This window comes from Lissotriton vulgaris, chromosome 10 (genome assembly GCF_964263255.1).
Source record: "Lissotriton vulgaris chromosome 10, aLisVul1.2, whole genome shotgun sequence".
Taxonomy (NCBI): domain Eukaryota; kingdom Metazoa; phylum Chordata; class Amphibia; order Caudata; family Salamandridae; genus Lissotriton; species Lissotriton vulgaris.
Genome location: NC_141698.1, coordinates 412529885 through 412601973, shown reverse-complemented (window position 1 = coordinate 412601973; position 72089 = coordinate 412529885). Strand labels below are relative to the sequence as shown.

Genomic DNA, 72089 nt, shown 5'->3' with positions numbered 1-72089 from the left:
GCGTTCATGTGGCCTAAAGCTTGCGTTCATGCGCGCGTGAACGCACGCAGACGCCACCTGCCTTAAACAGCCTGCCCATTTGATGCTCCTCCCACGTCTTCACCAGCAAAAGCCTTTTCCAGCTACAGTAATGAGCCGCTGTGCTGGGCTCCAACTTGCCTCCCTTCCCTCCTCCCCCACCACGCAGCGCGTCTCTTAGCTTGGTTTTTTTTTTTAACTTTGACTGCGAAAGGTGCAAGAATGCCTTTTGGGGGCCTTGGACTTTCTTTGATCAGACTCGGTCGACAGGCAATGAAGGAGGAAGTCTTGCTACCAGCCTGCATTCGTCAGAACACGACACTAGAATGCATGAACGTGGGGGCTCTACAGCTCAAGATGTGGTCTCAGTGTTACTCTGAAATAACATAATGGCAAATACTGCTGTACCCGCAACAAGTCAGAGGGAGGATCCCATGTAGTTGTTTAATTTCCCCAAAATACGATCTCCCTGTCTGGTTTTGCAAGCAAATCGTTCCCTGGACGACTTCCAGTTATCTGCTGGAGAAAGTGGCCGCGCGCCTCGCTTCTATGCCCCTCCCCCTCCCCCACACACATTACCAGCAGCACAAACACATGCGCACACAGCACAGCAAAAACACCAGTAGCAATTTACTCATTCACTGATCACCACACCCAAGTATGCAAAAACACCCACTGGTTAATTAACACACAAAGCACAATACTAGCAGAAGAGTACTTCACCATAGACACAAACTCCACTACACACGCATCTTACACACGCACATACAGCAAATACACACCACTTACACCATAAGCACAAACACGCTTGTGATAAAATAAAATAGCACTACACTTACCAGCACAATGCACACGAGAGAAAACATGCACTAGTCACCCCACCAGGGCAGTGTATCAACATCAGCAGCCCCATACTCACAAGCATACACCATTACTACTCGCGCTGCAAACACAGCTTGCACACACAGGACACACATTCTGTCATAACGCACACATCATGAGTACATAAAAGAAAACATGCCCACAGCATACACCGTGAGCACAAACCAAAGACCCGGCACACAAAAAACGACCCCACCCCACGCACATATATGACCAAGTAAATGCATATAAAAGAAAACATGCCCACAGCATACACTGCGGGCACAGACCAAAGACCCGGCACACAAAAAAGGACACCACCCCACGCACATATATCACCAATTAAATGCACACAGCAGTCGCCTGTATCACCAATGCGCACACATGCACAGCAGAGACAACGCATCAACAAAGCGCACATATTACATACGCATGCAGCACTCCAGCAACAACGCACACCATACATAAGGAAATGCACACAAAGCACAGCGCCATCACACAGGCGAACCCAGACGCATATCCTAACAGCACCTCATGCACTGCGTCACACATCACCGGCACCACACACACTGTTTATTATCCCAGCCTGACATGACATTTATTGGGACAGCTGCAGAACTGGTATTTTTTCATTTATGTTGTTTTTTTTTGGAGAGACAGGGAGCACAAACACATCTCCTGCCTCAATCCCAGACAAAGGGGGAGGACAGAGTGTTCCAGATGTGCCCTTCTGCATATTCCCAGTTCCAACCACGATTTTGTACCACGCGTTATTTTCACAAATTGTGCTTTTAAGGGGTTGCAATATTTCACAGTGGGGTCTAGCACTAAGTAACCATGGTTTCTGAAAAATGTGGCTCTGGGCTCATAACAATCTCACTACACACAGGGTAACATGCACAGACTCAACAACCCACTCAAGAATGTGGTCGTCCTTAAAGACGGTGGAGAGAGACCTCCCCAACTCATTTGGTCTGCAAATTAGTTCTAATGTGTACATCGGATTTCGGATGAATGTGTGCATGATTTCGAATTAATGTGTACATCAGATTTGGCATTATCGTGATTTCATATGAATGTGTTCAGTAGGAACAATGAAGGCTGCACAAGAGGCTCGTCCCCTGCACGGTGTGGTTCTCCACCTTGTGGAATGACCCCCAGCACACTGCTATCCACACTAGTTGCTCCTGGACACATGTCCCCAGTCTGCAGACTTGTTACAACAACAGATAAGGCCGTGGAATGTCTCCAGGGTGGACTCTGCATAGTTTTACTATAGACCCCCCTCCCTCACCCAACCCCCCACTCCCTTGCCTTAGGCTATTTCTAGGCAGTCAGACGAGGTGTTTGTAACCTAGGCCTCGTCTCCTATGGTGCGTTTAAAATGCATATGTGTTGTTTGGGTTCACGTTGGGTAACACTGCAGTCATTGACTCTTCACCAGCCCTAGCCTCCACTGGCTTTTTTAGTGCACCGTTATATTATGGTTATGGTGGGCTAAAATACAGGCCCCTTCACCAAAACTAAACACACGTTTCTTGTAATCTGTCTGTTTCAAAGTGCCAACAAACTGTAACATGTTGTAAACCACATGGGATTTTAAATATTTCCTTAACATTTCTAAAGGTTCTCTGAGAAAATACTTGACTTTAAAAACGCTTCCGTTGTTTATTATTGGCTTATTTTACTTTTTGCAAAAATATTCACCTTACTAAAGCACACAAAAGTCCCAGCACTCCTAGCTGCGCCACTAGACCCATACAGGGACTTAATTTAAACTGGAGTTTACCAGACCGCTGTGCAGCAAAATGCATTTACACATGCCATATAATGTAATGTAATGTAATGTATGTGTCTTGTAAAGCGTACTGCTGCCCTGAGGCGTCCTGGCGCTGTAGACCGCTGGGGAACCCGTCCTGGCTATCCCTGTGAGATGGTCCCTACTGGGTATCTCCAAGGTGAAACCAGGCATCCCCGGCGAATGTGGGGGGCCGTTGTAGAGATGAGGCAAGCTAATGCCCAGAGTTGCCGAGTGTGATCACTGGTTAGAGTAGGCACCGAGGCGAGAATTATCGAGTCCGCTGACCCTGGTCCACGACCCTGCCGCGTCGGGAATTGAACCCTGGTCCCGGGCCGTTCTCTGCTTCCGGGTCTGCTGCCTCTAACCAGTGAGCCTCACCACTCCATATACCATGCGATAGGGCCGTTTACACAACCACACACACACACACACACACACAACCACACACACAACCACACACACAACCACATACACACAACCACATACACACAACCACATACACACAGCCACACACACACACACACACACAACCACAACCACACACACACAACCACACCGTCAGTGGACACTTTCACCAGGCACAGGCACCATCAGCCGTCAGTGCACGCTTCCACCAGGCACACACCACCAGACGTCAGTGCACGCTTTCACCAGGCACACACACAGCACCAGCCGCCAGTGCACCGTTTCACCAGGCACACACACACCACCAGCTGTCAGTGCACGCTTTCACCAGGCACACACATCACCAGCTGTCAGTGCACTCTTCCACCAGGCACACACATTCATTCAAGTACTTTATTCGGTTAGAAATATAACCATAAAAGCTTAAAACATAATATTACATTTACATAAAAGTACAAAAATTTCATATATTTCAAATACAAAAACCCAATTCCCTTGTCGCAAACTCTGCAAAACATTCAGGCTAATGGATTGACACAGTATAAAAACGAAAAGAATATATATAATTCATGACAGGTTGGGATCTACATATTAATAATATCAGTGTCTATACAATTTAATCCATCCGGGTTAAACCCGAGAGTAAGTGAAAATGATTAGAAGTGGGGATGATGTAACCGCTCGATACGAGGGCACTTCTGCTCGTCGAACAATTGATTTCAGGTCTTTGACTTGGTAATGGAGCGTATGACGTTCTAGGGTAGAAATCACTTAGGCCCCAGATAGATATAGGGCCAATCCCTATTTGTGGCTGCCGTGATTGGAGATGTGGGACAACGTGTTTATTTCTACATTTTACCAGTACCAAATCACCAGCTATATATTTTGACAGAGGTCCTAGCCAACCCACCCTTCTAACACTTTGAATACTTCCATCTATGTTCGGAGGGAGGGGTCTATTTTTAGTTAGCCAAAAGACAACTTTATTCCTAAGGTCCTGTTGTCTTTCGTTTTTCCCCTTTGTGAGTTCCGGTACTCCCGAGAGGACACACACAAAGGGGGTGGCCTCCAGTGGCAAGTGTAAATGATTGGTTTTAGGTGCGTTATTGCCATAATTCGCAACTGACCCCTTATGTGATATAGAATCTTTATTCGGCCCTGCTCTAAGGTAAGCACTCCGTGCTGCTGCGGCTGCTATCGGGTATTTGAAGATGTTATAAGAGGGGTTACTGGTTGTTTATGGGGGATTTTACTTGGTGCGGTATTTTTAGCCACTTCTATGGGGGCTGAAAACTGTGGTTGAAATGGACCTGCCAAACTTTTTATGTATGACGAGTTGGCCTTAATCGCTTCCTCAACACATGCCATATACCATGCGATAGGGCGGTTTACACAACCACACACACACACAACCACACACACACAACCACACACACAACCATATACACACAACCACATACACACAACCACATACACACAGCCACACACACACACACACACACACAACCACAACCACACACACACAACCACACCGTCAGTGGACACTTTCACCAGGCACAGGCACCATCAGCCGTCAGTGCACGCTTCCACCAGGCACACACCACCAGACGTCAGTGCACGCTTTCACCAGGCACACGCACAGCACCAGCTTTCAGTGCACCGTTTCACCAGGCACACACACACACCACCAGCTGTCAGTGCACGCTTTCACCAGGCACACACACCACCAGCTGTCAGTGCACTCTTCCACCAGGCACACACACCACCAGCCATCAGTGCACACATCAATTGTTAACGCATCCACAATTAACTAGTGTAGCAATCGCAGTATGGCGCACTATACTTTTAAACATATTCATCTAAAGTGCAGAATGCCACCATTGCTACAAAAATAAATGCACATTTTTTTGGCCTACAATTTATAGACTTATATTGCAATTGGTGTTGCAATATTTAGCAATGCCAATAGCTCAAACTTAATTAATGCGAGACCTATTGCATTGCAAATGCTTGTTGTATTTACAACTATTGGAAAATGTTTACTGTGTGAGCATTATGACTAGTTACTTGAAAAATATAATGAGAAAGAGAAGTATCATTGGTAAATTTACTTTGGAATTGTATAGCTTTTAAATTGAATCAATTGTATTGGCTCTTTGTTAAAATAAGTGATGGGAACTATACCAATGTGATGCACCTTAGGATGAATTTGTATGATGCATTTTTAATTTTATAACATTTTTAAATGTGACTTTTATGATTTAAAAAAAATTTAAAATCGAATAAAGTTTATTCTGATTCTGATAACCAACTATCATCCCAACCGCTGGTTTCTGCTGGTTCCTGGTTTTGGCAGCTTTGTGCCCTGCTGCCACTTCATTCTAGGAAGACAATGGTTCATGTGCTGATAATTCCAGATTCAACCATGCTAATGTCCTTTACCTAAGACTGTCAGTAGACCTGATTATGGCTCCAGGTAGTGCTGCCACTCCTTTATGTTTTGAGACTTCCCTGGCATACTTTGATTTCTCCCCATTTAAGATCCCTTCAATGGCTGCCCTTTAAGAGGACCCCCGCTTCAAATCTTTAGCCTTATTTCACTGGATGCTCTCCCTTTCTAGCCCCATTATCTCTCAGAAAGATTTTTACTTTATTATTCGTCGAGAGAACTGCACTCTCCAAGGCTGCCCTGGTGGTAGTGCCTCAGATCAGGGGGATTAGTAGAGATGTCGTTCTTCCTTTTTAGGTCTCGGCTAGAAGCGAGCGAAGCTCGCTCTCGCCAGAGACCTTATTGTTAGCGCCTCAGCTTCCCAGGAGGACAGCACTGGCCGCGCGCGGCGATTTGTTAAGGCCACGCGCACGAGAACGCGCTCGCGGCCAGGTGCTGTCTTCCTCGAAAGCTGCCTCCCTTCCCCGTGCAGGGCGGGCCGCCGCGCTGCCTGCGGCGACCCGGAAGCATTGACGGCCAAACCGGAAGTAGGTGCTGTCCTGCAGAGCACCGCTTTTCAACTCTCTGCTCCTCATTGCCGGAGACGGCTTTTCTTCCGTAGCAGCGTGTTTAACTAAAAGAAAATCTTCCCCTTTGCCCTACCAGCCTAAATCATAAGTGCTCCTCTCTGTGCCTCTGGCAACGTTTTTTTGATTGAAGGAACAATTCTTCATGCGACTAAGGACCCCCACCTCTGTGTACATGAAGAACACTGACTTTCCTTCAGCACCCCAACAGTACCACTTCCTGTACAGCACGGAATGTACCTCATTAACACAACTGTTAGCCCTGACTGTCCCGGTGTCCCAGTGAAGCACTGACACTGCAGTAAAGCTCCAGCACTGTCAGTCAAACTCCAAGATACCCTGTCTGTGCCCAAGAATCCCCATGAGCATGCTACACTCTACACCAGCCTAGCGCCTTCGATAGACAGACTCCACGGCACGCACAATCCACCCACTCCAACTGCAGGACCTACACTCCACGTCCACCAGTGTGCTCGATTGCTCGGAGAGCCCAGCCTAGCCCAAAACTTTGTCCGGCAGTATAGCAAACTTCGGCGTTGCAGAAGCAAAAATGGAACAGACTAAAGCAATCAAGCACCCTGAAAGCCACACACAGTGAAAATGATATGTGTAGAAAGGAGACAACGATAGCAAAGGTAACTTGCTACAACAGTTTTGCTGCTTATTCTGAAGCCCAGAGACAATAACAGATTTGTTTCTTTGCCTAGTAATATAGACTATTTTTGTCATTTTCTATTATGTAATAAACAGTTCACAATTCGAGGAAAATATGCGTAAATTAACTATACGTTTTGAACAGATACAATTCCTCAACATTGTTGGATATAATAATTAAAACAATAAACGTATGATGTATTTATTGAACTTATTCACAATTAGAAACAGGATTTTCTTTAAGAGAACACCACACATAACAATTCCAAGATGGCCGCGACTCGACCGTCTATTGAGTAGAGACAGCGCCAGGCTTTTCGCTGTCTAATTTGGGGGTACTATTTAATTCAAAACACAATGCACGTTCCATAAATTATTATAGACTATTACAATCAAATAGAAAACCTTTAATGAACCACTGCAGATATAGTGACTTCTATTAGAACTGAATTTGTGAGTGAGTAGTGAGTGCAGAGTAGTGAGTGCAGAGTAGTGAGTGCAGAGTAGTGAGTGCAGAGTAGTGAGTAGTAAGTGCAGAGTAGTGAGTAGTGAGTGCAGAGTAGTGAGTGCAGAGTAGTGAGTAGTGAGTGCAGAGTAGTGAGTAGCGAGTGCAGAGTAGTGAGTAGTGAGTGCAGAGTAGTGAGTAGTGAGTAGTGAGTACAGAGTAGTGAGTGCAGAGTAGTGAGTGCAGAGTAGTGAGTAGTAAGTGCAGAGTAGTGAGTAGTGAGTGCAGAGTAGTGAGTGCAGAGTAGTGAGTGCAGAGTAGTGAGTAGTGAGTGCAGAGTAGTGAGTAGTGAGTGCAGAGTAGTGAGTAGTGAGTGCAGAGTAGTGAGTAGTGAGTGCAGAGTAGTGAGTAGTGAGTAGTGAGTGCAGAGTAGTGAGTGCAGAGTAGAGAGTAGTGAGTGCAGAGTAGTGAGTGCAGAGTAGTGAGTAGTGAGTGCAGAGTAGTGAGTAGTGAGTAGAGTAGTGAGTAGTGAGTGCAGAGTAGTGAGTAGTGAGTAGTGAGTGCAGAGTAGTGAGTAGTGAGTGCAGAGTAGTGAGTAGTGAGTGCAGAGTAGTGAGTAGTGAGTGCAGAGTAGTGAGTGCAGAGTAGTGAGTAGTGAGTAGTGAGTGCAGAGTAGTGAGTGCAGAGTAGTGAGTAGTGAGTGCAGAGTAGTGAGTGCAGAGTAGTGAGTAGTGAGTGCAGAGTAGTGAGTAGTGAGTGCAGAGTAGTGAGTAGTGAGTGCAGAGTAGTGAGTAGTGAGTGCAGAGTAGTGAGTGCAGAGTAGTGAGTAGTGAGTGCAGAGTAGTGCGTAGTGAGTGCAGAGTAGTGAGTGCAGAGTAGTGAGTAGTGAGTGCAGAGTAGTGAGTAGTGAGTGCAGAGTAGTGAGTGCAGAGTAGTGAGTAGTGAGTGCAGAGTAGTGAGTAGTGAGTGCAGAGTAGTGAGTGCAGAGTAGTGAGTAGTGAGTGCAGAGTAGTGAGTGCAGAGTAGTGAGTGCAGAGTAGTGAGTGCAGAGTAGTGAGTAGTAAGTGCAGAGTAGTGAGTGCAGAGTAGTGAGTGCAGAGTAGTGAGTAGTGAGTGCAGAGTAGTGAGTAGTGAGTGCAGAGTAGTGAGTGCAGAGTAGTGAGTGCAGAGTAGTGAGTGCAGAGTAGTGAGTGCAGAGTAGTGAGTGCAGAGTAGTGAGTGGTGAGTGCAGAGTAGTGAGTAGTGAGTGCAGAGTAGTTAGTAGTGAGTGCAGAGTAGTTAGTAGTGAGTGCAGAGTAGTGAGTAGTGAGTGCAGAGTAGTGAGTAGTGAGTAGTGAGTGCAGAGTAGTGAGTAGTGAGTGCAGAGTAGTGAGTAGTGAGTGCAGAGTAGTGAGTAGTGAGTGCAGAGTAGTGAATGCAGAGTAGTGAGTGCAGAGTGCAGAGTAGTGAGTGCAGAGTGCAGAGTAGTGAGTGCAGAGTAGTGAGTGCAGAGTAGTGAGTGCAGAGTAGTGAGTGCAGAGTGGTGAGTGCGTAGAGTGGTGAGTGCGTAGAGTGGTGAGTGCGTAGAGTGGTGAGTGCGTAGAGTGGTGAGTGCGTAGAGTGGTGAGTGCGTAGAGTGGTGAGTGCGTAGAGTAGTGAGTGCGTAGAGTGGTGAGTGCGTAGAGTAGTGAGTGCGTAGAGTAGTGAGTGCGTAGAGTAGTGAGTGCGTAGAGTAGTGAGTGCAGAGTAGTGAGTAGTGAGTGCGGAATGCAGAGTAGTGAATGCAGAGTAGTGAGTGCAGAGTGAGTGTGCAGAGCAGTGAGTGCAGGTACAGAGTGGTGTGTGCTGTTGATTGCAGAGTGGTGAGTGCGTAGAGTAGTGAGTGCGTAGAGTGGTGAGTGCGTAGAGTAGTGAGTGCGTAGAGTAGTGAGTGCGTAGAGTAGTGAGTGCAGAGTAGTGAGTAGTAAGTGCAGAGTAGTGAGTAGTGAGTGCAGAGTAGTGAGTGCAGAGTAGTGAGTAGTGAGTGCAGAGTAGTGAGTAGTGAGTGCAGAGTAGTGAGTAGTGAGTGCAGAGTAGTGAGTAGCGAGTGCAGAGTAGTGAGTAGTGAGTGCAGAGTAGTGAGTAGTGAGTAGTGAGTACAGAGTAGTGAGTGCAGAGTAGTGAGTGCAGAGTAGTGAGTAGTAAGTGCAGAGTAGTGAGTAGTGAGTGCAGAGTAGTGAGTGCAGAGTAGTGAGTGCAGAGTAGTGAGTGCAGAGTAGTGAGTAGTGAGTGCAGAGTAGTGAGTAGTGAGTGCAGAGTAGTGAGTAGTGAGTGCAGAGTAGTGAGTAGTGAGTAGTGAGTGCAGAGTAGTGAGTGCAGAGTAGAGAGTAGTGAGTGCAGAGTAGTGAGTAGTGAGTGCAGAGTAGTGAGTAGTGAGTAGAGTAGTGAGTAGTGAGTGCAGAGTAGTGAGTAGTGAGTGCAGAGTAGTGAGTAGTGAGTAGTGAGTGCAGAGTAGTGAGTAGTGAGTGCAGAGTAGTGAGTAGTGAGTGCAGAGTAGTGAGTGCAGAGTAGTGAGTAGTGAGTGCAGAGTAGTGAGTAGTGAGTGCAGAGTAGTGAGTAGTGAGTGCAGAGTAGTGAGTAGTGAGTGCAGAGTAGTGAGTGCAGAGTAGTGAGTAGTGAGTAGTGAGTGCAGAGTAGTGAGTGCAGAGTAGTGAGTAGTGAGTGCAGAGTAGTGAGTGCAAAGTAGTGAGTAGTGAGTGCAGAGTAGTGAGTAGTGAGTGCAGAGTAGTGAGTAGTGAGTGCAGAGTAGTGAGTAGTGAGTGCAGAGTAGTGAGTGCAGAGTAGTGAGTAGTGAGTGCAGAGTAGTGCGTAGTGAGTGCAGAGTAGTGAGTGCAGAGTAGTGAGTAGTGAGTGCAGAGTAGTGAGTAGTGAGTGCAGAGTAGTGAGTGCAGAGTAGTGAGTAGTGAGTGCAGAGTAGTGAGTAGTGAGTGCAGAGTAGTGAGTGCAGAGTAGTGAGTGCAGAGTAGTGAGTAGTAAGTGCAGAGTAGTGAGTGCAGAGTAGTGAGTGCAGAGTAGTGAGTAGTGAGTGCAGAGTAGTGAGTAGTGAGTGCAGAGTAGTGAGTGCAGAGTAGTGAGTGCAGAGTAGTGAGTGCAGAGTAGTGAGTGCAGAGTAGTGAGTGGTGAGTGCAGAGTAGTGAGTAGTGAGTGCAGAGTAGTTAGTAGTGAGTGCAGAGTAGTTAGTAGTGAGTGCAGAGTAGTGAGTAGTGAGTGCAGAGTAGTGAGTAGTGAGTAGTGAGTGCAGAGTAGTGAGTAGTGAGTGCAGAGTAGTGAGTAGTGAGTGCAGAGTAGTGAGTAGTGAGTGCAGAGTAGTGAATGCAGAGTAGTGAGTGCAGAGTGCAGAGTAGTGAGTGCAGAGTGCAGAGTAGTGAGTGCAGAGTAGTGAGTGCAGAGTAGTGAGTGCAGAGTAGTGAGTGCAGAGTGGTGAGTGCGTAGAGTGGTGAGTGCGTAGAGTGGTGAGTGCGTAGAGTGGTGAGTGCGTAGAGTGGTGAGTGCGTAGAGTAGTGAGTGCGTAGAGTAGTGAGTGCGTAGAGTAGTGAGCGCGTAGAGTAGTGAGTGCAGAGTAGTGAGTAGTGAGTGCGGAATGCAGAGTAGTGAATGCAGAGTAGTGAGTGCAGAGTGAGTGTGCAGAGCAGTGAGTGCAGGTACAGAGTGGTGTGTGCTGTTGATTGCAGAGTGGTGAGTGCGTAGAGTAGTGAGTGCGTAGAGTGGTGAGTGCGTAGAGTAGTGAGTGCGTAGAGTAGTGAGTGCGTAGAGTAGTGAGTGCGTAGAGTAGTGAGTGCAGAGTAGTGAGTAGTGAGTAGTGAGTGCGGAATGCAGAGTAGTGAATGCAGAGTAGTGAGTGCAGAGTGAGTGTGCAGAGCAGTGAGTGCAGGTACAGAGTGGTGTGTGCTGTTGAGTGCAGAGTGGTGTGTGCTGTTGAGTGCAGAGTGGTGTGTGCTGTTGAGTGCAGAGTGCTGTGCATTGGCAATGTAAATGACAATGCCATTTATTTATTATTTAAAGAAAAAAAAGAAATGTCATGAGCAATGCCAATAGCTCCACCTTTAATGATGCCGAGACCATTGCATTGTAAATGCTTGTTTATTTTCTGGCAGCTAAGCCTTCAAATCACCTTCCTCTTAAACTTTGTACCCTGGGCCCTGATTTACTTTAATAGGAAACTGAAAACTTGTCTGTTCTCATCTCAGTAACTGATGTGAAGGTTTAGTTTGTTGTGCTCCACGGTCCTCAAGCTGGAGAACTCCTAGGAGTAGCTAGGAAACATTCTCATTCATTCATTTATTCATTCAAAAACAGATTCAGAGACAGATTCAGAAAGTCCCGGTTAGCTGAAGAAATAGAGATCCAGTAGTGACAATGGCCCCCTGAAAAAGACGCTGACAAGCGAGCGCTGAGCAACACGAAGGCTTGGCGGCTCCCGCGAATCCACCGCCAGGAGTTGGTATAACTAGTGGCCAATTGCCGAAAAGATTATCTAAACGGGCCGAATAACTACGAATGGACCATTGAGCATCCGATTAAAGAACAAACAGGAAGAAAATTCCAGAAAATGAAATAAAAGGTGTAAGCACACGCATTAAGAGTGCTGCCTGTGCAAAAGACACTGAAGGCAGGTAGCAGAGTAGAAGGACACTTCTCCCTCATAGAAAATAAAGCGAATCTGTGGACCGATTTTTGCTGAATAACAGACAAGTAGAAAGAAACAGAGCCCTGACGAGAACCCGAAAAATTGACGTTACAGGGTTTGGAACGCGTCGGCACATTTAGAAGCAATTGACTTGGAAGTCCTCTAGACTAATTAATTCATGTGTGGTCTTTCAGAATGATTTTGCTTTGAGTATCTCTTACTTTTTCCCTGCATTAGTTTGTTATGGATGGAATATCTAGTGAAATGTGACGTAGCTTTGTTATTTGGTGTCAAGATAGGGCACCTCACAATAATTGATGTCTGTTGATGAAATTGTTTCTATGTGATGAAATTGTCTCTATATATTGTTGAATGTTTTTGAATATATATGTTGTCTTGTACATTTGTAAATAAATATGTATAGTGTTTTTCTTAGATATGAAAAAAACAGAAACAATGAAAAATAATGAAATAAAATAGGTATGAATAAAGCGTACCTTACAAACTTAAATTGATATTGGTTTGTAGTTTTCAAATTCGAGACATAAAAGAAATGTGCAGATGGTTACTCTTTGTTTAAGTTCTTCTACTAACTTAGCATGGTGGATTTATACATTACAAAGGACATTTAGGTGTACTGTGGAGGACCCACCTCTCAGCCCTTATCCTTCCACGATTAACATGAATTGTATTTTGTAGGGTAAAATTAGCAGCAATTAGTAAACTCCACCAGAGGCAACTATGTGCTAGTATGCAACTTTTCCAGTTTGTGGTATGTGCCTGCCACTTATTACCCATAGAAGATTAATTGTTCACCTCCTTCGGCTGCCAAGTGTATGGTTTGCTGTACAGCACAATAAAAAAACATGTTTGTTTTTTTAAAGTAGATCTACTCAAAACAAATACATAACCTCGGGTGTTTCATACTGTTAAGACTTGCTCTTCACATGTTGCCTTTTCCCACAGATGGGTGACTCATAGAGCTGTAGAAAATATAGCTATTCTTATCAGAAAGTCACACTGAGGTAACACTGCTGTGGCCATGCATAACTTTATTTGAACAGACTATTGTATGCCAAGGAGGTACTCTGTTTACTCCCTGGAAGCCACACAGCTCCCCTGCAGGTGTTCAAGACTCAGCAGTCCACCACAGAAAAATTTCTAAGTGTGTGGCTGGTATTTAGCATGGCTAAAAGTTAGTGGCGTAGAGGAGATTGGCTTGGAGTGTCGCCGAGTGGAATGCTGAAGAGTGGAGTAGAGTATTATGGAGTGGATTGGCAGAGAGGGGCCTGTATTAGAGTGGCATCGTGTGGTAGTGGTGCAAAGTAGAGTTGTGTGACATAGACTGCAGTGGCATATAATGCAGAGTGGAGTTGATTGGCATAGAGTGCAGTGGAATAGAGGGGTGCAAAGTAGAGTAGCACAGAGTGGTGCAGAGTAGAATAGGCCATAGAGTGAGTGGCATAGAGTGCAGTGGCGTAGAGTAGAGAAGTGTAGAGTAGAGTGGCTTAGAGTTTAGTGGCGGAGAGTGCAGTGTTGCCGAGTAGAGCGCCAAAGTGCAGTGGTGTAGAGTGGCATAGACAGCAGTGGTGTAGAGTACTGTGATTTAGTGAGGAGTGCGGTGGAGTAGAGTGCAGTGACACAGTGCAGTTTTTTAGAGTGCATTATCGTAGAGTGCAGTCGTTAAAAGTAGAGTGGCGTAGAGTGCAATGGCGTGGAGTAGAGTAGATTGTTTCAGAGTAGAGTAAAGTGGTGGAGTGGGGTGGTGCAGGGTAGAGTACATGCAGTTGCATAAAGTGACATAGAGTGCAGTGGTGCAGAGTAGATTAGAGTGGCATACAGTGGATTGTCGTAGAGTGCGGGCCACATAGTTGGGTGCCACAGAGTAAAGTGCATTGGCGTAGAGCAGAGGTCTTCAAACTTTTGTAGGCTGAGCCCCCCCCCCGCTGAATTTTTTTAGATTTTGGGCCCCCCACCACCTGACGGAAATGTCTGGAATCAACCCCCACGCGCATATTCCGGGCATATCCAGCAAATAATGTTCAATACAATAAGAGTGTTTAGTAAACTGCAGGTTTGTGAGTGGGTGTGGTGAAATGACAGAGGCGTATTGCACAGCTCAAAACACCACTGTCCAAGATAAAATGTGGGCAAATTGTTTTACTAGAAAGCTTTGTTTTACACAGGACATAGATTGATAATAACACCACCAACATAAATGTGACAGGTGTGCCTGTTTTTCAGAGCCGGTCAATCTGTGGATGGATTTTTGCTACTGCCATCCTCAGGTTGCGCTCCACATCCAGTCTTGAACCGTACTTAGCCTTTAATACCGCAAGTGCTGAGAACCCAATCTCACATAAATAGGACGAGCTGAAAGGCAAGAGAGTTTTTATAGCAGTTTCTCCCAAAGCTGAATATTCTGCAGACTTTTTCAGCCAAGACAGGGACGGTAAGGGAGACAGTGTTGTAGGATTATTCAAGCACTCCCTAGCTCAGAGCTGATACACGAGAAACAAATCTTCTCTAGAAATCATTAACAAATGTCTTAGGCAGCATTGTAATGGGATAATTGCCCACCAACCAGTTATGGATCCGAAGACAGTTGAAAAGTCTGCAGAGAGGGCGCTGAACGAACACCTAATTGTGAATTCCTTAGTGGTACGATAAGTTTCTTACCTGAAGCAATGGGGGTTTAGGACACGTCAGGCTTATGTTTAAAAACAATAAAACTAATAATAAATTCATGATGTTGTCTATTTTACTTCAGAGCAATGTTGTCTGACAGACTTTGTGATGGCATTAACATGTTAGGGATTTTGGGTGCCCTGGGGGAAAAACTATTTTGGGGGCCCCTGTTCAGTACAGATTTGAGTTTAAATGATTTACTTTCAGCTCTGCCATACCCTATTTAGCCAGGCTACTAACGGTACACAGCCGCTGTAGTCGAAATTCTAAAAGCGTTTACATCTATTATTCAGAGATAGTGATGTGTTTTCACTGTTGTAACAAATCAGTAGCCCACTAATTTTACAGTGAATAATATCTGTTATATCCTCCAATTTCTCATATGTGAGGACCCGCTTGGATCTAACTTTTTTATAGTTAACTTTTTTATGGTTGTTGCATGAAACAAACACATTTCTCTACAAATAGTAATAGACTCCCTCACATCAATAACATTAAAAAGAAATTAAACAAAACGTATTTGCAAGAATCTGTTTAGGAATTATTCCAGGCCAAAAACAGAACTGTTTCTACCAAGGGGCCCCTGGAAGGCTGGATTGAAGTGCATTTAGATGTCTCCTTTTGTAAAACCTTGACGGAGCAGGACATTCCCATACTTGTGTACAGGGGTGAGTGAGGTGACCATATGAATTTGGGTGTGCATGTTAGTGCAGAGTGGGACTAATGAATGTATGGTTAGTGGGCTTATTTGAGTGAGATTGCAGATTGAGCAGCGAGGGGGACAGGTGAGTGAAGTGTCACGAGTGCAGGTTGAGTAGAGTGCTCGTGTGACTGCAGGTGAGGTACAGGGTGAACAGCGCAAGTGATTTGTAAGTTCAGAGTGATCACTGTGAGTGGAGGGTAAGTGGGTGAATGGTGTGAGTGCATGGTGATCAGTGTGAGCGCATTGTGATCTTTGTGAGTGCAGATTGATCACTGTGAGTGGAGGGTAAGTGGGTGAATGGTGTGAGTGTATCAGGATCAGTGTGAGTGCAGGGTGAGGTTCAAAGTGATGGGCGAGAATGAGGAGTGAGTTGTCTGAATGCAAGGTGCAATCCCAGACACTTGAAATAACTCAGCATGTTATTGACGGCAGTGTAGGGTTTCAAATGAGTTAAACTATTGCTATTATGGCAGTAACCAGGGATCAGGGTGGTGGAAGAAAATAATGTGTTCATCCTCAACAAACTTTCAATCTTAGGATTAGGGTTGCCAGCTTATTATTTTGATGTCACAGATGGTATAAAAATAAGCAGTCACCTAAAGCTGAATTTTCAGCACTTGTCTGTGCATACTTTGAACAGCAAATATAAATAGAAAGAACCTTTAATTATTTTCTAGAGCTGCCTGAATGATCCATGACTGATAATAAAAGGGAACAAAGACAGAAAAGTCACATTAAAAATGAATACGTACAGGGCCGTTTTTAGGGCAGGTCAACAGGTGCGGCCGCACTGGGCGCTGACCTATTGAGGGGGCGCCGACCTCATGGACAGGTGCTGTATTTAGCAATAACTTATGAATGGCACATATGCCTGGTGGTAGTGAGAGAATCCGAGGAGGCAGTCTTGGGGTGTGGGGGTACCAAAAACGATTCTCACACCAGGCGCCACCAGCGCTAAAGCCGGCCATGAATACATACTATTTAGTGTCAAGACAGGCAATTTGCAGGCTGTTTGAACAACGGGAAACAACCTTTACAACGCAACTTTTACAACGCACTCCCATTACAACTAAACTTTTACAACGCAACATCCATTACAACGCATGCCATTACAACGCAACCATTACAACCCATGACACTACAACGCATACCACTACAAAGCATGTCATTACAACGCAGTCATTACAACGCATACCATTTCAACGCATACCATTACAAATCATAGTACCCTATCCAACACTTACCCTACTGTTGCGCCCCCCTGGAGTTAGAATAGTAATTTTTACCCCTACACTATCCAACACTTACCCTACTGTTGCACCCCCTGGAGTTAGAATAGTAATTTTTACCCCTACACTAACCAATACTTACCATACATGCGATGTAATGGTATGCGATGTAATGGTATGCGTTGTAAAGGTACTATGCGTTGTAATAGAATGCGTTGTAATGGTAGTTTTAAAAAATTCGTTGTAATGACATGCGTTGTAATGGAATGCATTTTAATGGATGTTGCATTGTAAAAAATGTGTTTTTATGGTATGCGTTGTAAAAGTATGAGTTGTTACGTCATACATCCTTGAACAACACATGGCTGGTTGGCATTTTGCGAGCCTGCCTGTGTAATTTTAAAAGAAACTTTCAGGGACGTTTTAAGGATTTTGGGGGCCCTGGGCCAAATGTATTTTGGGGGCCCCAGTTCGGACCAGCCTAGATTTTATGATCCAGTCTCAGCTCTTTCATGCCTTCTTTGGTCAAATACTAAATGTGTGTACATCTGATATTCAGGGATATTGATGTGTGTTTTCAGTATGTAACACAAAAGCAGTTCATTAATATTACTGCAAAAAATCTCATTCACACCCTCCCATATATGTGAGGTCCTGTATTGATCTAAAAGAAACTTTTTATATGGATGTTGCATGACGCATAAATACATTTTGTCTGCAAAATGTCAGTAATCGACTCTTACACATTAAAAACTAATGATAGAAAAACGCTATTTACAACATTGTGTGTAAAAAAATGGCAAGGTCATGAGGGCAAGACTCTGTAGAACAGAGCTGGCTCTTTCAGTCACCCCCCCCCCAAACCCACCCATCCCCCTTTGAAAGGCTGGGGCCCTGGGCCAGAGCCCACCTTGCCCAGAGCCCACCTCGCCCATGCCTTGAAATGTCCCTGGAAACTTTGTCTCCTCTCTGGGAAGAGCTAACTCTCCCAGGAGGGGGTTAATTCATAAGAGCTGAAATGCTTCAGCTGCAGTAGGAGGCAAGGGGTCTCCTCTGCTAAAACCAAAAGCGTTTTCTTTCGGTTTTAGCAGAGGAGTCATCCTGCCTCCCACTGCAGCTGAAGCATTTAAGCTCTATGAATTAAACCCCTCCTGGGTGGGTTAACATAACAAAAGCATGGGCACTTCGTGCCCCATCGATTTCCCCTCCCTCCAGCCATACCGGAGTTCTCCAAGGGAACGAAGGTCAGATTACAGTGGAGTGTGCGCCCCCCCTGAGATGGTGTTGTGCCCCCCAGGGGGGTGCGCCCCACAGATTGAAGACCTCTGGCGTAGAGTGTATTAGCATAGACTGCAGTGGCATACAGTGCCGTTTTTCAGAGTGGCTTAGAGTACAGTGGCGTAGAGTGAAGTTGTGCAGAGCAGATTGGTGTGGCCTAGACTAGAGTGATTAGAGTAGAGTGGAGAAGAGTGCATTGATAAAGAGTAGAGTGGTACAGAGTAGAGAGGCGTAGAAGTGCAGTCGCGCAGAGTGGAAGGGTGCTCAGTGGAGTGGCTCAGAGTGGAGTAGGCAAGAGGTGGTAGCACACTGCCATTACAAACAACACATTTTCAATTTAAATTACCACTTTTTTCTGTTTAACCAGGCAACACCAATTCATACCTGTGAAGTCCTGGGCACACACTCCCTTCAGTCCGCCAGTTTTTAAGTTGTTCTCATTTTAAGGGCTTATTCTATGTTTCCCTTGCATGAAAGGGGCATATTCTTGAAGCTGGTTGCATTTATATTTACTGGCCACACCAGCCATTCCAAAGGATCCTTAGAATGAATTTGACAGATTTTGCAAGGTGCAAACTGTCATCACTGTGTGTGATATTAGACCTGGACAATATTGTAGGCCAGTGTTATGTGATCTGAGACTATGGTATATTGATTATTGGTAGCACAGTATGTGAATTTCTGCCATTGCTATATACTGGACAAGAACTGTGTAATTTATGCGCACTTTGTGATACCTGGACTAATTTTTGTGATACTGTCACACCGTTGACTGATCTTTCTTGCCTACCACCTTCTATATAGGTGGACTGGGCCAACACTGTACATTGAGATAAGTGCTACTAATGCACCAACATTATATACAGAACATTGACTATACACCTTATTAAATATTTACCAGCTTCTCAGAGAAGTAAATTGTATAACACCTGATGTAGAGGCATGTGTATCTTCAACACAAGACAAAAAGGCTTTACACAGTTTGCCAGATGTAGTGATTGTATTAATGATTGTTATGAAGTTGCAGTGCAACTGGCACAATGTGGAGTTAGTTAATTTAATTAACTGAAAATGCCCCTAGTTCTCTTCTCTGGTTGCTGCATTTGAAAACTCCCGAAGAGACCCATACTGGATGTAGCTGCACCATGTAAATAAGGTGTGATAGGGATGGTGTCTAGGGGCCAGCCATTCTTTAGAATGTGAAATGGGAAGACTTTGAACTTCATATGTTAACAAACAGTGGTATGAACATCTGCTAGGAATAGGCCCTAATTCACAATTAATGCAGCAAAGCCATCATCCGCATGGGGTTAATAATCAGTGTGCCCCTGGAAATGGACTGGAATAAATGCACTAATGACTTCAATATTAGTTGCATGTACTAAAACACATGAGAAATGTACTATTAATAAAATAGGTTACCTTGTTATACAATGTGAAGGCCAATCACAATAATATGTTAATATTTCCTGCTTTTGTAATATCTGCAGCTTTTTAATGTCATACTCTTATATGCTTGTATGTGGCCTAATACTTATATATTCTTGAGTGCGCACACACAGAACCAAGCAGCAATGCACACACAAAGCATTCCAAGAATGTCCTTTAACCCTTTGGGCGAGGCTGGAATTCCCCCGCCGTGCGGGCGAATTCCACGCCTTCCGCAAATCGGATGGCCCCCGGCCGTCCAACTCACACGCCCTCAGTGACGTTGGGTGACGGGGCCGACCGACGCATGCAAGGGGTTAAAGTACCTCCTGAGTGTCTGGATTCTCTACCTCTTTCACTCGCTATCCTTACACACACAAACATGAACACACAATCAGGCAAGCACCCAGACACAAGCAGACACTCAGACAAATTCCTCAGGCGGGATCAAGAGGTGGCTTTCTTAATTGCTGCTGTCAGCGGGATGCCTGGATTCCATTGTGTGCACAAATGTACACAATAGTGTGAATGTGAGTGACAGCAGAGGGCCTGAATGGAGCCTGCTCTGTCAAACACAGCGTGATGGTGAACACTGGACATTATGCAAATGAGCCCTGATGAATAGTTTAGAGGTGGCGCCGCTTGGGCAACAGAGGCGCTTTAGCTGTCAGACAACCTTGTTCGTACTCGTGAGTACTAGCAACAATGAGCCTATCTTTGAAGACCGGTACTCTGCTTGGCAGCAAAGAAGTGCTGGTACTCAGAGCGATAAAAATAAGAAGTGCCGAAACTCAGTACCTGTGAGTACTGGCCAATGGTCAAAGTGGGCGGGATCGGAAGGGCACAGCGTGCCCCTACTTCTTTTATTAAAAAGATTCAGTTCGCCTACTTTTTCTTTTCAAAACTGTGTCCCAGGACGGCAGAAATAGTGAAGGCATTCAGATAAGGCTCAGCTTGCTTTCGTGGTCGTTCGGGGAAGGCAGAGAAGGAAAAGGACTCCGTCTCTTCCTCACTGCCCAGAGAAGACACAGACAATGTCCTCTTCTTTTCTGTGCTGGCAACTGCCACCCCCCCCCCCCCCCTATTATTCCCTCTCCTTCTGTCTTGCTCCTTGCTTACTGAAAGCCGTGATTTGAAGAAACAGTTCACACGCTATCTTTCCTTCTTTCCTTTAGTTGCTTCTCTGTGAAATGGATCCAAAAAAGAAAAACACTCTTGCGGGAAATGCCCTTTTTCCACCATTTTTCTATTCTAAAGTGCAGCCTCGGGATGGAGAGAAAGAAAAGGTTTTAAATATGAAATATAAATACATAACTAAATAAAGCAAGACAGAGTGGTTGCAAAGTGGCCAGATTGGTTTTATTCAAATCCACACACATTAGCCTCACTTTACAGACTTTGCAGTGAAGCGCTACTTTTGTTTTCTCGTCTTTCTTTGAACAGCATCGTTGTCCCCAGGTGCGGAAGTGCACCATTACTGGATGTATTGCAATACCTGGTTGGTGGGTGGATTGGAAAATATAATGTGTACCATGGCTCTGTGCTTGTGAATGTGCTCTTTTTAAACCATATTGCTTACGTTTTGTAAGGATACAAGCAATGGACATTGAAACGGTTTCCTTCAGGGCCCTGTAGTCATGTCCTTAACTTATCAGGTAAAACCACTCGCTGGTTTCTGAATAGTAAGTGAGAGATCGTTAAGGTAACCATGTCTGCTTACATTTCACATGCTTTACTTAATCTTGCAATCCCTATGAGTGTTTTCTTTTACTTTTTTTTTTAGGCAGCATATTACTCTTATCAAGTGCATAATCTGAATTGAGCCACATCCAAGTGTTTATAGCGGGCACAATAAGGTTGCAGCCGAAGGCAGTGCGAGTTTCTCTCAGTGGGGCAGTATGGTGTTCAGTGGGGTAGAGGATGTGGCACTATGGCCAGAGCAGTTGAATTTGGAACTGGGGAACCGGGTTCAGCCTTCATGACCAGTCCACCAGACCACTCTACTGAGGGAGCATATTCCCATGCTAGACCTTAGAAGGCCCCACTAGACCTTAGAAGCCGTGATGTCTTAGCACAAGCAGGTGTACCCTAGTGGTGTCAATTCTGGGTTAACCTTAAAGGCCCGTCCACCACAATCCATACTGAAGTTCATCTCCAATCTTGCAGGCAGGCCTACGAAGCAGCACACCCTAGAGAAACAGTGATCCAGTCACTGTGAGCCTGTCAGTGAGGTCACATGAACCTTGAGCAGGTTAGGGTGGTGCAAACGTTGTGACCGCACTGGGTACCTATTTCGGGTGGGTGCGTAGTATTTGCAAGTATATTATGGTTTTTAAAAAACTTGCTGCCTCCTTACTGGCCTCCAGCAATTTTCAGCAACAATAACAATGTCATGATAACTTTGGTAATTAATGTTCTTCCTTAGAGAGAGATCAGAGTTGTGTCTAGTGGAAGGGTTGACTCCTGGAAAGGTAGCACAGAGGGTTAATGTGCCTGCTGCAGAGAACATGTACCATGCAGATCACAAAGTGCACATAATGTTAACTAGGTTAGTAGGTTACTGCTTTAGTCAGAGAGATCCTTTTGTTACTTGCAGTTTATAAGTTAAAATCCTAACATAGAACAGTGAGCTATTAAACTATACTACCTACTAGTATGGTTGTCATGTGGCTTCTACACCTTGTAGTCCTTTGTCTTATGTACCATTTCCTAGACAGTGATTTACACATGTATAAATGATTGTCTCTGTGTAGTGAGCGTGAAATAAAGTGCTCTGACACCGTACACTGGTATGAGTGGTGCTGTAAATCAAATTAAATGCATCTGAGAAAGTGTGTGGTTATGGAGATTTGAGGGGGACTGTTAAAGGACGGTAGCAGGGCTTGAGTCGGGGTACCACGCCGTTGGACGGCGTCCCCCCACTTATTTTACCAAGGGGACGCCGTCCCCCCTGTCAAACAGCTGGACTTCACTCTTTGGCCTCTCTGGGACGAGGAGCTCGGCACCTTTCGTGACGTCACTTCCTGTTGTGACGTCACTTCCGGTGACAGCGTCCCCCCACTTCTTTTTTTACGACTTGTGCCCTGGGTGGTAGTGAGGGAGTCCGAAGCATAGGTGATCATTGGGGGCACCAACAAACATTATTGCACAGGGTGCCACCAGCACTAAAGCCGGCCCTGCCATCGAGGAAAGTCTGCCTCACCCATTGGTACCTCCATTGGCTTGTTTCAGCAGTAGTAGCTGCAACTCACCAAGGATCGGCAATGCAGGATTTGCACGAACACCAAACTAAGTTTGCAAACTTCACAGTCTCTCTGCTTCATGCACAAGCACTTTTAACATGTGCTCCTGCTCTGGTGTCACTGGAATTATGCAGTAATGGGGGACAAATTTTTGCTGCAGTATTAACTAAATTACGCAACCAAAAAATGGCTGCAGCGTAATGAAATATATTTTCTTATACTTTATTATTTAGACATTTTTACACATATTAAGTCTCTGCAGATTCTACCTCATTAGCATCAGTATATCATACAAATGCAGCAGTGAGAAAGGTGATCAGTCAACCTTTGCAAGGGGTCATTCACTTTGCAGCAACTCAAGTCACGTTTTTCAGTAACTTTTTATCCGTTTGAACTACAAAAATGATTAGTTAAAACTTTAAGATTATGCATTGGATGATGTATTATTATGTGGCAAATATGGCAGAGCCATAATTATATAGAAAACATTTGCAAACTAGGATATTTTGCAATTCATGTTTGAACTGCTCTTGTGGAAGAAGGGAGAAGTGCTAATGAGAGAAACTACATGGATTGGAGACAAATGGCTTGTGACTCCACTTTTAAGCGTATTTGGGACATTGTGTGATTGGAATTATATCCCACTTTGTGAATGTATTTAAATGCCAATTTCTCCCAGTAAACCTTAAATAATCAAGTGTATCCATCGGTTGAATTAAATAACACAATAAGCTGTAACTGGTCCGTGAAATGCTAAACAAATACTAAAAATTGGGATGTTTGGCACACAGACCACACCTCTGACCCCACCCTTGGGTTATACCCGCCCTCTGCCCACAGTTCCCATACTTCGACCACTGGTACAATTTTTTTGTGTGCAGATCCGCGAACTCGAAGGTTTTGGAGCGCTTTACATCAGCACAGTATTTACATTACACATTCAGGCACGGGAAGATATAGTGATTTGCCCAGAACCACAGGATGTGGACGCGACCTTGAGGCTCGAACCGTGGTTTCCAGCACCAGCGTCGTCGGGAGTTTACGCCGACGGACGTCCACCACCGATCCTTGTCTAATGTAATTGGTGCTTGTGTAAAGCTGCTTTCGCACAAAATAAAAAAAAACTGCATCAAAATGCAAAGATAGAACATGACTGATTGAACCACTACACTAACTTCAGAGACCAGACATTTTGAACACAAAGGGGACTCCATTCTGCCACATTTTCTTCACCGGCAGCCACGAGGGTGTCAATTTTTTTCTTTCCGCTCAGGGCAATATTCGAGCTGAGGCCGCACCCGCCTGTATACGGAGAAGATCAATGAGTGACTAGAAATCCAATGATACATGAAGCGACCCGGCTGAATTCACTGCTTGTGCTGCCTCTGCCTCTGCTGATTCGGAAGTGTAAACCGTTTCCGCTTCCTTCGTTTGTGTAGTATCCGCTCCCATTCTGCTCAGAAAATCGATGTCAACTACCGTGTTTCTTTCTCTGTGCTTGGTTGTTCTCCCGGTTATCACTCCCAGACACAATTTGCTAGATTGTCTTTTTCCTTCCCGTGAACATCTGATTCAGGAAGGGATAAGGACACGACTCTGATTTCTGCTTTAGATCTTGCACAGCGGATCTGAATAATTCCCTGGAAATGGAAAGGGAGGTTGTCCAAATGGGGCTCGCAGCAAGTAAGTGATCTATAATGGCGTACTGTGTACAGTAAAAGCAAGAACTCTAATATAGGTGGTCTTTAACAATCTAGATTGCACCTCTCGTCGGTTGTGTTTAGGTTTACTGAGGGTAAAAAGCGCCCCCGTGGTAGGTTGTGTGTATTTTGTTTTTATGAGGTTGTGTTTGTATTGTCTTAAGTCCACTCCCGAGAATTGTGTGTCCTGCATGTAAATATCTCTCTGTTATTTGTGGATGTGCTGTGTGCAGTCCTTGTAATACTTTTCGTGTGAGAAGTGTATAGTTTAAGAGTCGGCTTGGAGTGTTCTGTGTGAGGATCCAAGCTGTGGCGTTCCTGGTGTGTTTTGAGCAGTGCACTTAAGAATCTGTTGTGGTTTATTTGTCAGTGCAGATAAAATGTATCTGGCGATGTGCCGTCTGTAGTGCTGTCAAGAGATCCCTTTGTGTGCATTTATGAAACCCTATATGCCGCCATGAGCTGCTTCTGTGTATACGAGTTCTCATGGGGAATGAGGTGTGCTTTGTAAGATAGAAGATTCCCTTTTGTGAGTTTGTGCAATGCTAGCAAGCGTTTTCGTGAAGTGGACTGTGTGCTGTTCAACTTAAAGCTTGCCTGTAGAGCGATGTTCAAGGAGAGCCACCCAGTAAACAACATAGAACAGAACACAGGCGTAACAGTCTTTGAGTGTTGGTGTATGCAGCGTACGTCATATGATCCCTGAACGAACTTGCTAGTATTTCCTTTCTGCTGTAGTGTTATCTAATAATGTCACACGAGTGTTTACAGAAAACTGAGATTGACAGTTTATTTTTTTAACACACATCCTATGATAAAGAGCCCTTTGCAAAGACTGATCAACTGAGCTTGTATTTCTGTTGAAGGAGGGGCGTTTGTGCTAGGTTTAATTCCCAACATTCAGAGTGTGGGTAGTTTGATGCTTGGGTTAACGACGCGTTCAGAAGCATAACCAGAGATGTCACACATGCACAACACCAGTGCGACCTGTAGCAGCACCACCACTACCACCAAAAAAATATGTACTGCTCCATATATACACATTTGTTGCTCGTCAGAAAAAAAACGAAACAATTATTGGAGAAAATCAAGAGTGCCATGGTTATCCAAACTACACAGGTGGTAGTGTACAGGAAAGTTAGAGTCCATTCATATATCAGGCCAGTTCCAAAATGTATGTAATCCAGAACGTCTTTATTTTCATTGTATTGCATCTCATAGCAAAAGCCAGCGCTATATAAAACTTTTCAAATAAATAAATAAAAGACAGTCAACACGTTTCGTTCTGTACACGTGAATTTTATCAGGGCTGCAAGAAAAAAAACAATATATATATATATATATAACATAATGAGTTTGCAAACATCTAGCCTAACAAATGAAACTGTGAAGACCATATTCAAGGGCAGAGTGGGTTATCCCAAAAGAAAACTCACAAAGACATCCCCATCCATTAAAAAGATATATATAGTGCCTTAAAACCAGTTAAACATCTCAAGACATGAGATGGCAAATGCCACTGTCATTATGAGACTTCCACTGTAATTGGAGCTGTGCACGTAATATACAAAATATAATATGAAGATAACCCAATGTCCATGTGTGCCCTATCAAACAACAAAATCCTCCATCCTAAGTAATACCCACTGTAGAAACCTCAGTGTCAAATTGTATATCATACTGGACTGGAGCAAAAGTATAGAATAATTCTGAAGCTGATGAAGGACGTACAGCTTGGCTAGTTATGGCTGCTGCTAATTTGAGTTTCCAAATATTTGAAACTAGCACACATTTTTCTAAAGGTATTTTAGATTTTTTATAAAACCCACTCCCAATTACATGAAATTGTTCAGTCATCTTCAACACATCTGTGGCTACATTGTTTGTGAGCTCAGCTAGTCCCAAGAGCTCACCAGCTGCAGCCTGGTAAAATCCCACCATCTCTGACAGAAGAAACGATTACTTTCTAATTTTCTGGATGCAGACAAAACCCCCACTCCCTTCCCACTGCTTTGCAGAAACTAGGTTAGGGGCTATATGTTCGCACACATTTCCCCATAGACACAGAATGGGTAAAAACCTTTGATACATCTGGCTCCCAGTCTCTTATCACCACCTGGCAGTGGCAGCACTCGCTCCAAACGCATTCTCTGTGTTAAACTGTATTTAATTTCTCAGTCTGGATTCACAGAATGTCTTTCTCTCTCTCCTTATTGGCTGAAACTACTATCTCCTCATTAGTTATTATTATTAAGCTCATTATTGCTTGATTAACAAAAATCATTGCAATTAAACCAAAATAACCATCGAACAGTATATAAAAACTGTACCACAAATATTATTAGCCATTTACCAATACATTCATAAATGTACTATAAAACCAATCAAGTTTATCAAGCAAATTTTTTTTAAAAATCTGTCTAAAATGGGCTGGATCATTGCATATTAAAGTGCAAACGTGCATCAGACAGTAGTTCCATTGTGCAAACCGATTATGAAAGTGCATCAAAAATTACTGTAGCAGGATACCTTCTAATTATTCCCCTAGCAGCATGAACACTAAGTTCAACAGAATCCCACACAGTGCAAATGGGCCGAATAGGAATACATTTAAAAATAAATTCTTGAGGCTAAGGGATATAAATATAATACATCTCAAATAGCAAGCATTTTTCGGCATCAGCAAAAAATGTTATCAGTTGGCATAGCAATGGAATTCACCTGGCCGATAAGGAAATAAAAAGGGCCTTGCGAGTTGATCTATTCTAACCCCAATCTTCAAAAATAGTGCTTTAAAAAAGATACACCAAATTTAAAGTAATTTAGGACACATGCATACTATAGGCAATAACGATTCACATTGGCCATCCGCAAACTCAACAATTGGTGTCTGGCCACTGCTGAATCCAAGGCGGCGTGCCCTCTTTTGTTGGGTTTATTCCCATCCGTAAGTTTAAAAATGCATCTTTTATTTTTGCTCAGAAATGATCAGTCAGGTAAGGCTGAATGCTTAAAGACTGATGTTGATTAATCACAAACCATGCATGATTTTATGTGACGCTGACCTGTGTTTTAAATGTACAATGTTAAGAAATAAGGTTTCTGCAAATATTTGTCATTTGCACATCACCATCTAAAGTGTTCCGATTTGTTTTGCTCCTGTTTAAATCTTTGTTTGCATCACACTTCCAAATAAAAAAAAATCATAATTCCTGATATATTTTGAAATACTTTTACTTTTCATTTAAAAGCTGTTTATATGTTGTGTTCGATAAAAAAAAAACATTTTACAACCATATGTTTCACAATTATTGTCAGATCGCTCACTTGACAAAAAACACTAACTTTTACAAGAGAAAGAAAAGTAAACTCCATTTTCCAGGAACAGATCAGCAACAATTAGTAAAAAGATAAACTGACACTTGACCCCTGTTCTTGAACAGACAAATGTGTCAAGATGAAAACAAGATTTAAAGGTGTCTCACTTGCTCCTTCACTTTCTGAATGAACATAACACCTGTTTCTTCCAGCTTAAGTTCACTCACTAGCACGGATGGACGAGTAAGTGCTAAAAATAACTCGACCTGAGAAACTCTCACTCACCATTGAAGGTGGATTTTTCGAGTTCTGCAGGTGGTGGGCTCTTATTCTTTGCAGGACCTATCCAGTGTTTATAAGCAATAACGGGGTCACAAATAGCGAGTGGCCTAATTAATATTCATAAGAGAAGTTGTTCTATGTTCCCTGCAATTGCACGTTTTTGTGGTACGACCTATTTGTATATGGGACGCATCACAAAATTAGTGACGGGTCTTAAAAAGTTAGTGCAAAATTTACAACCTTTTTTTTGTCTTGTGGTACATGTGGCCATTTATACAGTTTATCAGATGTTGTTTTGCTCTCCATTATGAAAACCATTTGCTTCTTCAAGAAGCTAGATAAATTGTTGTCAAGATTTTGGAAGAAGATCTTCTCATATATTTGTTTACGCACTGCATGCGAGTGCATGTTTTTTCCAGCTGTCTTGCTTGTGTGCTTCTCTTCCTCCATAGCTCAGTTTTGCTCTTTCTTGCTATTGTGCTTCTCAGCTGCGCCTCTCTGTGATTCATTTGCCTATGGGTTCCACCTCCTGCATTGCTTTATCATCAGTGTAGTTCTCCCACTCTGCTCCACCACATTGGCCTTTCGCCCCTGTGCTTCTCTCCTCCACCCCATGCTCTGCTTTGCTTTCTCGAGTTACTTCTCCCCAGATGCGCCCTCCATTTTGCTTCCTCCTCCCTCCTTGTTGGTTCGCCCTACTGCCACACTCCATGTTACTCCCTTCCATCCGCTTAAAAGGATGTCTTTTGCACTACATTTTTTCTTTTTATTTACTGATCCAATTCAGATTGGTAAATAAAAAGAAAAAAAAGCACCTGTTATTCATCCATAAAACTTTATTCGACTATAGCAGGTCATCATACAAATATACACTTTATACAACAAAGCATGTTTGTCCTCGGGTACTAAAAGCTGGCCTACGTGCGCTAAAAGTTTTATCTTTCAATAAAGACAATAAAACATTTCCTTGCATACATTTACAGAAAAAAGTAAAATGCAACAAAGTTTGAATTGAGACACCATCAAAAGGGCAAACACTAGAACAATCCCCCTCAAATTAGCCCAGAAGGAAACAGATAACATTTAGCAATGAGCCCGTTCTAAACATGCAGAGTAATGATCTTTTCCACTGTATACATTAAATAAAGTTCAATATCAGGGGTAGTCAGTAAAATAATATGTTGTGTGTTGATAGACTTAGCTAGTTATTTTTCTTCTCTTTTGAGATGTTTAAACTAAAAAAAGGTACACTTTAGCCAAGATCTATCCGGTTTTGTGACACTATATGGACTCTCAAAAAGAGAAGGCCTGGTCATTTGTCCAAATTAATGGTTAATATATTCAACCCCCGTTCATAACTAAGGCAGTCCCCGATGACCTGCTGGTTGATGGTTGCAGGAGGGTTACTCCAGATAGCCAGTGCATTAGAGAGTAAAGTTTAATTGAGTCCTCAGTGAAAGATAAACCTAATTCTCATGGCAAATTAAGTAGGTTGTTGCGCAGGCGACCCGCCCTGGTAGCTATCTTTGCTCCTCTCGCTTTCCAAGTGGGGGGAGAGCGGCCAGCGGACTGCCGCATCACTCCTCCTGCACACTTGCCTCGTGGCTGCTGGCTTGCCAGTACCATCTCGTCACGAGTCCATTCCTCTCCTCGGGTAAGCTGGTTGGGAGAAAGCTATCACTATATCCATGTTGTTCCAAGTTCTTCTCCTTCACAGAGTCCTCATGAGTATTTACATGACCCAATCCAAAATGGAGGCTCCTCCTGCCTTTAGTGTTTTTTCCCAATCCATCATGGCAGCTGTACCTTTCTGTGATGAAATTCCTGTTTTCCAGTATAAAAGGCAATTTTTCCTTTGGCTTCCTGCATTGCAATACTACTTCTTCCTCTGGGTGTGTTCCTCGCTCCTGTTCTTATGAATCCTGATCAGTGCTCCTGCAGTATTCAATCAGGCAAGGATTTTTAAAGCCTGGCAGATCACCCGTGAGGGTCTGAAGGTGCTGAAGTTCCCAACTTCTTTTTTTTCCTTTTTCTTCTTTTGTTTTTTAAACGACGGGAAAGCAAGGAGAAAGCACTCAAAAAACGGGGAGGGGGAGAGCATGAAGAAAGCAGTGAAGACGAGTGGAGAACAGGGAGAAGGCACTCAAAATACAGGGGGGAAAGCAAGGAAACGAAAGGAGCAAGAGTGATGCAGCAGCACACGGAGACCTGGGCCTAGGTCTTTCTCAATGAGGTCGCGCTGCGGCCTCCATTAAGTAGGTACTGGGAGGAGGGAGGTGTGCTGGAGGCGGTGGGCAGGGCTAGGTGGAGGCAGGAAAAAGGCAGCAGGCAGGAGCAAGACATGGCTAAAAACCACTGGCAAATCCAATAGTCCCTAAGGCACGACCTATTGTCTTTGCTAATGCTGGTTTCCTACAGCTGCGCAGACCTCACTTCTAAGTAACAAACCTTTTTCTCCGCAACAACCAGTCAGCCCTGCAGAGCTCCTTAGTTTGGTTCTCAAAGGGTTTGCACGATTTTGTGTTTAAAAAAGAAGACCATTTATTAACAACCAATAAAATTGTTCCACGTAACTTCTTTTTTTCTTGATTTTGCAAATGATTGTATTAAAAGTGTATTTCTTAAAACATTATGACAACTGCTGTCTAGGGCCTCCACCTGCAGGATTAGTGTAATCTGTAACATCCCCTCATCCATGCAAAGATGTAACAGTTGATCCAATCAACTGCTGACGCATAAATCCACATATTCATTCACTTATTCAGCTATTCATCCAAGCACTTAACTACTCATCCATCAATCCATGCTCTAACCATTAAAATTTCCATGTATTTATACATTAATTTAACTGTTCTTCCATTCTCACATTCACTATCTAACCTTTCACATACACAATGTATGAAGAAGCAGTTTTGCAGATAAAATCGCAAAAGACCTGTTGGTTTGCCAATTCTTTTTTCTCTTTCGGCTATTTTATTTTCCTCTATCAGGCCTTTCCATCCATTCTCAAGGTTGGAATAGGTATCCAGATGCTAGTTGATGAATTCCTCGTGTTTTTTTGGTTCGCTCTCATCAATCTCTATTTTAAAGCACTTGAACTGTTCCCATTATTTGGTGGATGCTCTTCTTCCCATTTCTTAATTATTTTGAATTCCCTTTATCATGGAGCTTCATAGTCCCTGTTTGTGTTTTTGCTTTAAAGTATATCCACCTGGCTCTTGCATCTTTTGTTTTTTCTTTTTCTTATCCCTTCGTTTAAGTGACTTTTTCTTCTCTGGTAGGTCAAGTAGTCTTCCGTTTCATGCATGTTGTTCTCTCCACTTGTTTGCCTTACACGAGCCACTGTTTTTTGTCGAAGTTCTGGAATTGTCCATCATGGGTCACCTCAAAATCCAGGTTCCACTTGAGTACTCCAATTGTAATCAATGATCTCAAAATCCGGGTACCTGTTGAGTACTCAAATTGTCATCAATGATCTTGACCTCGTAGACTGCCTATTGGTTGTTTAACGAGAGATGAGCAGCCTGGTTGTGCTAGTTACAGATCAGCTGAAACATTTCTGTATTCGCGTGATGCTTGCATATCCGGCATTATCAGCACTATGCAAATACTAAACCAACAAGCAAACAAACCAAGGGCACCAGAGCAAAACATGTATTTCTCTCTGCGTTTTCCCAGCTGCCTTGAGCTTTATCTTTATTGCTTTGTGTGGCAATGTTTACATTTCATATCTGATTTCATTTGCTTTTAATGTGGATTGCTACAACTACACAGCGCAGTTTTTCTCCCATCATCAATAATAATTTACTGCCTTCCAAGTTTCCTCTCTAAGATGCCCATTTGAACCTAGTCCCCCATTCCTCTTCCTCATAAGTCTAATTCCGAAAATCTGAAATCTACTTTTGACTTCTTACAACGTTTAGATAGATTTTCGACTTTTTGTGGTTTACTAAATTGACTGAGGCGTGTTCCTGATTATCTGTGAACAGCACAGTATTTTAAGAAAATCTTGTTAATCAAAAATGTACCTATGCGGAATTTACGCATTTTTGCTCTTACATGTGGTTGGTGGTAATTCCCTGAGTGGAGGTATAGATGTGTGGTAGTGAACAAACCTAGAAATAAATTGAGAGGTCCGGTAGAGACTTGATGTCTTGTACGGAAAGAAATGAGGTAGAGAGGTATAGAGTGGTGAAGCAGAAAGGGCCTAACAAGATAGAGAGGTTACGTATAGAGAAAGATGAAGTAGATGGAGGAGCGATACAGCAGTCAGATGTAACCATCTGTGAGGTGCAGATAGAGGGGTTAAAGATGGGGGTACAGTGAAGGGCAAACAAATACAGAAGTAGTGGTTAGATTTAGAGAGTGGTATAGAGAGACCTGAGTTTGTGAGCTCACTCTTTGCTTACCTGTAATTGCTATTAAACCAAGGATTAGTCTTTGGCCTCCTCAACCCACCTTTTGATGTTTTACCTAACAAATCCCTAACCTGTGCAAAGAGTTCGATTTGGCTCACCCTCCACACTTCTCTCCTTAAATGCTCGTTAAGGGATGGTAGATGATCTACTTTGTTTCCTACTCTAGTAGCAACTGCCTTTAGGGTTAGGGGTTATTTTTTCCACCCATTTCCATGAGATATTCTTCTAATTGTTAGATCTGGAGAGGCCACCAGGAGCCCCACAAAACAAGGTTTTATCCTGGAATGTCAGATAGGATTATGGTTAGTGCATATTCTACGCCACTGCATTCTACGGTTCAGCATTATACACCTCTGAATTCTATGCCGCTGGACTCTGTCACTGTACTTTGCAATACACTACGCCAATGCACTCTATACCATTCCACTCTTTTCTATGCCACTGCACTCTACTCAGCACCACTGCACTCTATGCCACTCTACTCTACAAAGCTGCACTCTACAACACTCTACTCTGCAAGATTACACGCTATGCCACTAAACTCTACGCTACTCTGCCCTACTTGCATTCTATGCCACTGCACTCTATGCAATTCCACTCTGCATCACTCCACTCTGCATCACTCCACTCTACACCACTGCGCTCTATGGCACTCCACTCTATGTACAGCACTGTACACTGCACAATTCTATGCCACTCTAATCTGCACCACTCTACATTGCTGTACTCTGCACCACGCCACTCTGTGTCACTCTACCTTGTGCCACTCTACTCCGTACCAATCCGAGGTATGCCAGTCTAATTTACTCTGAAAAACTGCAGTCTATCCCACTGCACTCTATGTGAAGTAGTGTGGCTCACTGGTTAGAGGCGGCAGACCCGAGAGCAGAGGACGGCCCGGGACCAGGGTTCGATTCCCGGCGCGGCAGGTTTCTGGACCAGGGTCAGCGGACTCGATAATTCTCTCGCCTCGGTGCCCACTCTGATCAGCGATCACACTCGGCAACTCTGGGCATTAGCTTGCCTCATCTTCACTAACGGCCCAATCAGACCGCCGGGGATGCCTGGTCTCACCCTGGAGATACCCATTAAGGGACCATCTCTCAGGGAAGCCAGGAAGGGTTTCGCAGTGGTCGAAGCGCCTTGGGACCCTCCGGGTAAGTAGTGCGCTATATAAATGCCTATACATACATACATACACTCTACACCCCTTTATGGCATTACTTTACACCTCTCTACTCAATGCCCCTGCACCACCCCACTCTACGTCACTTCATTTTACCCTGCACAACTCCACTCTAAGCTAATTCACTCTGCTCTTAAACAATCTGCTCTACGCCACTGATCTCTACACCACTTTATTTCACTCTGCACCACTGCACTCAGTTCCCCACCACTGTAGTGTACGCCACTTTACTCTACACCACTGCACTCTATGACACTCTATTCTGCAAAACTGCACACTCTACTACTCTACTTTGCACCACTGCACTCTCGAGCACTCCACCTATCCCTGTGCACTCTATGGCACTTTAAACTTTGCCACTTTGCTCTGCACCAATACACACAACACCACTGTATTCTACGCCACTACTGGCTATGGCACTCCATTCTGCACCACTGCACTCTACTAAGCACCACTCTAATCCACCTCACTGCATTGTCCACCACTGAATTCTATGGCACTGCACTCTGTCACTATACTCTGCAACACGCTATGCCAATGCACTCTACACCTGTCTACCGTACTCTACGCCACTCCATTCTTCTCCACTGTACTCTACTCCACTTCACTCTATTCTGCACCACTGTACTCAACGCTACTGCACTCTATGCCACTCTACACCACTGCACTATACGCCTCTCTACACTTCTGAACTCTGCAGCACTCTACTCTGCAACACTGCACTCTATGCCTCTACTGTGCATTCTGCATACTGCATTCTCTGCCAATGTACATTATACAACTCTACTCTGCATCACTCCACTCTACTCCACTTCGCTCTAGGCCACTGCACTCTTCGGCACTATACTCTACTCTGTTCCATTCTTTGCCACTCTACTTTGGACCATTCTTTGCCTCTCTACTCTTCGCCATTCTTAGCCACTCTACTCTACATCCCTGCACTCTTTGTCACTCTACTCTGTGCCCGCCACTCTGCGCCCCTCCACTCTGCGCCCCTCCAGACACTTCCACTCTCCACCCCTCCACTCTCCGCCCCTCCACTCTCCGCCCCTCCACTCTCGTCCCCTCCACTCTCGTCCCCTCCACTCTCGTCCCCTCCACTCTCGTCCCCTCCACTCTCGTCCCCTCCACTCTCCGCCACCCCACTCTCCGCCACCCCACTCTCCGCCACCCCACTCTCCGCCACCCCACTCTCCGCCACCCCACTCCCCTCCACCCCACTCTCCACCCTTAACAACTCCACTCCGCACCACTGCACTCTAATCTACGCCACTGCCTTCTACGATGCTGCCTTGTACGCCGAGGAATTCTATACTGCTGCACTCTATGCCACTAGACTCTGCAACACTTTACGCCAGTGCAATTTACATAAGTCCACTCTACTCCATTGTATACCACTCTGCACGACTCCACTCTATGCCACTCCAGTACACGACTCGCTATGCCACTCCACTCTATAACACTGTACTCTACGACATTTCACGACATTCTCCTCTATGCCATGCTAAACATCAGCCACGCCAGTGTACAATATGGCTAAAACACAATAGCAAAGTCAATAGCTCTTGCATAGGCAAGACCTATTGGATTTGCCAAAGCTTGTTTTAGGTCTGTATTTAGTCAAACATTTTGATTTTACAAAAAAGATAGGCATCATATCATTTCATTTTTGCTGGCCCTCTTCATCTTCCGGTGTGTTGTTCTGTCATTCACATTGACATTTCTCTTCTACACTCTACAGCAGAGGTCTTCAAACTTTTGTAGGTTGAGCTTTTTTAGATGTTGGGCCCACTGAATTTCTGGAATCTGGTACACTATATAATCGGCTGCCACATGCTTATCAGTGGCCATAGTTGGCACATAATGTTTAACACAATAAGAGTGTTCAGTAAACAGCAGGTTTGTGAATGGGTGTGGTGAAATGACAGTGGCTTATTAAACAGCTCAAAATACAATTTTACAAGATAAAATGTGAGCAAATTATTTTTACAAGGATGCTTTGTTTTACACACGACCTAGATTAATAATAACACCACCAACATAAATGTGATGGGTGTGCCGGTTTTTAATCACATAGACTGTCAATCTGTGGATGGATTTTTGCTACTGCCATCCTCAGGTTGTGCTCCACATCCAGTTTTGAACGGTACTTAGTCTTTTTTTATTATTATTTTTGTATTCAAAAACCTTTATTCATATTCACATAGTTACCGGTAATTAGTCTTTAATACCGCAAGTGCTGAGAACCCAATCTCACATAATTTGGGCAAGCTGAAAGGCAAGAGAGTTTTGATAGCCGTTTCTCTCAAAGCTGAATATTCTGTTGATATTTTCAGCCAAAACAGTGACTGTAAGGGAGACAGTGTTACCAGATTGTTCGAGCACTCCCAAGCTCAGAGTTGGTACACAAGAAACAAATCTTCTCTAGAAACCATTAACAAATGTTTTAGGCAGCATTATAATGGGATACTTGCCCACCAAGCAGTTATGGATCCGAAGAGAATGGCGAAAGTCCACAGAGAGGGTGCTGAAAGAACACCTAATTGAGAATTCCTTAGAGGTACAATAAATTGCTTTCCTGAAGCAGTGGGGGTTTAGGACACGTCAGGCTTATTTAAAATAAAAATAGAACTGATAATAAATTAATGATGTTGCCTATTTTACTTCAGAGCAATGTTGACTGATAGACTTTGTGGTGGCAGGGGCATGTTAAGGAGTTTGGGTGCCCTGGGCAAATAGTATTTTGGGGGACCCTGTTCAGAACAGCTTTGAGATTAAATGATTCACTTTCAGCTCTGCCATACCCTATTTAGCCAGGCTACTAACGGTGCACAGGTGCTCTGGTCGAAATTCTAAGTGTTTACATCTAATATTCAGAGATAGTGATGTGTGTTTTCTCTGTTGTAACAAAGCAGCAGCCCACTCATTTTACAGCAAATAATATCTGGGATATCCACCAATTTCTCATATGCGAGGACCCGTTTTGATCTAAAATAAACTTTTTTATGGTTGTTGCATGAAACAAAAAAATGTCTCCACAAATAGTAATAGACTCTCTCAGATCAATCACATTAAAAAGAAATGAAACAAAACATTATTCACAGGAATCTGTTTAGGAATTATTCCAGGCCATCAGGGGAAAAATAGAGCTGCCTCTATCAAGAGACCCCCTGAAAGGCTGGATTGCGGTGCATGTAAATATGTCCTTTTTGTAAATTAGGATGAAAACCTTGATGGGGTACGACATGTCCATACTTGTGTACAGTGGCGCAACTAGACCCGAACTTCAGGGGTGGGGGCTAACACTCTCATCCAGGGCTGGCCCTAGCACTGGTCGCACATAGTGCAACAGTCTGTTTTGGGGCCCCTCCCTATTTCCTCCTTCTCCATAAAGTTCCTCAGTACCACTCACCAACAATGCATCACATCTCTCTATAGCACCTTTCTGGAAAACATTTAATTTTTTTATAGCGCTACTCATGGTTTACCCACATTCAGTTCTTTGATCTGCATGGTACACGTTCTTTGTAGCAGGCACATTAAACCTCTACACTGTGTGGCTGTCAGGAGTACCCATGTGAGTGCAGGGTGAGCCATGCAACAGTGTGAGAGTAGGGTAAGAGGAGTGACTGCAGGGTGAGTCAGGTGACCATATGTATTAGGGTGCAGATGTAAGTGCAGAGTGGGACAAATTAATGTATGGTTAGTGATGGTCTTATTTGAGTGAGTGTGCACATTGAGCAGTAAGGGGGACATGTGAGTGAAGTGTTTCATGAGTGCAGGGTGAGTAGTGTGCTCGTGTGACTGCAGGGTGAGGTACAGGGTGAACAGCAAAAGTGCATTGTGAGTGCAGAGTGGTGACTGTGAGTTCAGGGCGAGTGCATGGTGATCAGTGTGAGTGCATTGTGAGTGCAGAGTGATCACTGTGAGTGCATGGTGAGCGGGTGAATGGTGTGAGTGCAGATTGATCACTATGAGTGCAGGGTGAGTGGGTGAATTGTGTGAGTGCATGGTGATCACTGTGAGTGCAGGGTGAGAGGGTAATCAGTGTGAGTGCATTGTGATTGCTGTGAGTGCAGGGTGAATGGTGGGAGTGCATGGTGATCAGTGTGAGTGCATTGTGATCACTGTGAGTGCAGGGTGAGCATGAAAGTGAAGGGCGAGAATGAGGAGTGAGTTGTCTGAATGCAGGGTGCATTCCCAGACACTTGAAGTAAATCAACAGCTTATTGACGGGAGCGTAGGGTTTCAGATATGTTAAACTATTGCTAATATGGCATTACCCAGGGATCAGGGTGGAGGAATAAATGTGCTGATCTTGCAACAAACTTCCAGTTTTATGATTAGGGTTGCCAGCTCATATTTTGATGTCCCACGCAGTACAAAAATAAACAGTCACCTAAAGCTGTATTGTCAGCACTTGTCTTTGCATACTATGAACAGCAAATATAAATAGTAGCACTTTTAATTGTGTTCTAGGGCTGCCTGAATGGTCCATGACGCATAACAAAATGGAACAAATACAGAAAAGTCACATTACAAATGTATACATACTTATTTATTTATAAGCATATTTGGTGTAAAGACCAGCAATTTGCAGGCTGTTTAAAAAACACATGGCTGGCTGGCATTTTTCTTTTGGTAACTTGAAGCCTTGTGGGCATTGGGGCACCTGCCTATGTAAATTAAAATAAACTTTGTCTCCTTTCTGCTAAGAGCTTCCTCCCAGGACGAGGTTAAACTGGTAGAGCTGAAATGCTTCAGCTGCTTTGGGATGTCTCCTTAGCTAAAACTGAAAGAAAGGAACAGGCAGTAATTTCAGCTGCAGTGGGAGGCAAGGAGTCTCCTCTGCTATGATATCGAACACAAAGGAACAGGACTGTCTGTTAGTTTGCTTTCGTTTTTAGCAGAGGAGACCTTGCCTCCCACTGCAGCTGAAGCATCCCAGCTCTACCAAGTAACCCCCTCCTGGGAAGGTTAACTGTGAGCTCTTTACATGACAAAAGCGCAAGTTGTGCCTTATCTATTTCCCCTCCCTCCTCCCTCCAACCCTCAGTTACCGGAGCTCGCCAATAAACAAATTCCCATTTGAAATGGGTGAAGACTTGCGACGCCTCGGGACAGTAAAAGACTCTGAAAGGGAAGATCTTAGTGTGGAGTGCGCTTCACTCCTAAGAGGGTGTCGCGCCTCCCTGGGGGGGGGCGCGCCCCACAGATTGAAGAACACTGCTCTACAGCATTAAGCAAGCACCAGTGGGTCAGCCCTGTATAACCATTGGTTAGCTGCATTGTGACTGATAGCATTCTGCTCTTTCACAAGGAGCAAATCTGCACACACAGTAGTTCCCTTCTGTGCTGAGGACAACTATGGCAGTGCATGGTTTTCAAGACCAAAAAATAGGTTTGCTTTTAGCAATTTTCATGTCGAGACTGGGCAGTGTATGCGCAGCTCAGCGAGGCATGCTGTAATATAGACTGTGGCTTGTAGCGCCATCTTTTCCATTCATTCCTGTTTGTGCCCTTCATAAATGCATCCTCTTGGTTGGTCAGCATGCTTAATTGGTCCCGCCTTTTTGTGTTTCAAACCCTCCCAGGAGACCTCCCCTGTTACAACTGGTCATTTTCTGATTCAGTTGAAGCGAGTAAGGGGAAAAAAGTGGGAAATAGGAGGGTAGGAGCACTGTAACCTCTGTGGGGTGTTTAGGGTGTGCTATAGAGGGGTTGAGAATTGAAGTATTCACCCCTACGGGTGTGTAAGTGGTGGGCTTCGGAAATCAATTGAGGTATTGCGTAGAGTCTGATGTGGGTAAGGTGAGCTGGTGCGGGACTTGGGGATTAAAGCTTGAGCCCAAATTGTGTGTCTTATGCTGTGAAATCATGTGCCGTGGCCGTTGCACTACAGTTGTGGAAGTAGTGTCAGCATGTGTTTATAACTACTAGGACGAACTACTGGCCCGTACTGGTATGAAAGTCCTGGGGTACGGAATATATGTGAGGTATGTCTAGAGTCTCATGCTGCTAAGCTGAGCTGCTACCGGAGACAGGGATTAAAGCGTGAGCACAAACTGTGTGTCATATGCTGTGAAGTCATGTGCTCTGGCCGCTGTGCCATATCGGTGCAAGTAGTGTCAGCTTGTAGTTATAGCTACTTGGATGAACTTTTGTTTAAAACATTGTAGCTTGTGTATGATGCTTAGGTGGTGTTGTATAGGGAGTGCAAAGGTAAATCAATACGGTATTTGTAAAGCGCAAACTACTCACCCCTATGGATGAGTAGAGCTGGGGATCAAAGCGAGAGGTCTATACTGCAAAGTGAGATGGTCTGGGCGCTTCGCCAGAACTGTGCGGAGAATACATTTTGGCGAGGGTGCGGGAGTTGGCGTTATATGGCCCTAAAATAGTGGGCCTAAGTTGTAAGTTATAGGGTGGCTCTAAAAAGAGCCCTTGTGTTCATTAGTTGGAGCTACATATAAGTGTGGATGCACATCTTTAAGTTATTCAGGAAAACTCGGTTTCCCTGATCTGTGAAGTGTACTCCATCACTTCTGTATATATCTGCCTTATCAAAACTTATGCTGTTGTTGTAGATGGAGCCCATTTTGTGGTCTCTAAGGTATGCAGATACAGCTTTGTTGACTTTTTTCCGAGATTTTTTCAATCTGAGGACAACATTGTTAGGGCCATTTCCACTTGTCTTTGGCATATATTGGAATATACAAAGACAGTTTGAGGCAAAAGTAACATCAATTGTCCAAAGGTGTCCTTCATAAGCATTTTCAAACCTACCCAAGTCAATGTGCCTAGGTCGTTTCCACCACAGTGTACAATCATGAGGTCATGGTGTTGGAGATGCAAACAGGTTTTAACCAAAGGAAACAATTGGTGCAACTTCAATCCTCTCTGTCCAAACCATTTAATGTCCACATTTTGTAAACCTAGGTCTAAATCAATACGTCTCTGTTCTGCATACCTCTTGCACCAGAAAACATAGCTATGTCCTACGATCCACACTAGCATTTTGAAGGTATGGCTAGAAGGTATGGAAAGATGTCTGTAGCTCATGCAGTTCCTTCGTAGAATAAGAGATATATTTAAAGATGGGGAACTAGTTCCTTTTCGCATAAAAAACGGTACCTGATTGTGAGATGAAAAGCATTGTTTTTTAAAAGTAGGGTTGTAAATTCGTTTTGTGGAAAAGTATCTTTGTGATTGGTTAAGAAAAAGCAGTTTGCACGTGGAGTACATGTTATGGGATAAAATTTGCTCAACTCAACCACACCTGCTGCTTGCATTTGGAAGGCACTGTTCGAACATAAAACAATGGTGAACTTTTAACCTGCACTTTCCGTTAAATGTTCGAGAAAATGTTGCAAAAAAATAACGTTAGGTTTAAAAAAAAAAGATGAACTTTTAACCTTCACGTGTTGTAGAATGTTCTAGAAAGTGTGTTGATAGAATATGTTGCATTGCTGACTTCGATGTGTACCGGTGTGAAGACTTGGGAATTAAACCGAGCTGATTGCTGTAAAGTGATGGGCTCTGGGCGCTGTAGGATACTAGCCGCTGTAGTGTAAGTGTGTGAGCAGTGTTAGTATGCGTTTATAATGTATAGGGAGTGGGAAGCGAACTACTCACCCCTACTGGTGTGAAGACTCGGGGATTAAACCATGAGCCTAATTTGTCAGCTCATTGCTGTAAAGTGATGTGCTCTGGGCTCAGTAGCATACCTGTGTAAGAAGTGTTAGTTTACGTTTATACAATATAGGTAGTGGGAAGCGAAATACTTACCCCTACCGGTCTCAACACTCGTGGATGAAACCATGAGCTCATTGCTGTAAAGTCATGTGCTCTGTGTAGTATTCCAATGTAAGTCATAGTAGAATGTTAGTATGTAATTCTACTAGAATCTAAGTATGTAATGTTAGAATGTAGGGCTGTCATGAGGGGAACCTTGCGGTGTTTGTACACGGTGCTGGATTAGACGGTTGCTTTGCTGTCCGCACCTGTTGGTGATTGTTTCAGGTATCTTGTTTTCTTGTAATAAATCTACTTATTGGATCCACTGCTGTCCGCCTCTTCACTATATACATTTTGCGACAAGCGGGAGAAGGCAAAAAAAAGGCACCACTCACCAATATTTCAAAATTACTTGCGTTGTGCTGAAGACCTGTTTCCTTAGTGTAGCTCTTTCTACTCATGAAATGGTCATCGGCTCATTAAACTATGTCATCTGACTTCTGGTAGGATTTATATTTTTAGATTTTGAGCTTCCTCTGCTTCTTCACTACATTCTGGTTGCTGTACTACACGTGTGTAAGTAGTGTTAGTATGCATTTAAACTAACAAATGTTTCATGGTCCTAGGGAGGGCAACCTCTCAGGCGCAGCTCATACAATGTCCCGGGGTGTGCATTCGCGGGACATTTGTGTTTGCTATTAGAGGGTGGTGCATGGCTTCCACCCTGTGATAGCAAATACTTGTTAGACTACTTGAAGCGAGAGGAGGAAATCCTTGTATCGCTGTAATAGAGGGGATGCAGATGGTAACAAGCATTTACAATGCAACGGTCTCGCCTTTGCAAACGTTAGAGCAATTGGCATTGTAAATGACAAACTTTTTATTTATGTGTTGGTTTTGAAAACAGATAAATAAATGGCATTGTCATTTACAATGCCAATAGCTTAATCTCTCGCAAATGCGAGACCTATTGCATTTGCACACAAACACACACCGAGAGCCACACACACACACACCCAGAGCCACACACACACACACAGAGCCACACACAGAGCGACACAGCTCTCTGCTGGCACAGCAATGTCACACTACGCAAATTTAAAAATTGGCAGCTATTTGTGGTTGTTTTACACCTCTATACGTTCAAGACGATGTACAGCAGAGGGCGCCTGAATCAAAACCAAGAGAAATCACAATGAACAGAGATCCCGAGGTGATCTCTCCAACTTCACAGTGTAAGGGCGCACCCACCAGTTGAGGTTGCTTTCCGCGTTCCCATGAGAAAGCTGAGGATGAAGTCTGGAGCTGTACATTTTATTGCTGTAGAACGGCCTATGAAAACCCCATTCCCGTGTTGTTACTGTGGTGAGCGAATAGGGCCTGTGGGGAATGCCCGGACCGTAAAACCGATGAACCCTGCATATTTTAATTCAAGCAATTTTCTTCAAGCGTATTATTTCTTTTTGCACATCACGCTGTCAGTCATATTGTCGATTCAGAAAAGGGGGTGGTGATGAACAGAGTGTCTGAATTAAACAGACCACTCTTACCCAGTCCAAAGATCAGGGCTTGATCCATCACCGTTATTATCTCACTGCCCCATCCCAGCTCAGAACCTGGCTATATGCAAATCAGTCTGTCCCTGGCCCAGTGCATCATGGGAACAGGGCAGACTAAACTACCAAGTCAATTCTTCACCAGAAAGGAGACAAGCTACCGGGGACCGGTTTCTGGCATTTCAGCCGTCTTCGGCCTGGCTTGCTTGAATCCTGATGGAGCAGTGAGAAAGGGACTCATGTCTGAGTATACCCTGCCACACCTATAGTGGCCAAAACCGATTCAGAAAAGGGGGTGGTGATGAACAGAGTGTCTGAATTAAACAGACCACTCTTACCCAGTCCAAAGATCAGGGCTTGATCCATCACCGTTATTTATCTCACTGCCCCATCCCAGCTCAGAACCTGGCTATATGCAAATCAGTCTGTCCCTGGCCCAGTGCATCATGGGAACAGGGCAGACTAAACTACCAAGCCAATTCTTCACCAGAAAGGAGACAAGCTACCGGGGACCGGTTTCTGGCATTTCAGCCGTCTTCGGCCCGGCTTGCTTGAATCCTGATGGAGCAGTGAGCAAGGGACTCATGTCTGAGTATACCCTGCCACACCTATAGTGGCCAAAAACGATTCAGAAAAGGGGGTGGTGATGAACAGAGTGTCTGAATTAAACAGACCACTCTTACCCAGTCCAAAGATCAGGGCTTGATCCATCACCGTTATTTATCTCACTGCCCCATCCCAGCTCAGAACCTGGCTATATGCAAATCAGTCTGTCCCTGGCCCAGTGCATCATGGGAACAGGGCAGACTAAACTACCAAGCCAATTCTTCACCAGAAAGGAGACAAGCTACCGGGGACCGGTTTCTGGCATTTCAGCCGTCTTCGGCCCGGCTTGCTTGAATCCTGATGGAGCAGTGAGAAAGGGACTCATGTCTTAGTATACCCTGCCACACCTATAGTGGCCAAAAACGATTCAGAAAAGGGGGTGGTGATGAACAGAGTGTCTGAATTAAACAGACCACTCTTACCCAGTCCAAAGATCAGGGCTTGATCCATCACCGTTATTTATCTCACTGCCCCATCCCAGCTCAGAACCTGGCTATATGCAAATCAGTCTGTCCCTGGCCCAGTGCATCATGGGAACAGGGCAGACTAAACTACCAAGCCAATTCTTCACCAGAAAGGAGACAAGCTACCGGGGACCGGTTTCTGGCATTTCAGCCGTCTTCGGCCCGGCTTGCTTGAATCCTGATGGAGCAGTGAGAAAGGGACTCATGTCTGAGTATACCCTGCCACACCTATAGTGGCCAAAAACGATCTAGAAAAGGGGGTGGTGATGAACAGAGTGTCTGAATTAAACAGACGACTCTTACCCAGTCGAAAGATCAGGGCTTGATCCATCACCGTTATTTATCTCACTGCCCCATCCCAGCTCAGAACCTGGCTATATGCAAATCAGTCTGTCCCTGGCCCAGTGCATCATGGGAACAGGGCAGACTAAACTACCAAGCCAATTCTTCACCAGAAAGGAGACAAGCTACCGGGGACCGGTTTCTGGCATTTCAGCCGTCTTCGGCCCGGCTTGCTTGAATCCTGATGGAGCAGTGAGAAAGGGACTCATGTCTGAGTACACCCTGCCACACCTATAGTGGCCAAAAACGATTCAGAAAAGGGGGTGGTGATGAACAGAGTGTCTGAATTAAACAGACCACTCTTACCCAGTCCAAAGATCAGGGCTTGATCCATCACCGTTAATTATCTCACTGCCCCATCCCAGCTCAGAACCTGGCTATATGCAAATCAGTCTGTCCCTGGCCCAGTGCATCATGGGAACAGGGCAGACTAAACTACCAAGCCAATTCTTCACCAGAAAGGAGACAAGCTACCGGGGACCGGTTTCTGGCATTTCAGCCGTCTTCGGCCCGGCTTGCTTGAATCCTGATGGAGCAGTGAGAAAGGGACTCATGTCTGAGTATACCCTGCCACACCTATAGTGGCCAAAAACGATTCAGAAAAGGGGGGTGGTGATGAACAGAGTGTCTGAATTAAACAGACCACTCTTACCCAGTCCAAAGATCAGGGCTTGATCCATCACCGTTATTTATCTCACTGCCCCATCCCAGCTCAGAACCTGGCTATATGCAAATCAGTCTGTCCCTGGCCCAGTGCATCATGGGAACAGGGCAGACTAAACTACCAAGCCAATTCTTCACCAGAAAGGAGACAAGCTACCGGGGACCGGTTTCTGGCATTTCAGCCGTCTTCGGCCCGGCTTGCTTGAATCCTGATGGAGCATTGAGAAAGGGACTCATGTCTGAGTATACCCTGCCACACCTATAGTGGCCAAAAACGATTCAGAAAAGGGGGTGGTGATGAACAGAGTGTCTGAATTAAACAGACCACTCTTACCCAGTCCAAAGATCAGGGCTTGATCCATCACCGTTATTTATCTCACTGCCCCATCCCAGCTCAGAACCTGGCTATATGCAAATCAGTCTGTCCCTGGCCCAGTGCATCATGGGAACAGGGCAGACTAAACTACCAAGCCAATTCTTCACCAGAAAGGAGACAAGCTACCGGGGACCGGTTTCTGGCATTTCAGCCGTCTTCGGCCCGGCTTGCTTGAATCCTGATGGAGCAGTGAGAAAGGGACTCATGTCTGAGTATACCCTGCCACACCTATAGTGGCCAAAAACGATTCAGAAAAGGGGGTGGTGATGAACAGAGTGTCTGAATTAAACAGACCACTGTAATGCCAGAAACCGGTCCCCGGGAGCTTGTTTCCTTCCCAGTGTAAGAATTGGCTTTTGTAGTTTGGTTTGCCCTGTTCCCATCATGCACTGGGACAGGAACAGACTAATTTGCATACAGCCAGGTTCTGAAACTGGGATGGTGCAGTGAGCTAAAAAACGGTGTTGGATCTAGCCCTGATCTCTTGACTGGGTGAGAGCTTTCTGCTTAATTCAGAGACTCTGTCCCTCACCACCCCTTGTTGTAAATATTTTTGTCCACCCTAAGCGTGGAAGGGTATTCTCAGATGTGAGACCCTTGCTCATTGCACCATCAGGATTCAAGCAAACCGGGCCGAAGACGGCTGTAATGCCAGAAACCGGTCCCCGGGAGCTTGTTTCCTTCCCAGTGTAAGAATTGGCTTTTGTAGTTTGGTTTGCCCTGTTCCCATCATGCACTGGGACAGGAACAGACTAATTTGCATACAGCCAGGTTCTGAAACTGGGATGGTGCAGTGAGCTAAAAAACGGTGTTGGATCTAGCCCTGATCTCTTGACTGGGTGAGAGCTTTCTGCTTAATTCAGAGACTCTGTCCCTCACCACCCCTTTTTGTAAATATTTTTGTCCACCCTAAGCGTGGAAGGGTATTCTCAGATGTGAGACCCTTGCTCATTGCACCATCAGGATTCAAGCAAACCGGGCCGAAGACGGCTGTAATGCCAGAAACCGGTCCCCGGGAGCTTGTTTCCTTCCCAGTGTAAGAATTGGCTTTTGTAGTTTGGTTTGCCCTGTTCCCATCATGCACTGGGACAGGAACAGACTAATTTGCATACAGCCAGGTTCTGAAACTGGGATGGTGCAGTGAGCTAAAAAACGGTGTTGGATCTAGCCCTGATCTCTTGACTGGGTGAGAGCTTTCTGCTTAATTCAGAGACTCTGTCCCTCACCACCCCTTGTTGTAAATATTTTTGTCCACCCTAAGCGTGGAAGGGTATTCTCAGATGTGAGACCCTTGCTCATTGCACCATCAGGATTCAAGCAAACCGGGCCGAAGACGGCTGTAATGCCAGAAACCGGTCCCCGGGAGCTTGTTTCCTTCCCAGTGTAAGAATTGGCTTTTGTAGTTTGGTTTGCCCTGTTCCCATCGTGCACTGGGACAGGAACAGACTAATTTGCATACAGCCAGGTTCTGAAACTGGGATGGTGCAGTGAGCTAAAAAACGGTGTTGGATCTAGCCCTGATCTCTTGACTGGGTGAGAGCTTTCTGCTTAATTCAGAGACTCTGTCCCTCACCACCCCTTGTTGTAAATATGTCAGTCATATTGTCGGCACACAAAAGCGTCTCTTTTCCTGTTTTAAAAAGCAGTTTTTTCACGAATTCCAAGACATCCCTTCCTCGACAATACGGAGACACCACGTTTGGGGCGATAGGGGAAGTGGCGGAGAGGGGCAGTTTTTGGCAGGCGCATAATTGCATAGGCATGGCAAGGCATAGGTGACATTTTAATTATGCCGGAGTAATTTTGCACTACTTCTTTGAAATTAATTATGCCAGTTCATGTAATTATGAGTAATTTATCAGAAATAGCCTACCAGAGGAAAAATTAATATAGCGAGTGCAAGATGCTGCTGGATGTTACTGTTCGCGTTCTGTTGCATTTAGCGCTATTTACTCAGAGCAGAATACATCCTCAGGTCCATTCTCGACGTGAGATTCATTTTGCACCAGGAGAATAGTACTAAATACTGGGGTACACACCTCAAGCATTTCCAGGTAATCTTCCGCAATTTTGCTGTAATTTTTACATAATTATGCAACAGCAAATTATCTAAGTTACATCCAACCCAACTTTATAGTGGTGTGGAAGCACCAGGTGAGGCAGAACTGTAGAGCCTGAAGCAGTTACCATCCACAGAAAAGTGCCTAGTGGGCATAGTGTTTTCACAAACTGATTCCAACTTTTCCTGGGCATACATTCACACTATAGCCTGACCAACCACTTCAACTAGCCCTCTGTGAACAATGTTTTCAACGGACTTAAGTATAATCGGTTATAGCTGGCAAAAGGGTCGTTTAATTGTACCATTACATTTTGCATCTACGGAGTTTAAATTGCAGCACCATGTATGAAAACCACAAAATGTGCATGAGAAGCAGCATCAGCTCAAATAAAAAATATGCTTTCTGTTAGAGAAACAAAAAAACATTTAACCTTTCTTCACTTACTAGAAAAAAAATCGGCTGAGCAATCTTTGAAGCATTAAAGACACACATACAACTTGATGGTCTAATCTGCCCTCTGCAGCAGTTTCTGTGGCCAGCAAGCTGATCTATTGTACAGATAGTATTATCCATGAATGCATGCACTGTGCCGCCTACTGACAAATGGTATTTGTTTTTATTTATCATTTAATAAAAAAGAATGTATTTTTTTTAAAAAGAGATGATGTAAAATGGGTTAGTATGTTAAGGGAGCATGATGTGGTGGGCCTGTAAGAAACTTGTAAGGCCGATAACACTTATTGGGTGGATGGTTATTCAAGCTTTTTTGAACCTGCACAATCTTCCTCTGCGGGTAGAACTAAGGGTGGTTTACAGACTTTAATTTCTTTAAATGACTCTGGTATATATTGTAAGCTTGACACAAGTTCCCGCAATTGCTTAGCGGTTCAAATGACACCGGCAAATACGCCGATATTACTAACTGTGAATTTCTACAATTTCTTTGACAGAAACTCTGTAAATGATCATTTCTATAGTTTAAAATGTTTTCTAAAGTCATATAAAGTTAAGCAATATAGTCCTTATTCAGTGATAATTTTAGGGGATTTATATATATATTTGTGCCTGAAAGATTGCCATGTCGTTAATTATCTTGGCCTCGAGGTTTGCTCAAATTTGCACTTTGAGCATACAAATCAAGGCGGGTTGCTAGAGGACATTCTGGCTACTCTTGACCTTTTATACCCAAGTGCTAATAATGCCAAGGACTGTATCCCTCTCTTTTAAGGGAAGAAGTGTAAACTCCACAATTGATTATATTTTCATTATGACAAGCTTGTTAACCCATATCGCATCGTACATAGTTAAATAGCCCCCTTTTACGATCATAACACCAGCTAAGGTTGGGTAGGCTGGGGTACTGGGGAAATCTAACTGCCCGGGGTGGGTGGTACTAGAGATAATGTAAAGTTTAAATATCAGGGTCGTAGGCTCAAGTGGTGCAAGCTAGTCCCGGAACAGTTTCTCAATGAGTTATAAGAAATTTCCAGGGACGATATTAGATCTTGGCTAGATAGAGCGAACAAGGATTCTTAATAGTCTATGACCGGATCTGTCAATGGGTGGCTAGCACTCTGACAAAGCCCTCCAGGAAAGACGAGGAGGGGGGCGAGAGGTGGTTTGATCATAATTGCACAGATGCCCACCAAAAGTTGCTTAATGCATTGAAGCAAGTCCCCCAAGATAAGGCTCAACTAGTCATTCATAGGTGAAAAATATAAGCAATCATTAAAAATTCATAAAATAGAAATTTAAAACAAAGCTTGGAATGACCTGCAGTCTGTAGATGTTATCAGAAATAGTACTAGGTTTTGGGAGATTCTCAACTAGCCATTTGCTAACGGGCGAAAGTACCTGCCCATTGGAGTGCACTATACCCGAAGTTCAGTGGTTCAGCTATTTTAAACATATATATGTTGACCAGGTTGATGCGGGCACCTCATCCCCCTTGTTTTTGGATGAGGGAAAATACACCTTGGTTTTTAATGAAGATGAAGTAAGTGAGGCTATAATACAAATAACAAGCAATAAAACCCCCAGGCTTGATGGTGTCCCGGACGATCTTTCTAAGTTAAATGTGAGGCTATGGTCCAAATTAATGGCACATGTTTTTAATGTGGCCTGTTTGCATGGTCTGCCGAAGTCTTGGTCATGATCTATTATTATACCAGTTTTTAAGAAGGGGCAGCGAGAGAATCCACAAAATTATAGGCCCATATCGCTGATTGATTCAGCAGTAAAAAGTAATGGCGAGAGTGATCCTTAAAAAACGAACAGACTAGTTAGATGAGCAAAAGGTTTTTTAGAAACATACTTTTAGTCCCGCAATCAACGCCTTCTTATATCATTCATCAGGAATTGAGTGTTGGTTTTGTATCAGATCTGATTGGTATGGCCCCACTTTTGCACTGGATTACGATTTGGACCAATACAGATCTGGAGCTGAATCGTAAAATCACTCGGGATTTCTTATCTTTAGATAAAGCAAGTGGCATCCCCCGGCTAGCATAAATTAAGAGCTTGACAGTGAAATTAGGGCCACCTGCATTATTTGACTCCCCCTACAGGCTAGTGAGAGAGGTCCTTTTGTGGGTGAAAAACCATTTTTAGGTCTCGCCTGTCGATGCGCATGCGCATCGAGCAAGCGAGACTATGGGGGCTTATCCACTCTTTATCCACTGCAAGGAATCGTGGCGATTCCTTGCAGTGCCCGTGACTTTTAAGCTCAATGCGCATGCGCATTGAGCTTAAAAGCGCGTGCACGTCCGTCTTGTTTTACCCGCTCCGCCCCCTCCCCTTCCCGCCGTGTCGCATTTCTCCTCCCCCCTCCCCTCTCTTCCCTCCGTCTTGTTTGTTTATTTTACCTGCTCCGCCCCCTCCCCTTCCCGCCGTGTCGCATTTCTCCTCCCCCTCCCCTCTCTTCCCTCCGTCTTGTTTGTTTATTTTACCCGCTCCGCCCCCTCCCCTGCCCGCCGTGTCGCATTTTTTTTTAAATCCCCACTTCCCCCCTTTTTGGTTTGGTGTGGGGAATTGTGGCTTGATCTTGTAGGAGATTTCCACCAAATAAATAGGATTGCATCCTTTAAATTCCCCTACCAGGGCCAAAAAACCTCAAAGTCACCATGGAGACTCTAAGAAAAATCACTATTTTTGGAGCCGATTCTCAGGATGTTTTAAGACCATTCCGGACCATTACGGGAACTCATGGGGATGTTGGAATCTAGAATTTATTGGGAATGCCGTAATTTCAACACCTCGTCATAAAGCAAGACAACAGACAGGCGTACAATAACTTTTATAAAAGAAACACTTCTCTAGCTCTGCCCTTTATTATTTTGCCAGTTTTACGGATCCCTATTTGATGATCTGATCCACCTTTGATCATTTCTGCTTGTGAAATATTATTAAATATTTATCGGATTTAAATTTGGTTTGGATTATGAAGCTCTTTCTGTATTTTTGCCTGTCCTTTTTGTAAACAGACACACGTCACAAGCATTTTTCCCTCAGAGGATTACTAAACCAAGAAGGATTTTGAAATGAGAGTGAAGGTAGAGGTTGTGGACGCTATTTTCAGCTCAGGGTCCTTTGCGATTGCAGCGGTTGTCTGCTGTTGCCTGTGTCTGTAATCAAGCTCTCTATTGGCTCGTGCTACCGGCTGCCAGGCTACGCTTGGCCTCTGGTTGTTGCTGGTGTTGGATGCAGCGTGAGGATTACGTTTCACCATCTAACTCCTGGTCGTTATCTCTCTTCTTGTATCTCCGGTCTTCAACCCAAGCTGCTACTAATAAGTTTCACAAAATTTGGGACTGTTTCCTTCATTCTTCATTTTACATATGCTTGTTTAGTGTAGTACACATGCTTACGCAGGATTAGTACTTGGCACCATTGCTCTAATTAGTATTTATTTTGCCTTGCATTATGTTGTAGTTGTTTGCTGGTTTCTTTAATATGTGTGAAATGTAGCCCTGGTTCTGTGTGTTTTTCTGGCTTTGTTTATTTTACCCGCTCCGCCCCCTCCCCTGCCCGCCGTGTCGCATTTCTTTTTAAATCCCCACTTCCCCCCTACCCCCCAGCAATGCCAACACTGACGCCGTGCTCTGCTGCTTGTTTTTTTCTTCCTCACTTCTAGCTGCTGCAATTCCAGTCCAGCAGCCTGGGCGACGGAGGGAGGATTTGCAAGCAGAGCTGCTCCCATTTGCAATCAATTTCCGTAGAATTTGCCAATGATTTAAATGCTTACTTTTTTCCGCATTTTTGTTAGCACAGAGCTGTGGCATTATCGAACCGCCGTCGATCTCTTTCTGCTTACTGAATTTGCCAATGATTTAAATGCTTATTTTTTCCGCATTTTTGTTAGCACAGAGCTGTGGCATTATCGAACCGGCGTCGATCTCTTTCTGCTTACTCAACAAGGCGCACTGTTGACAAACACTGATGAGCCAACTGGTTTAACGAGGATAGCGATGTTGGCCACCCCTCACCCTCACTCACCCTCACCCTCACTCACCCTCAACCCCTCACCCTCACTCACCCTCAACCCCTCACCCTCAACCCCTCACCCTCACTCACCCTCACTCACCCTCAACCCCTCGCCCTCACTCACCCTCACTCACCCTCAACCCCTCACTCACCCTCACCCTCACTCACCCTCCCTCACCCTCACTCACCCTCAACCCCTCACCCTCACTCACCCTCACTCACCCTCAACCCCTCACCCTCACTCACCCTCAACCCCTCACCCTCACTCACCCTCAACCCCTCACTCACCCTCACCCTCACTCACCCTCAACCCCTCACCCTCACTCACCCTCAACCCCTCCCCCTCACCCTCACTCACCCTCACTCACTCACCCTCAACCCCTCACCCTCAACCCCTCACCCTCAACCCCTCACCCTCACTCGCCCTCACCCTCAGTCACCCTCAACCCCTCACCCTCACTCACCCTCAACCCCTCACCCTCACTCACCCTCAACCCCTCCCCCTCAACCCCTCACCCTCACTCACCCTCAACCCCTCACCCTCACTCACCCTCAACCCCTCACCCTCAACCCCTCACCCTCAACCCCTCACCCTCAACCCCTCACCCTCACTCACCCTCACTCACCCTCACTCACCCTCAACCCCTCACCCTCACTCACCCTCACCCTCAACCCCTCAAACTCACCCTCACTCACCCTCACTCACCCTCAACCCCTCACCCACCCTCACCCTCACTCACCCTGACCATCACTCACCCTCAACCCCTCACTCACACTCAACCCCTCACTCACCCTCACTCTCACTCATCCTCATTCACCCTCAACCCCTCACCCTCACTCACCCTCACTCACCCTCACTCACCCTCAACCCCTCACCCTCACTCACCCTCACCCTCACTCACCCTCAACCCCTCACCCTCAACCCCTCACCCTCAACCCCTCACTCACCCTCACTCTCACTCATCCTCACTCACCCTCAACCCCTCACCCTCACTCACCCTCACTCACCCTCACCCTCAACCCCTCACCCTCACTCACTCACCCTCAACCCCTCACCCTCAACCCCTCACTCACCCTCACTCTCACTCATCCTCACTCAACCACCCTCAACCTCACTCACCCTCAACCCCTCACCCTCACTCACCCTCAACCCCTCACCCTCACTCACTCACCCTCAACCATTCACCCTCAAACCCTCACCCTCACTCACCCACCCTCAACCCCTCACCCTCACTCACCCTCAACCCCTCACCCTCACTCACTCACCCTCACTCACCCTCAACCCCTCCCCCTCGACCCCTCCCCCTCAAACCCTCACCCTCACCCTCACTCACCCTCCCTCACCCTCAACCCCTCACCCTCAAACCCTCACTCACCCTCAACCCCTCACCCTCAACCCCTCACTCACCCTCAACCCCTCACCCTCACTCACCCTCACCCTCACTCACCCTCAACCCCTCACCCTCAACCCCTCACTCACCCTCACTCTCACTCACCCTCACTCAGCCTCAACTACTCCCCCTCACCCTCACTCACCCAAAACCCCTCACCCTCACTCACCCTCACCCTCACTCACCCTCAACACCTCACCCTCAACCTCAACCCCTCACCCTCACTCACCCTCACCCTCACTCACCCTCAACCCCTCACTCACCCTCACTCACCCTCACTCACCCTCACCCTCACTCACCCTCACCCTCACACAGTGCAATAGTTCTCAGACCATTTCAGTTAGAGCTTTTAGAAATGTTTATGGCTTTTTTTATTTGTAATACTTTAGCATTGGCTACAGGAAACAAAAATGCTAAACATTTACAAAAAAAAACCATAAACAATTCTAAAAGCACTAACTCTAATGGTGCGAGACCTATTGCATTTCCAATGCTTGTTTATGTATAATGCAAGTAGAGAGAGAGAGAGAGAGCTCCTGAAACCCACAGTACGAGCACTTACTCTATTAAAAACATCCAGCATTAGAACTGTACCTACATAAAATTACAAAGCCCTACCAGCGCTTCCTTTTAACAAGATTTGGATTTAACCTTTTGCACTTTATTTTGGGAGAACCAGAGGGGTTGTGTAAGATGGAAGATTTGGACCTTTTGTCTTGTGATCATTACTCCACCCAGAACACTTTGCACTTTATAATGTTTTGCGACAATTATCATCATATTCGCATAACGCTTTTTAATACCAATATTGGAAAATAAAGGTTTTATGCAGGCTAGGCCTGCATTAATATATTTACAGATGTTAAATAACTCATAGGTGTGTTTTAATAATGCCAGCTTTTTAGTTGCTGCGGCTAGAGAAAGGAAAAAAAGGTGTTTCTGAAGATGTTTTGAGTTAGTTCTTAAACCGTAATGATGGCTAATGATTTTATTTTGAGTTTTTTAGTATATAGGACCACGTTTTAAAAGAAATATGTAGATATACGACCCTTTGTAATGACAGCATGATTTTTATTCTGATGTTTTTGGGGCTTAAGATTATGTGCCAAATGAAATACGTGTATGTTTTTAATGGTTCTACGATTTTATGTAGTATACTTTTATGGTTTTAAAATTAAACAAATAAAGTGATTTTGACTGACTGACTGAATGCACACCATGGTTCATGGAGGTATAAGGCTTGGGGAAAGTGTGTTTCACATGCAAAAATAAAAAAAGGTGCAAAAACATATTTCTGTCATGTATACTCACAGTGGGTTCCAGAGCTGGGAAAATCGATTTGAGTGGTTTGCGTGGTGGGTAGACGTTTGCATAGAAATCTGTGACTTACATAGATTTCGGAGCATACTCGTTTTGGGTATTGTGATGGACAAGAATTATGTAAATCTATACACATCACATATATTACTCTACTGTGAAATCCACCCTAACTTTGAAATTTCACTCAAATCCATTACAGTCTGGTCAAGAGTATTTCCCTGTTCAACTGCTTTAAACCAATTTTCTTTCTCAAAAGAGCTTGAGGGAAGTAATAGAGGAAATTAATCTAATGACCTGTAACTTCAGATAGTAAGAAATAAATTCTTTGCTTGCTTTTTGCTTAAGTCCTAAATGTTTTATTTATTTGATTGTTTCCTTATTTTTTTGCAGTTTACCAATCAAAGAATGGCTTTATTATGAATGAAGATCTCTATAGATGCAGAGTCTGTGAAGAGAGTTTCACTTATAAATCACATCTTCTAATCCATCAGAGAGTTCACGCCAGAGAGAGATGTTTTTCTTGCACAGAGTGTGAGAAGAACTTTTCAAGAAAGGATAAACTTCTTTCCCATCAGAAAATACACACCTCGGAGGCACTTTTTCCATGCAAAGACTGTGAGAAGAACTTTGCTCAAAAGGATAAACTTGTCATCCATCAGAGAGTCCACACTAAGGAGAGACCCTTTCTGTGCACAGAATGTAAGAAGAATTTTTCTCGAAAGGATAAACTTCTCATTCATCAGAGAATTCACACCAGAGAGAGACCCTATCCCTGCACGGAGTGTGAGAAGGATTTTTCTCGAAAGGATAAACTTGACATCCACATGAGAATTCATACCCAAGAGCGACCCTTTCCCTGCCACGAGTGTGGAAAGACATTTTCCAGAAAAGATAATCTTCGTATCCATCAGAGAATTCATTCTAATGAGAGACTCTTCCCCTGCAAGCAGTGTGAGAAGGCCTTTTCCCGAAAGGATAAACTTCTTATCCACCAGAGAATTCACACCAGAGAAAAGCCCTTTCCATGTGGAGAGTGTGAGAAGAAATTTTCCAGAAAGGATAAACTTCACACTCACCAGAAAATCCACAACAGAGACAAACTATTTCACTGCATAGATGGAGACGGCTTGACTCGGAACGCCTGGGAAGAGACCTGCAGGCTTCTTCTGCCATCTGTGAGCAGGCCCACTCTTGTCTGAATGCTACTTAGCAATGGTTTCCACATCTTCTATAACTTCAGCCGAGAATATTTTGAAAGGGAGGTGCTGAGCACTGAGGTGTTCAGCAGTACTACTACACTTTCCTTTTGAGAAAAACGGGAATGTGCAAATTCATGCCAATTGAAAACATGTTCCTGGATTCCAAGAAATTGCAAATTATGTTGCTTCTAATGAATATGGCCAGAATAATCATTGCTTAATCATTTATTTCCAACAGTGAATTGCTACACCTACTCAAATAAGTGTCAATCAATAGATGCTTCTAATTAATTCATTTCTAAGACTAATGGTATAACTGATTGCATGTCTCAAATATTGCATAGTTTAGTTGTCTCAGGGCTTGAGTGTGAATTGTGAAGAAATCTATGAGGAGATGCTGAATGACCAGATTAGAGATAAAGCCCAGAATCTCTGCATGGAATTCTAGCAATTAGGATTTCAACCCATTGGAAATAGCGGCAGACCGGGATTTAACCAGGTACAATTCCACACAGTATTCTTGATTCCAGGGTATTTAACAGCAAATATTTACCACCCGCTTTGAGCAAGTACTAAATATCTGCAAGGACTCCTGTTTAGGGCAGTGAAGAGAAGGGTTGGATGGAGGAGGGTAGAGCAGAATCTTTCCTGGTAGATTTAAATGTTACATGCCAACCCCCATGCCTTTGCTGAGGGTTGGTTTGAGACTGGTGCAGACTGCTCTGTTTCAATGTGATTTTACTGGCCAGTAATGTCTGGTCCGGTGTTCCCACAAACAGGAAATCTGGAAGTGGGAACAGTGCCCGCTTATATCTATGCTGAGCATAATTCCGAACAAGAATTCTGCTCCACACAATTTGTAATCTTGACGTTAGTCTATAGATTCAATGATCGTATTTATCAGTTGGCCTCATATAATTTCTTGCAGCTCATGTTTCTAAGTGAATGTGCCCATCAGCTGACTGCCAAATAATTCACCACTAAAGCTTTTGACATAAATTATTATGCCCTTCCATCAATCTTTTAATTTTCATTGCTAAAACTATTGAGTCAAATGAGGCTTGCAAAAAACCAAGTCAAAAATCATTCATTGCCTACTCTGTTGTCCCTGTGTTTGGGTCCCTTATGGGTTTTTGACTTATTGAATTTGTAAAATTGGATTAATTGTGCCCATTATTCAGTTTCATTGTAGATCACTGCCGTGACTCTTTAAACAACTGATTTGTGCTGCTTGTTTGATATCTTAATAAGCATGACAAATTCTTGAAATCAAAATGATCTTTGTTCATTAATTCATCCTACAGTAAATGCATGGTAAGTCTGTTTAAGTGAATGATACATACCCATCAGTTGATCAGTCAATACTTCATTGCCGAGACCATCAAGATGAACAATTTGTGTTTATTTATTCCCTCATAATCCTTGGTTTAAATATGAGCTGTAGGGTTGAATTCTCTAATTGACCCCTCAATTCATTGGTAAGCAGAGCCTTTTGATCTCAGTAATTTGAGTCGGTCTGGTACCTCAACAGCTCGATTCTAAGCATATTGACCTTCAGTATTTCTTCCCATCTGGTCACTCCACATGAGTCCACTACTATGATTGTTGATTCAATGGATGTGCTCATCTATTGATTTTCCAGGAGTCCTTTGGCAAAACCACAACATCATAACCGTTGTTCTCCTTATCTGATCCTTCTATGTACGTATGAGGACTTTTATAGTGCAACGTCACCAAGGTACTGCCATGCAGCCGAACCACAACATACCCATTCTGCCTCTCACTGGGACCTGCACCTCCATTTCACAAATACAGTCTAAAGTTCTTATCACGGCTTAAATACTATGCCTACTAATTTGCAGGCTATCACTAGCTTAACAAACTAATCACATAAGTAACACTGTGGCCCACCACCTTGAAATCAGTAAACGTCTGAGCACAGTGACTCAACTATGCGTATTTAGGATGTGCTCTTCACTTCCAGCGTGGAGGTGAAACCCATTATAACAAAGCTAAAATCACACCTTGTTATTCATGATCTGTGTTACCTGATAAAGTCGCAATTCACACCTGCATGCCATTCAAATCATGATCAGGTCAATGGGTCCAGCTTTGTATGTATGGTGATAAAAACGAGAATAATGGATGTTAATGTTAATGTTATAAGGAACTTATAAAGTGTACGTACACCAAGAGGTTTCATGGAGTGTCAGTCCTCCAATTATTAAATCTCAGAACCTTATAATTTTGTTCAAAGTCAATAGCCTGGTAATTTGGCTAGGCAGGTACTATGCCCCTAAAGTGTGAGTAAAAACTGTTACAAGTGCCCCTCACCGTGAACTAAGACATGCCATCTTTATATGGCAGGCCACAACAGGCAGCTGTAACCTTAAACCTAATATAATTCCTAAAAGTAATCAGTCCTTCTCTTTACTATTGGCATTTTCTTATTTTGTGAGGACATTGTTTCTAAAACAATTTGAATATGTAATACAGTTTTTATTATATATGTCCTCTATAGATGTGTGGCATTAGCAGATTAATCCAGCCTTTGTACTATTGGTAGTATCATTTAAGAAATAAGTCGGTGACCCTTCTTTATGTTTCCTTTCACAACGAGTGTATTATGTCTAATTCAAGGCAATGGCTTTGCAAAATGTCAAAACTGTTACCAGTGATCAGTTGACAAGAAGTTTAAAGGGAAACAAAACCTGTATTTTTCCTAGGTGAGGCAAATAAATCAAAAGGTACCAGATCACCGAGAAGACGGTCAGGACCAAAACAATTTTTGGAGCACCTGCAGTGCAAACCATCACTGGCTGGCATAAACATATTCACTGTTCTCTTTTGTATGATCACTGGGGACACTGATCAGTTATTTGCATTTGCATATGACAGAAGTAGCGGAGCAGTGAGAATCAAATGTTCCCTTCCTGCAGGAGCCCTTGTGTTAGACGCAGCGACTACCAACAAAAGAATGCCATAAGGAACAGTTCCTCTCTGTGCCCCTCTTTTTCGAGAATTACATGAAAGTACATTTAAGCACATTTTTATTTAGTCTTCAGCAAAATAAGCATTGGCCAATTAGCACAAGGCAAATCCATCATTCGGTCGGGCATATCTCCAAAATGTGGCTTTTGGAAAAAAAATGTTATCCACCTGAGCAAGATTGACTTTTTAAGGCTATTGCCCACCTGCAGTGGGTCTTTGGAAAAGTTGGAACATGATCTTATCCAATCTGAACACTACACCAAACTAAAATCTGCTATCTCTTTGACATCTGATTAGACTATAATTTTGGATTTACTTTGCAGAAATTCAGAAAAAAGATTTTAATTACGTGTTTGTGTGGGGAGAAAGGTATTGGGTTGGGGAGCTCAAACGTTTTGTTGGGTCAGCAGAAGTAATATACATATTTTACAAATAAATATATTAAACTTTGAGACTTGAAATAATCTTTCATCAGATATTATTTAACTAAATTAGCAAAACAAGCAGCTGAGTCGTTTTTGGGTGGGGCTTAGGTTGAAGGATTTGAAGCTGTAATGAAATGAGGGTAGATAAGAGAGTCTTGGCTTGCTCATTTGAATATTCCACTGAAACAAAATAAGACTTACTGAATGTCATGTTAGCTTATGTAGTAGTACAATCTGTTGTCAGATGTGGAAGTCTGGGATCAATGCAATCTTAATTCCTCAAAAGCCTAATTCATGTAATCAAATAGAATGTTTTAATGTTCCCTGTGTCAGGTATGTCACTCATAATTGCTTTATATTGTTTTATAAGATTATGTCAAATAAATACATTAAACTATGTTCTCCATTGGGTGGAAAATGGATCTGAACATGATTTGTTCATGTGTCTTGTACATAGGCTTGTCTGCAATGTGCTGCGATGAATGGTCAAATACAAAATATATGAATTTTGTTTAATTGCTGGAGTTGTTGGTTATATTATTTCGACAATGAGAGGTCTAGAATTTTTTTTCAACTTGTTGGTGGTAGGGAATTTTTGATTCACTGTTTTGTTTCTTTGGTAGCATAGTTTGCAGATCTTAATTATAGTTAGCAATATACTTAATGTTGTTTTATTTGTGAAGGGAAGTGGCGCACAATCTATTACTTTTCTTTCCTTGCATTCCAGTGCGTTCTATTTCTCTGTCAGCGAGAGTAACATTAATGAGTAAATTCATTGCAAATTGACAAATGACGTTTTTAGGCATTTCAGAACAGATTTTGGATTTTTGCATAACATGGGTGTAGATTTGGCTTGGAGGAAACAAAATCATATTTTTCAAATACTGATGTATGTCCATGAAATCTAGATAAAGAAGTTCTTATATGGTCATGCTGTCTTAGATACAAAGGGTCTGTGAATGGAACTTTAAATACATTCATGTTAAGGTCGGAGTCAAGTGTTCTGAATAGGTAGATATTAAAATAGACCTCAAAATACACCAGTAAGTCTCTCAGGCTGGTTGTAATGAAACATATTATCTTTATAATGGTAACGTGCTAGTGGTTGATAGTGTTTTGGTTGGTTCAAGGAATGTTATTAATGCAGTCATTAAAAGATTGGAATATTATTGCCATTTTTGTCACAGGTGTCACCGTGACCTGCAGAACATGCTTGTAAATGAAAACGAAATTACTGTGTCGGAGAATTAATACAGCAAACTTTAGTTAACTGCCTTATGCAAAATGTTTCTCTCTTTCCTTTAATGTAGGAGATTGCGGGACACATCAGTAATATATATGCGGGCAGTGTTGGTGTAAACTGTCCTGTTGCACATGGTGATATGTACGACTTTAGAGAGTTCTTTTTTATGTGTTGTAATTTGTGCAGGAAGTCCTCTCTGCCTGAATAAAGCTGTGTTTGTAATATGATTGTATGGACTTAACACATTTTACAATTCCAGGTGGTTTGGAGTCGTATGACCATCGCAGAGAATAGTCTTCAACACTATGTTGGTCTAGAGAAAAAAATACGCTGTTTTGGTGATTACACATTTTATTAGACAAATGTTAACTTTATATAAATGTTACAAATATATGCATCTGTTTTTGGGAACGTAGCTGTTCATCCCTCTGACGTAATGAAAGTTAATTTGAAATATTATGCAGTTTACATCATCAAAAGAAGGAGGGGGATAGGAGGAAGTAAAAGTGATACTTTAGAGTTTCATTTTGACCGTGGAACAGGCACAGGAGCATGAAAATGTGTTTGTGTGAGTGAAAAAAATAATATTATCCGATAGTTGTTGACACGTTTGCAAGTACAACCTTCCTGCCTCCTGGCTTGGAGAAGAACATCTTTCCAAATACAAAACCAAGACATTTTTAATAAAAGAAAGAACATTTTTAACCATTGTTTACCTCTTTTTCAATTTCTACTTTCTTTTTCTTATGAACTGTTAGCCACCCAAAGTGACTCATGCTTGGCAAAAGCGCTACTTCTGTTCAATAAAGTTTTATTCACTTTTACCTGCCTTGTTTATTGTGTCTGTTTACTTCATACCATGTTTTCACTGTCTTGCAGCATACACCCCACTCCAAATGAAATTGTTTTTGAAGATCATTTGGTAAAAGATGAATTAATACCAGTGCTCCGAAAAGACTTCTCTTAGGAACCTAATGCCTGGATTAACGGTGTCGCATTTTGCTGTGTTTTCCTGACAGGGGTTCATTGCATTTAAACTAGATTATGTGCCTGTAATCTACCTACATACACCAGAAAAAATATATTTTAAAAAATCGAAACCTCTGAACGGCTCCACATGACCTAATAGAGACAACATCCTTGCAGTTTGCAAGAGGAATGCTTAAGACTATCAGTGGCTAAAGATCAGCTAACATTTCGTTTTCAAAATCCTACCTATGGTTCACAGTGCCTTGTGCTGGTCCAGTCCTCCTCTTTTTATTTCAAATTCCAGATAAATACTATCAGCCACTTCAACATATCCACTAACGCAAAACTTTTACCAGTCACCTTCACTAGAAAAAGGCCACTTGAACCTCTCATTCTTGGGATCCTAAGCTTGATACAACCTCTGCGAACAGCTTTGAAAGATTGAAATTCCCTATGCCTTCTGAAAGGGTATTATAGCTTTTCCACACCCGTTATGTTATAAAGGTGTACACAAGTTGGTAAGTAAGAGTGCAGCTAATTGCCTGCTCTTGGTCATAAAAAGTTGCATGATAGCCATGAGATCTGATCATACCTGAGCCTACAACAATCCTATAATTTGAAGCCCAGAGGGCATTTGATTGCAAATCCGTAAAAGAACCGTTAATGTTTAAGGCAGTGGAGAGAATGGGGTTAGACCTACATGTTCTGGCCCCCTTGCTAGTGTATGGGTAAAGGGAGTTCTGTCATATGTGTTCAAAGGGGTTTTTAGAAGCTGACAGCTCCTTATCCTACCTGCTATTTGCTCTGTTCATTGACCCTTTGGTATACTGGATCAGGAGAAACCTTTTTATTGGGGCTTCCAATGGTTTTGGGAATTGAATGATAACAAATCCCCAAACATGGAAAATGTGCTTTCATATGTCGCAGACTTGGACAGTACAATTAGTGGATTACTTTTCAGAATTAAGGGCTGTGGCAGATTTTCTGGCTTTAAGATTAATTTGGTTGAAGATTGTACTGTATCTGTTGAATGAATAGAGATTGGATCCCTATTAATGTTGCCACATACGAATAGCTAACGGGGAGTTTTTTTTTTGTTGTAAATCTTTTTATTGTTACAAAAAACAATAAGAGCGTATCAAGTGCAATGCAGTCTAAAACATACAAGGGATCAAACAATTGAAAGGTCGCAATATCGGCAGCCGTTGAAGCAGGACACTGAGACTCTAACACACATTTGACGAATCAGGATTATAAAACTAGCTGAATTAGCCTATATCAATGCGTGCTGCCCACAGGCCCCTCCACCCACAAAATCAGGATATCAATGATCATTGCGCCCCTCGATACTAAAATCGTAAACAGGATAAAGTACAGACACTTGTATGCAAAAATGGACAAATCAAAATAATAGAGTTCGCATTGGCACCTTAATACTGAAAACCGAGTCAGGATATCCAGTAAGTAAAGAAAGAAAATAAAATTAAAAAACGCAACGCGTGCAACACCCCACCCTGCACCCCTGCATGTAGCTTACGCCTGACCCCAACTAGCCGTCTGCCTGTCGCCCCATCTAATCTACAAATACTAAAAGAAGTAAGTGGAGGAGGGCCATTCGTACAGGCTCCCGGCCTCTCCCCCCGCTAGTTCTAAGCCTCCCCTATTACGGATGTATTATCATTCCAATATCAAGCGAAAACCGGGGGATACATTACTCGTCTACACTGCCTCCTGGTACCAACATCATAGAGTGAATCCCACACTGCCACCATTTGAATAGAAGTCTTGAAACGATAGGCCGTTCTCAGCCTTGACCCGCTCGATCGGGTACACAAATGTTCTTCAACCGAACAGCCGCCATCTTGAAAAATTCGAAAGAACAGTAGCGAGCCGGAAATAGCTGGGCTTTCTCAGTCTCATTGTCACTGGGTCCCATCTGTGTCAAAAAGAACCACGGATTTTGTTTAAAGTCCAGGTGCACTGAGTTCGGAAAGGGAGAAAGGGCCACCCTGTCTAGCCACTCCTGAGTCATCAGATATACTGCCTGGTACGATTTACCCTCAGTTGATAATAATATTGTGAGCACTGACACAACCGGGACCTCCAATACACGGGCGTTAGCTAATTTGCAATCCAGGGTCTCTCGCATCACTCATTTTATGGGGTTGCTGGCCGCCATCAGTCCGGGTGGTGTGGATGTTGTTACTTCCGCAGTATCATTGAATTGAACAAAAGCTATGTCACTATTTCCCAGTCCAAAAGCCACGGCGTCCAATTTGTGCTCCAAGGCTTGGGCTTTCCAATTCAGGGAGAGATGAAGACCCTCGATCGCCACCATTATAGCCCCAGGCGTAGGTTCAACCCTGGTCAGCACTAGTTGGTCCCCCTCGATAGGGAAATTCTGGTCCGGTCTCGGAGATCCCTTAGATAGGATATGTCGTCCCAGGTCATCCGTTCGAATTTTCCCAGACCTCTCGGAGGATCGGGTCCGATTCACACAAAGGCCGATATTGAGCACCATTTCACGCTTTCGTTCACGGTCTATCCTTGGGCCCTTCGGGATAGACCCAGTAGAATCAGAAGCAAAGACACACGTTCCAACCCCTCTGCATGCAACGATATTGCGGAGCTGTCTTCAGGATATGTCCGAAACCATCGGGTCGCAGTTTAGACGGTACCAAGCTGTTTATATTCCGGGCTCCGACAACCAATCATTCAGCTCGCATCCGCAGTGTCATTGAGGTGCCCCACTTCGGCGCTAATCCATACGGATATTTGATGTTGAAATCGGACAAGATTTACTTCCATTCCGGTGGACTGGCTCCTCCCGAACTCTTATGACCGATGTTGTTTAACTAGAAGCTGGCTGTATTCTTACTCGAGGCCCTGGATTCAATGCTGATGTGGGCCGCAAACTTCAAGGCGACGTTTCTCCGTTCTCGAAGCAGGTGGAACTTTCGGGGTCACTCTGTAAAGCATTATTTTGTTTCGTCTACCCAGGAGAGTTGCATAGGCACAGGATAACTGGCAGGATCTTGTAGCAGGATGAGAAGGTCTGCGGAGCCGGGAGCCTAAGCGGCCATCTTGGTCGCCGGCTTGGCTCCTCCTTGCTAACAGGGAGTTTTGATACTTAGCTGTGATTGTGGATAGTGCAGCTTCTATGAACTTAGTCTTGAGACCCAGTTAATACATTTTTTGGGAAGATGTGCTTTATTGGAGGCAACCTAAGATGGCCTTGCTTGGAGAGCAGCAGTTTTTAAAATGAAATTCCTCTGCATTATCTAAAACACCCTATTCTGGATGCCAGAGGATTTCGTTCAAGAAGTGGAATGTATTATATGGTCACTAATTTGGGAAGTGACACATCTCGAATATCTTTTAACCTTTTTTGAAGGCCTGTATATAATGGAGCATCTCACTCCCGCATATATGCACGGAACCCTCTCCCAGGATACATCAGCAGTCCATGGACTGCCCAGCTGCATGTGATGCATGAAGATTTGGCAACAGTGAATCTCCGATCACCAACATCATTGTTGTACAGTCCTAGCTTCTGGTCATTGCCCTTGTCTGATGGAAGAATAAAGCTACCTGTGACACGCCTATGGGGAGTAGAAGTAGGGACTAGGGGATCTGAAACAGTTTGAATGGTTCAGGCAGGGGCTGGAACCTGATAGGTCTGATCCAGCTAATCGATGCATGTGACAACTCTGGTCTGAAATCTTTTGGGGAACTATGTGGATTAGGAGATGTTTCATATGAATTATTTAAGTACATACAGCTCCGAGGTGCACTTTGAAAATAAGGTGAGGAATCTGACGAGGCAAAACGTGATGATGCATCCTAGGGAGTTTTCTGTAGGAAATAGGTTTAGACTGGTTCAGTCACAAGTTTTATACTAGGGTACAACTGCATTTGTTTGGGAAGGCCAGCATAAGAGCATGCACGAGAGGGTATGGACAGGTGGGTTCTTGCTAATACATAATTTGGCAGTGCTTCTGGATCCAGAAATTTTGGGGCAAAATGAGGGGCAATAAAATTTGGTATTACGAGGTCATATTGATGCGTTCCTGTTTGGAATATGAGGCGGTTGGAATGGAACTCTTGTGCTTCATTAATATGTTGGCTTCCCTGGCTTTACTGGTCATCTGTAGGTCAAGGTATTGCAGTGGCTGCCCCAAGACGTCAGGCAGAAAGTTCAGAGTGACTGGTCAATACGTAGAGTCTGTCTGGACAGTACATTCTGAATTAAGCATGAGCTGGTAGATGGTCATGGAACACCTCTGTGACTTTCAGTATCCTTAAAATATACAAGAGGCGGACGTTATCCTATATATAATATCCTAGAGACCCTGGTCACAAGAGCAGTTGATGGTGACAAATGTCTGTGTTTTTCGTTAAAAAAATTAATAAAATAAATTGTATATATAATTAAAGGAATGAGTAAGTGCACCTGAGTTCAGCCGTCGCAGCACAGAGAAGGAATTACTTTTCTGCCCTCAATTCGCCCAAGAGGTATAAAAATACCAGTGCTGCTTTCAAGGCCAGAGTCAGGAACAGAATTATCAGATGCTGTGACCCTTTGTCTTTAAACCAGTTACGTTTTTGGAGGTGACCATTTACCTGTATTTTTGGCTTACGAAGTGTGATGCAGTGTAAATTTGGAAATAGCAAATATCTTTGGAATCGTGCGATCAACCTAAGAGGAAAGGTCTCAGTGGCAATATCCTTGTTAGTGACCAATGTTCCTTGGATGTGCGTGTCATTGTGAATGCTCTTGTCAGCAAATGCTAAGAAAACTACCTGCTATGAGCCTTGCTCTTTGGTTGAGCTAGACAGATGTGGTTTATACCAGATGAATTAAAAAAAACTAATTGATGTTGATAAGAGCTTGTGTCCTGTCTGAAGACAGTGACAAGAGGGACAGGTCTCTATGCGGCAAGAATAGTTTTTGTTACAGTATTTGAGAATGTAGAAGATGATGAACTCTAAATAAGAGACTGAGAGACAGAGTGGATTAAGCCTCACTCCAAACTAGCCTAATTTCAGGAAGCATCATTTCCCTGAAACAGCCATGCTAAAAATATCAGGTCATATGATATGGAACACAAATAAAGGAAATGCCCTTTTTTCAGTCTTGTTGATCTGTGCAGAGCTTTTCAAACCTTGGATCACACCTTCGGAGGTGACACGCACAAATTCATGATGTGTACTACGTAGAAGGGGAATGTCTCTGAAACCATCCCCAGTCGATCAAGCACATCCTATGTCTGCTCCATATCGCTTTTGATGTCCAGCTCGAATATGTATCTTAGCACTGATACTCTTCAGTCTATTCCTTCTGCCTTATGTCAGACTTGAATATTAACTGAATGTAACCTATCCTCATTTTGCGACATCCTCTGATGAAAGACGTACAGTTTAAAATCTAGCCACTCTCCAGGGGCAGACTGAATTTCTTCATCAGTAAGTACCTTTTTGTAGTACATAACAAGTTCCTCAAATTCTTGATCCCCAAAAACTCTAATCTTTTCAACAGAGTCTGGCCACAAACTAAAATCAAAAATGTTAAACAAAGAATGCGGCTTGCCTGAGATGTGCTTCAGAAAGCGGTCACTCATAAAAGAAAGAGCATTCTCTATTAACTCAATAGTGTCTTCCTTGACACTAGTTTCATTAGAGCTGCCTTTTCTAGCAGGCTTTGCCTGTGTTAGTAACGGGACCCCTGCGAAATTTCCATCTTTAAAAACCAATTGAAATTGTGTTAGTGCTTTTCCTGGCTTTGTTTTCAGCAGTATTAGCTTCTGTTGAAGCACCTCGATTCTTCTTGCAACTTCAAAAATAAGAGTGTCTTCTTGTTGAAATGCCTTAGACACTTGCTGAAGCAGCTCTGTGAAGTCTATCATGAAGTGCAAGAAATAAAGAAACTTTTCCGATTTCATGTCATGAAGCAATCCTTTGGCTTTGTTTGAATATTCATCAGTACCAGTAGCAAGGTGCTCAAGATGAAGTACTGTAGCTTCCCAGTTTGTCTTAAGCGTTGTTACTGCCCTGTGCTGACTTGCTACCCATCTGATTTGCTGCAAGCCACCAAAATGTTGTAACTGCTCTTCCAGATTATCAGCTATCTCTTTAAGTTCCCTTCTCCGCTTAGGTGAATAATAATATAGTTTGAAACATCCTTTGAGCATCTCTTCAAATTTGGATATGTATGAACTCTTTTTTTTAACATCACACACAGCAAGCTCTAGATTGTGAGCTACACAGTGCACAACTGCAATGTGATTGCAATTGTCCCATCCTTGATGCTTGGAGACTTCGTCCAGTAGCTGCTTCACAGCACCAGATTTAGTACCGAGGTTCACAGCAGCTCCATCTGTATTCAGACTAATGCATTTCTGGCTCAGAACATCCAGAGATATGCCCATGCTTTCCAGACCAACCATAATAGCATTTTTCACTCCGGACGCAGTGGAGTTTTTCATGCTGACAATGTCACACAGATTGGTAACAAGGGTGCCTTCACAAACGAATCATATATAAATAAGTTCCTGTTCCTGAATTCCTTTGTCAGTTGACCCATCTGACAGAACACTGATGAACCTAGTATTTTCTATTTGGGATTGAATTGTCATTTTTAGGGTCTCGGAAATTGCTATTACAAAGTTACGGCATGCATTATCAGTCATATAATTTTCGAAATTCCACTCAGGATTGTTCTTTTTCTGCAGTGAGCAGAGTTTTGGAAACTTAATAAAAGCCTCACCTTGTTTTGCAATATAATAGGCTGTATTAAATAAAATGTTTTTAATGCCGGATATTTTTTTCAAGCATTTTTGTGATTGATTTGGCTATGCAGGTTTCCTGTGGCTTTTGAATTGCAGCTTCATGTAATATGCATTTTTCGTGCAATTTGCTCGTGGTGCCATTCCAACGTCTCCCTTTTGAATTTATCCGTCACACCAACATATAGGGAAGACTTGTATCTGCGAGATGAGGAAATTTCCTGCAAACTCCACAATACAAAACTTGAGATTTTTTCAAACTGGGCTCAACTAGGTCAGCAGCAGCTCCGTTACTTTCCTGTTCTTCAATCACTGCCCACTTGAAATCTTCAAGCCATTTCTGTTGTACAACTCTGTCTTTTTTTTTTTCATACTCCCTTTGCTTTTGGTGGATTTCTTCTAATGACTTTCTTTTCCCAACTGCTGAACTCTCTCCTGCATTAATTTTAGCTCCAGTTGTTTTTCCGGCCAACCACAACCTGATGTCTGCCATTGCACTCTCTGCCTGTTGTCTGCCTTGTCTTCACTATTAGCCAGCACTGACTCCCTGCTTCTGTCTGCTTTGAGCTGGAATCAAAAACAATAACTCACTGTAATTTAAAAATATTATAACTTGAAGTTTGTACAAACTACAATACTGGGTATAATTTGCTTTCAATAATTAAACAATGATGGTAAGGTTCCAATATACTTTTTTAACTGCATCAGATCTGTAACTCACTGTGTGGCACTCTCAGGTTCGCACAAAAGCACCCCAATTTGGAATGCGCTCTAATCAACGATGTCCAACACCAGTGCTGCTTCTGAAATAATTCACTATTGAGACTCACTAGTCTGCTCTTGAGTATTGCGGGTTCTAATGGGGGAGGGTTATACCTGTTCAGTAAAACTAAAGGTCTGCCTGACGCTTCCCCCTCTCAAAGTGGGCCTAAACTTACTTTTTGGGGGGGAAACAGGGTGGTAATGGTCACACAATCTGCACAATCCGCACCTTAGGTGATGGTGACACTGTCTTACGAGCAAAATCAAGCAATGAAGGTGAGGAAACATACCAGCATAGTAAAACATGATGTTCAAGTAATGCAACTTGCAGCAGTATAAACTCTGGGAAGACATTTAATTTCCATTACTTTCAGATAATAAAACTGACAGAAGTTCGGACGTTTATAAAAGTGCAAGTAACCCTACGGTGCAACACAGCCAAATCAAACTCTCCACATCATTGCGCTTCATCCGGACAAGGCAAGCAAACCTTTTACAGTGAGAGGGCACAGCACAGACAGTCCGCCACCTGTAAACAAATATTTGCACATGGTCTCTGGCTTGACAACGTAGCTCTGTCACCAGGCAATTAGAGTAGTGAGCATTAGAGTTTGGCTCTAGTCTGCCCACATGTTGGGAGCGAATTACATGTTTTCAGAACATGATGTGCATCCACCAAAAAGTGCTTTTTTTGCTCTACACAGTGATAGGACGCTTGACAGTGCAACTACTGTTCTACTTAGTACAGCATTGTCATTCTAATTTGTTGCTTCTGTCGTTTTGCATATCCTCTTCCCCATCTTCTGTGTAATCCCTTTCTTATCCCACCCATAATTCAACGTTTTCTTCCCTCCCCTTAATTGCACTGGGATGCATACTGAAGCAGGGCTCATGACTTGGATATTTATGGTCTATGAAAATGAATCTTGAACTGCTCACCAAATGCTCAATTGTCAATAATGTTTAATTTATTTTGCGTACCCCACAGCTCCCTAAGACCAGCAATCACCAAAATGCAACACACAAATCTAAGTGAAAACATCTTCTATTAGACACTTTACCCCCACCCCCTTCAAATAAAAAGCTTTGACTTCACCATAAGCATTAGCAGGGTTGCCAGAACTACCAACTTTCCTTTCGTTCATTTAAATAAATAAATCAAGCGCTCCCTAACCTCTGGCTTACTAAGTGCTGCCCACACTTCTTGTCACTGCCCCAGAAATACCTGCTGCATAACGGGTGCAACGATCTTAGCAGCAACAGCTTTAATTCAACAAAAAAATATATGGAAATTCGGTGGAGGAGTCTAGAATCATAATCATTAATATTGCACCGAGCCATCCACAAACCCTGTGTATAAAAAACATTGCAGTATATTGACATGTAGATATGCGGCCACTGGATATGGTCGGATTTTCAGCAAAATATGAACCTGCCAGACTTGATACGACCATTCTTCCTAGACACGCCGGGCACACCTTTTGAAAGATACCAGATATAGGGCGACATATCCAGAAGTCTAAATGACTGGTCCTATAAATGCCGAACTACTCGCAAATGAGTAAATAGTAATTGCCAGTACAAGAAATTTAAAATGATATACACTCATTTCAAAACAATAAAAAAAGTTTCCCTCGGTATTATTAATGGTGCCTGTCCATTTTCATTACTACATTTTAGATCTCCATCCGCCATTACAAATTAAGGTTGAATGCCCACTATCGCACCGAGCCCGAGGTGAGCAGTCTACTTGCAGGCACAGGCTGCTAATTATATTAATAAATCGCTCACGGACTGAAAAGAATGCACGGTGAACGTAATGTTTTAATTTATGCTCAGTGTTCTCATCCATTCACAATTGGGATGGGTTGTGTAATGAGACAGCATATTGAATTTTGTGTTGAGAAGAATTAGTATTCATATATATTTTTGCACCTCTGGTAGTTACTCCCCCAGCTCAGGGAAATGCAGTTGGAGCAAGGATTAGTGTCCCCACGAATAGAAACATATTTTAAACGATCCTTTGTTCCAGTCCTTGGCATTAACCCATTCTCTGTGATTTGGAAAATATTTTCACACGTGCCTGGCCCTTTAAGAAGGGACACTGCCAGATAAAGGTAAAGCATTGTGTACAAACAAAATCTCCACCTCCCCCACCCACCTTTTCATGCAGGGGCTAAACCTGTAGCAGTGATTATTTAATAGGTCTTCAAACCAGAATAAAAATAGAAATTCGAAAATTTTGATCGTTAGTAAGATCTTTCACATGCCCTCATATTAAAAAATACATATTACGAACGTGTGCAAAATAACGCAAGTTTCTCCTAAACCAGGCCATTTACTTCTGTCTGCTGAATGTTTCATGAGTGCGGTGTTGGTTAATGGATACCTTTACAAAAAATCCAGTTAATTGCAAGAAATGAAGTGCTTTGATAAATAGTTTTGATTAACAGTTTCCCAATATCATGCTGGACAACCCATACCGGCACATCTAAGATCTTTCACATGCCCTCATATAAAAAAATACATATTACGAATGTGTGCAAAATAACGCAAGTTGCTCCTAAACCAGGCCATTTACTTCTGTCTGCTGAATGTTTCATGAGTGCTGTGTTGGTTAATGGATACCTTTACAAAAATCCAGTTAATTGCAAGAAATGAAGTGCTTTGATAAATAGTTTTGATTAACAGTTTCCCAATAGCATGCTGGACAATCCATACCGGCACATCTAAGTTGGAATTTGTTTTGAGAGAAGACCAAATTACAGCTAGTCGGCCCAGTTTAATTGTCTTTTCCCCAAGCTGTATTTACTTGCACACAACACAGGCAGCGGCGCGCAAACAAATACTGGAACTAGCTCAAACAGTGAAATCAAAAATACACTAGTCTACTCAAATGATTAGTTGATAAGTTTTGCGGTCGGCGGGCCTAAATGAAATTTAATGTGAAAACGGACTCACCTCTGCCAAAATCGCCCTGCACTTCGAGTCCCGACTCCACCGAGGAGAGCGCGTGGTGGCGTGCTACGTCACTGCTGCACTTTAAGCAGCATAGCGCGGGGGCAGGCCAGGGACGTCATTGGTAGCGCTTTCGCGCGCTACAAGATTGACGGCCCTGCCACCCAAACAATAGGCAATGCGTGCATGATGCCCCCTAAGCCTTTCACGGCGCACCGCACCCGCGTGCATGATACATGCTATGCTGCCCCCTAAGCCTTTCATCGCGCACCGCACCCTGCACCGCAATGCTGCCACCTAGAGCCTTCCACATGCTACTGCACCTACCTCAGAGGCACTCGCCAGGCCGGTCAAGTAGGCCTTGAAACTGACTCGACCTGCAGAAAATTCACTCGCATTTGCGAGCGGGCGAGTGGATTTGTGGAGCCCTGCTTTTGAAAC

General features: G+C 43.6%; 1 protein-coding gene across 1 annotated transcript; it reads left to right on the top strand.

Moving 5' to 3' along the window:
* Positions 1-23839: 23839 nt before the first annotated feature.
* LOC147685315 (uncharacterized) lies at positions 23840-60998 on the top strand. Its single transcript, XM_086941235.1, has 2 exons — positions 23840-24095; positions 54707-60998. The coding sequence occupies exons 1-2, from the start codon at positions 24059-24061 to the stop codon at positions 55513-55515; spliced, it is 846 nt and encodes a 281-aa protein (XP_086797361.1). The 5' UTR covers positions 23840-24058; the 3' UTR covers positions 55516-60998.
* Positions 60999-72089: the final 11091 nt, after the last annotated feature.

Bases quoted from the DNA above. Each gene is read 5' to 3' on its own strand.
- LOC147685315 (XM_086941235.1), top strand. From the start codon at position 24,059: ATGGAAAGGGAGGTTGTCCAAATGGGGCTCGCAGCAA. The intron at 24,096-54,706 runs GTAAGTGATCTA...ATTTTTTTGCAG, and splicing joins CCAAATGGGGCTCGCAGCAA to TTTACCAATCAAAGAATGGC.